We start from the raw sequence: 68,462 nt of genomic DNA, 5'->3' as shown, positions 1-68,462 counted from the left end.
CCAGGGGTACGTCCGGCCCCAGGCAACTGAGCTCCGAGGGAGCCTGAAGCTGTGGGAAGGGAACCGGCTGGGGCATCCGACATTCAGGCTAGGAAGACGCGTGAGCAAACACGCTGTAGACAGCTCCGGAGCCGCCCACCTCCGCGAGCAGCAGCGTAGGCCGAGCCGGGAGTGAGGGGCTGAGGGCCCGGAGGACGCCAGCCACGCGGGGCCGGGCGCGGGAGCAAGGGCATCCCGGAGAGAGGGTAGGGGCGAGCAGCTCCCGAGGCCGCCATGCCGGCCGCTCCGCCCAGCTGTCCCGAGGCTGCAGACGCGACTCCGGACACGGACACGCGCGGTAGGCCCCGGAGGCATCGCTTCCTTCCCTGCAGCTGGAGCCGCCTTCCCGGGGCGCGGCACCGGCAGCCGCCCCGCGATCCCCGGTTGCCCTCGCGAACGCGCACGCCGTCTCCTTTGGTCTGATCATTCCCAGTTGGGTGAAACCTCCATTGCCACATCCACCAGCGTCTCCAGGGCTCCGGTGTCCTAGCAACCCGGCTCCGGGGGGGGGGGGGCGACCGGGAGGGGCGTGTCGCCGCCTCCGCACCACACGTGAGCGCGCGAGCCAGCGGCGCCACCCGCAGCCGGGGTCCGCCCTGCCCCGGGCAGCTGGTTGCCGCAGCCCTGGGCACACCCGCGCGCGCCGGCCCTGCGCCTCAGCCTTTCTAGGCCGCGGAAGGTGTCTCCGAAGCAGACGTGTGATTTTCCAGCCCCCTGATTGACTGAAAGGCCCTCCCGAGCTGATCCGGGCTTCCCGGGCGCTTTGCTAGAATCCGGTTTCTAGGGCGACTCGCCGCTGGGTCGGGAGGAGGGGGCCGGGTGACCCCAGCGGCGCCTCCAGGGTAGCGGGGAGGGCCCTGCTGGCACTGCGAGAGCAGCCTAAAGCCAGCGCTTGGCCTGACCTTCCCAGTCCCAGAGCGCAGGCTCCCGGCAGGCCCGGAAAGACGCACGCACGCCCCCTGCGTGGCCCCCAGCCTGTGGGCACAGCTTGGTGACCGGACCAGGGTTCAAATCCCAGCCATACCCTTATTGACCTTCGTGTGTGATCACGTGCACGGGGCTCCCCATCTCTGTGCCTCCCTCCCCGCATCTGGGAAGTCGCTGAACCATGGCGCCAGCCTGGGAGGATGGTTAAGGGCTAATTCATGGGAGGCACTTACCTGAGGCCCAGTTCGCAGTGCTGAGTGCTGAGTGAGTATTGGAGAATCCGGAAGGCGGAGTCCTGTAGGAGACACAGGTGGCTCCAGGGAGCTCACACCCTAAGGCTGAGGTCTCCCCGGGGAGGAAAACGTGGAGGATTTATGTTACACATTTTGTGTTGAAGGGCAAGTGTTTGGCTTACTGATCAAGCAGCCAGTGGGGACGCCCACATCCCACGTGGGAAGGGCCTGAGTTCAAGTCCCGGCTCAGCTCCTACTCCCAGCTTCCTGCTAATGTGCATCCTGGGAGGCAGCTGGGGATGGTGGCTGCGGTAGCTGGGTCCCTGCCACCCTTGTGGAAGACCCAGACTGAGTTCCTGGCTCCGACCTCAGGCGAGTGCAACCCCTGTCATTGCAGACATTTGGGGAGGAAACCAATTTTTAAAAGATTTATTTATGCATTTGAAAGAGTTACACAGAGAGAGAAGGAGAGGCAGAGAGAGAGGTCTTCCATCTGCTGGTTCACTCCCCAGCTGGCCGCAATGGCCAGAGTTGTGCCAATCTGAAGCCAGGAGCCAGGAGCCTCTTCCGGGCTTTCCCACACAAGTGCAGGGGCCCAAGGACTTGGGCCATCCTCTACTGCTTTCCCAGGCCATGGCAGAGAGCTGGATCAGAAGAGGAGCAGCCAGGACTCGAACCAGCGCCCACACAGGACGCTGGCACTGCAGGCGGCAGCTCTACCCACTACGCCACAGCACCAATCCCAGTAAATTTTTAAAAGATTATTTTGGTGCAAAAAAAATGTCAAAGCCCATGCACCGGGACTCATTGGAAACATTCCAGCTGCTGGGGCGGACGCCTAGAGACAGGGAGTGAGGTTATCGAGGCTGAAGCCCAGACATTAGTCTTTCCTGACACTGCCCAGGAGACTGTGATATGCAGAGGACCAAGTCCCGTGGGGGTAGGGATCCCGCATTCCCAGATAGAGAGATGAGTCTTGAGGACAGAAAGGACTCAGCCAAAGTCACAGAGCCAGGATTTGAAGCCAGAGGGGTCAGGCTGCAGGTGCACATCCTTTGCTCTATATGGCGCATTGTGCAGGTGGCACTGTCCTGCTCCAGGGCCCGCTCACCTCTGGGCTCCCAGAATGGCTATGGGCTGCCCCGGAACCCCCACCCACTCCACTCCAGCTCTCCAAAACTCTGCGCCAGCCCCCAGGCCTGGGCAGCCAGCTCTACATTCCACCCCCCCAACTGTTACGAAACCCCCTACTAGTGCTGCTTTCTAGATTTTTCTCATTTTGTGGCCTGGGAGGTCCTGAATGCCCTGGAGTGCTCCCTCCACACCCACCCCTCTGTGAAAACACCCTCTCCTCCCTGCCCAGCCCCTCCCAACCCCCCCCCAAGTCCAGCCAGCACCCTGCTCCTTACATTAGGTGGCTCTTGCCTGCACCTGGAGCACTGCCATTGCCATATCAACCGCGGTGCCATTGCCAACAAGAATTTCTCAGACTCCCTCTGCCAGCTGTGTCCTGATCCCCAGGGTGACCTCCCACCCACAGGAGCTTGCACTGAGGCCATTCTGAGGCTCAAATGTCTTCAAAGCTTCCTAGCTTCTCTCCAAATTCAGGGGAACTTGGCATTCTTACCCACAGTGTGTCAGGGTTTGTTTCAATATAAAAATAATGCCTATTGATTGGATTTTGACAAGGAACATGTATTCCTTTTGTCATGTAAAATATTCAATTAATAAGCAAATATAACACTTCTAATTCCTTACCATCAAGTAAAATTGATGATCCGAGAGACGCCGGTTTACTCCGTGGCTTTATGAATTCCCAGCGCAGAGCGTTTCCAGGGCCATCCATAACGCCTGCCTGCTCGCCCGCTCACTTTCATTTGCTCCTTCAGTAAATATTTTTGGAGTGCCCGCAGTGTCCCAGGCATGGGGCTGGCGTCTGGGAATGTAATGATGAGTAAAGTACAAGGAGGCTTCGAAAAGTTTGGGGAAAGATGGAATTAAAAGATACGGTTGTTTTGCTGCAAGAAAATTTTGAATTCCATGCAGGTTTTTCTGGGATATGCTTTTGCTGTGAATTTTCTGATGAGCCCTGGTAGACAAGCCCCCCACCACGACCACCACCTCCCTTCAGGGAATTTCCAGTCTACTGGGGGGTCAAGGTGTTCACTCACACACACACAAAGATACACTGTATCGTGCGCGCGCGCGCGCGCGCGCGCACACACACACACACACACACACACACATAACGATACATTGTAATAAATGCCACCCAGGAAAATTAGAGTCCAGAGCATGAATGGAGGAACTAACACTGTTTCCCAGGAAGTGACATTTCAACTGAGACACAGAGATGAATAGCAGCCGGCCAGGTGAGAGGGAGCGGCAGGAGAACGCTGCTGTCCCAGGTGCAGGGTCACAGCGAAGCAGGAAGGAAGCACAAACCCCGGGCTCTTCTGGAGACTGGCCTTGAGTCCCTCACCGTCTGCAGCAAGAGCTGGGAGGCCGGGAGCCCGGAGGCCAGGCGCGGGAGCAGCCGCCCTCCCAGAGGCCTGGGAGGCAGCCGGCGTTCTGCCAGCCCCAGCCCCACTGCAGTGGCTGGGCACAAGGCCACCAGCGATCACACAGCCTGAAGAGGACCTGGGGCCTGTGGGCTGAGGGCTGGAGCGCCCCGGGCTTTAACGCCAGGCGAGAAGGCCCAGGACTATGGCAACGCCTAGGTCCAGCCCCACCTCCAGGACTTCCCGATGGGGCACACACACACAGGGGGAACAGCCCATGGGCCAGGCGGGCCGTCTGCCCTCCAGGAGCCAGGTCTGACCACAGAGTCCACCAGGAGCGGAAGCTGGCACCTCTGCTCCTTCTCCAACTGCCCCTCTTCCTGATCCGCAGCTCTGATCCCCTTCCTGACAGGTCAGTCCACTCTCCTGCTACCACCCCAGTGAAGGGGATCATGGGGTCAAACCCACGCCTGGGCACTCTGTTGCCATGGCAGTGGCCCGCTTGTTCCAGAGCCTGGCATTGCCCCCCCATGCTCCCCTAGATGTGGCGCCGGGTGCCTCATGTCCCCGTGGAGGCCTCTGTGGCACCTGCCCTCTGCCTGGCTGCCTACCTCATTCTTCACCCATCCTGCTCCCTCCTGGACACTTGCAACAGCCTGCTGATGGACCCTCCCCTGCCGGGGTGGACCCTCCCCTGTTGATGGACCCTCCCCTGTCATGTGGACCCTCCCCTGCTATGTGGACCCTCCCCTGCTATGTGGACCCTCCCCTGTCACCATCCCTCCTGGAGCCAGAGGGACCCTTTTCTTTAAGATTTATTTTATTTATTTGAAAGGCAGAATGGCAGAGAGATGTGGGAGACAGAGATCTTCTACCTACTTGTTCACTCCCCGCGTCCCCGCGTCTCCCATGTGGGTGGCAGGGGCCCAGGCACTTGGGCCTTCTTCTACTGCTTTTCCCAAGCAAATTAGCAGGGAGCTGGATCAGAAGCACAGATCTGACCGTGTTGCTTCCCAGCTTCCAGCATTTCAGTGGACAGCCCAGGGAATTTAGGGTAAAGCCCAAGCTCCTGCATAAAATCCCCGCCTCTCTGCTCTCATCTTCCAGGAAGACTTGTAGGAGAGCAAAGGACACCGGGAGCAGATTTGGCGAGAGTGCACAGACAAGTTCAGAAGCTGGGGCACAGGCTGGGAGACCCTACACGCTTGGTCTCAGTGTCCCTCCACCCCGCCTAGCAGTTGCCTCCCGGCAGGAGCTAGGCAAGATACAGAAATCAGCCCAGGCTGGCATGGCGGAGACCGCTGGAGCAGGAACTGCAGCAGAGCGTGGCCCTCTGCTGCCACCCAGAGGCTAAACTGAGAAGTACAGGCAGGTGTACTGGTGTGGCCACAACCCAGCAGGGGGACGCCCAGCTCCCAGGACCCACTGGTCCCCTGACACCCCAGTGGATGGACCAGGTTAGGGCAGGGCCAGAAGCAAAGTCCTCATTTGGTGGCGACAGGAGTGGAGTCCAGCCTAATGGGACCTGAGCACATCTGTCAAAACATGTAATTGACCTATTCCTATGTCTGGCTTCCCCAAGTCCCCATAATAACCCTGTGCAAGGGCTGAAGCTGTGGCATAGCCAGTAAAGCTGCTGCCTGCAGTGCCGGCATCCCATATGGACGCTAGTTCGAGTCCCGACTGCTCCACTTCCGATCCAGCTCTCTGCTGTGGCCTGGGAAAGCAGTAGAAGATGGCCCAAGTCCTTGGGCCCCTGCACCTATGTGGGAGACCAGGAAGAATCTCCTGGCTTCTGGCTTCCAATTGGCACCGCTCCAGGCATTTTGGCCATCCGGGGAGTGAATCAATGGATGTAAGACCTCTCTCTCTCATTTTCTCCTCCCTCTCTCTCTGCCAATGCCTCTCTGTAACTCTGCTTCTCAAGTAAATGAATAAATCTTTTAAAAATAATAATAATCACGCTGGCCCTCTGGCCAGCCAGCTCCCAAGGCCTCTCTTCCCCTTACCACTCTCCCCTCCTTGCCTTCAACACTTCTTTCCTAAACCTCTGGGTCCTTGGGAACCAGCCTAGGACCACAAACCCATTTATAGCTGCAGCCCCTCCACCCCTGCCCGTAGTGACTGCTGGTCCTCCCACCACCTCCACACCTGTCCGTTCCCCACGGGGGAGTGGTGGGGAGCACCCCGCCACTGGGCAGCAGCTGTGAACAGCGAGGTCTCCTCGTGGAGCTTCCCTTCTCAAAGGAGCAGAGAGAGAACCGGATCAATGAGCAAGACCATTCCAGAGAATGCAACGTGTTGGGGGAGGGGAGGCCTGGGAGAGGGGCACCAGGGAGGGGGTGGGGGGAAGGAGACATAGCAGGTGGAGCTGAGATGGCCTTTCCCAAGCCAAGTGCGATGCTTTCAAAACATGTCCACAAAGGCTTCCAAATGCGCCCACCACCTCCGACACCGAACACTGACTTCCCTCCACATAAGTGCCTGCAGCACAAGCCGCTCTCCGTGACTCACTCCTTTTCTATTTTGTTTACTTTTTTAATTTATTCGAAAGGCAAAGAGACAAACAGAGATGTTCCATCTGCTTTTCACTCCCCAAATGCCTGCAACAGCCAGAGCTGGGCCAAGCCAAAGCCCGCAGCTGGGAACTCATCTGAGAGCCCCGGCATGGGTGACAGGGATCCGAGCCCTTGGGCCCTCACCTGCTGCCTCCCAGGGTGCCCTTTAGCAGACAGCTGGAATTGGAAGCAGACCCGAGACCCAACCCAGATGCTGCGAGGGGATGCAGCCGTCCCGAGCTGTGTCTAAATCACGCCCACTCCAATGACTCACTGTTAATGAAAAGAATGTGGCCGAAGTAATGGTGAAGACATTTTATTATTGTAAGCAACCAGACTTGGTGGTGATTTGTTAGACAGCAAGAGAGTTCCTTGGCCTAGCAAAGATCACAGGGCAAGTGCTGGGTGCAGGAAGAGCAAGCATAAAGGGCCTGGGGCAGGAGCAATCTCAGTGTGTCCCAAATGGACAGGGAAAGCATGATTTAACCTCTTTTAGCCTCAGTTTCCTGATCCGTGAAATGGTGATGGTCAACACAGCCCCTCGTCCGGTTCTTGGGGTTAAAAGAACAGAAACCCTGTGTTTGCCTCTTTCTGGCCTTTCTCTGCCCAACTCCCTCCTGACTGGACGCCCACCTGGCGGCCCCTCTGTCTCCTGTCTGCCACCTCCAGCAGCACGCCCAGCAGCCAGGGGGCCCGCGAGGCTGCCAGGCGGGGTTCTGAGCTGAGGGTACCCGTGTGCTGCAGACGGGGCTGGGGCCGCCCTGAAGACATTGCCTGTCTTTTCTGCTCACCACTGGCCACCGCGCCCAGACCAGCAAGCGTCTCCAAGAGCCTAGAAGAGCCCTGATTCTCGGCGAACTCCCCTAAATGCCTGCCACCAGCCCACCGCGCAGTGCTGAGCAAGGTGAGGTCCTCCCCCCACCCGGCCTGCCCCCGCCACAGCCACACCCCAGGGCCTAAGCGGGTGAAGGAGGGCCAAAATGACTTCGCGCATGTGTGCACGCACAGCCTCAAGACAGAAGTCCCTCTTTCCTTAGCCTGTGTCCTTTGCGCGGGATCACAGAGGCGAGGCGCCGTGAGAACTGGACAGCGGTGGCTGTCTCACAGCCCTGTCTCACGTCCCCACCCGGCAGACAGTGAAATAAGCAACCATGTATGGGAGTAGTAGCATCCTCTGTGCGCAGCCCCTGGACGCCTCCGGAGAGGAGCGGACAGCAGTCCCTGGCCCCGTCACACAGGAAGGAAGTGGGACTCAAAGCCAAGCAATCTGTTACTGGAGACCAGACCTGTGGCACTGTGTATCTGGCCCCTCTAGGTCACGGTCACCTGGACCTGAGGGCGACCTGTCCCATAGAAAGACAAATTGGACCCACCCAGTGGCTCCTGCAGCAGGGGCTGGGGGCATGGCCCGGAGGCCACAGCAGATGCTGGGCTTCACTTCGGAACAGGTTTCCGGCCCAGGTGTCACAGGGGACAGAGCAGCCAAGGCCACCATGTGGGGATGGACAAGGAGCTCCTGGGAGAGAGCCAGGAGCCAGCCTCAGCCCTGCTGGCTCCCCGGCGGCTCCTCGGCTCCTGCCCCTGCAGGCCTGGCAGCGGCCTGGCTACTGTGCAAGTGACCCAAGCTTTAAAAAGTCTCCCATCTGGGCTCTCAGAAGACCTCTGGCCGGCATATGCTGAGTGACCTTGGGCAAGTCGCTTTACCTCTCTGAGCCTCAGACTCCTCCATGACACAGATGCAGAGTAAGACGAGGGTGCCTCCCCCTGCCCCTCACCCTCCTGTCCTGATAAACTGAATGCTGACTAGCACAGTGAGGACTCAGCGGGGGCCCTGAGAGTGGTCCTGCCCTAGGTGGGGTGCCCGTGCGCCCTGGAGCCCTCCCCCAGGCTCCAGCTCCCAGGGGAGAGCTGAGCTGTGCAGCCCCAGCACCACTTTGCTGCACCCACCCCCCATCCCGTCCTGGGCGCCGACCCCTGCCCTGCCCTATCAGCCCCCTTCCCCGCCCCCAGCCTGCAGCTGCTGGAATCTGCTCTTCCTCTTATGGTTATTTTTCATAAGGGTGACAACCTCAGAGCTCTCCTTCCAGAGGCCCTGCCTTGGCTCAGAACAGAAGCAGTGAGGGGAGAACGACAGAGCCACGGAGCTGGGGTGAGACCGGGTGCTCTGGACAGAGGCCAGCCCCCAGCAACACGGCTGTGTGACTCCGAGCCAGGGACTCAACCTCCCTGGGCTTCCGTCGCCCTGCTCTTTTCTCCGGTTTCCATCTCAGACCCTGCCTCGTGGGCTCTTCCTGCCAGAGGTCTCTGCCCATGTTCAGCTCATCCCCCCAACCCGGGCCCCTTGGAGTCCCATTCATGTGAGAGGCCGTCTGTGCGGACCACGCCTGGCCCCGGCCTGGGGATAACCACTTCTGCCTCTCTCCTTCCCCAGGGCCCGCAAGTGAGGAGGGGCATCCCCATCACCTTGGAGCAGGGCGGAGATGGGGAGGGGGAGTCCCTGTGACCCCCACCATCAAATGATGAGGCCCACTGTGGTCGCGGTGAGCTCCGCACACCCAGGCCAGGTTCAGTCTGCATCAGCGGCTCTGCCCTGAGGCTCCTCCTGCCCCAGCCTCCTGCAGCCAGCTCTCCCCAGCACCTGCCCAGGTGTATCCCTCAGGCGTCAACCTCCACCTGCCACTGTCTACCTCCCCAGGACTGCCCCCCAACCTCCTTCTGCCCCCGCCTCGCCTCCTGCATCACCCAGGCTCCTAAGGGAGACACTTCAGTGTCACCAGTGCCTCCTCCCTTTGTCCCGCATCCCTCACTCTGACATGGCCTCAGCCATACCCATCTCAAGGGGCTTCAAACAGCTCACTCAGTGGGGCAGCAGTCGGCCTAGCAGTTAGGCCACACCCCACGCTGGAGTCCTGGGTTCCAGTGCCAGCTCTGCTCCCAGTTCCAGCATCCTGGGAGGTCATGCTTCACCCTGGTGATGACTGGAGAACTTGGGCCCCTGCCACCCATGTGAGAGACCCGGCTGGAGTTCCTGGCTCCCGGCTTTGGCCCAATCCAGCCTGGCCATTGTGGGCATTTTAGGAGTGAACCAGCAGATGGAAACTCACTTGTTCTCTCTCTTTCTCTATCTCCCTCTCCCTCTCTCTCCAATAAAAAAGAGTAGAATTAAAAGATAAGGTTATTTTGGTGCAAAAAAGGTTGAAATCTGTGCCAGTTTTTTCATAGCACCCATGTTCCATGAGCTTTCTGAAAACCTCTCAGGAGCCTTGAGAGCTCCCTGGAGTGTCCCTTCACCTGGGGACGCCTGTGGGCCCATCCAGGTGGCAAGGCCCAGCCTGACCATGCCATCCCCACCCCCAAATCTCCCTGCATCTGTCTCTGGCATTCCCCTTCCCAATCTCCCATACCAAGGCTCACCCCTCCCTGACATCCAGCCAAGCCGTGCGGTGCTGTGGGGAGAAGTGGTGCTGGGTAGCTGGGAACCGAGCTCAGGCCTGGCTTCAGCTCCCCACTGTGACCTGGAGCAGAACAGATCACTTCTCGGCTGTCCCTCGGTGTTGCCATCTGTACAACGGCACCAAGTGCACCTGCTGTGCTCACTATGAAGAAGATCAGCAGAGGCTGGTCAGGATTACAGTCTCAAAGGGCCGGGGCCAGGGCAAGTACCTGAGAAACGACAGGGTCTGGGGGGCCCGTGGGGCTCAGGACAGCAAGTGCCACAGGGTTAGGGCAACCACTGGTCAGCTCGGTTCTTGACGCCACAGGGAACACAGCCCCTTACAGCCAGATCTCCTGGTTTTTCAGGAGCAGCCCCCAAAACATGTTTTCACGTACAATCTCCAGATGTGTATGCACTTGCATAGAGATGTTTCTTAGCACCAAGAAAGCGTTTGCGTCCAGGTCACCGTTTTGTCCTCTCCAGGCACCCTGCGTAACAGATCGATCACCATTCCTTTCTCTGCCCATCTGAGTGATTCTCTCAAAAGAGAGGAAAAGTCTTTCCAGTGACAGCATTGAGGCACAGAGGGTTAAGCTGCTGCATGCAATGCCGGCATCCATATCAGAGCACTGGTTCAAGTTCCAGCTGCTCCACTTTCAATCCAGCTCCTTGCTAATGCCCCAGGGAAAGCTGCAGATAATGGCCCAAGCCACCCATATGGGAGACCTGGATAGAGTTCTGGGCTCCTGGCTTCAGCCTGGCCCAGCCCTGCCCATTGCGGTCAACTGGGGAGTGAACCAGGAAAAAGAAAATCTCTGTCTCTCCCTCTCTCTTTGTAACTCTGCCTTTCAAATAAATAAATCCTTAAAAAGAAAAAAGCCTTTGCAAGCCCTTCCTCCCCTTCCACTGTTTTTACCACCTTCATGCAGCCCCCCAGGCCCTATCAATCCACAGACACGGGAGGCTCTGAGCCACTCGGCCAAGATGCCCCAGTCTCCCTGCCGCCCTCCCAGCCCGTCTGGGTGGAGCAGAGCTCTCTGCTCACGTCTGACACGTCGTACGTGGCAGAGCCCTTACCTTGGGTCAAACCCGTCCCACAGAATCGATGCGTTGGGAACAGAGTGCTGGCAGTGGGCCTTGTGGGAGGAGTCTGGGCCGTGAAGACTCCACCCTCACAGATTAATAAATGCCCTTCTAAAAGGGTTTGTGTCCCCAACGTGGGACCTTCTGCCACATGCGGACACAGTGCTCCTCCCCACCAGCAGACACAGCGGTCAAAGCACTATCTTGGACCCAGAGCTTAGACTCTCACCAGAGGCAAGCACCTTGACCTTGGTCTTCCCAGCCCCAAGAACTGCAAGGAAATCAGTTTCTTGTAGATGACCCAGTCTTTGGTGTCTGTTACAACAGCACAAGACGGACCAGGACAGCCCCGCCCCTTCGTGTTCTCATTTGATCTGTGTGACACCAACGTGTGAGTGAGGGAAGCGGGGTCCAGAGGAGGTGACAGTCAACAGATGCTTTTTAGAAACCTACTGTTGGGGGCTGGCACTGTTTTGTAGTAGGCTAAGCCTCTGCCTGTGGTGCCGGCATCCCATATGGGCACCAGTTCCGGTCCCCGTCACTCCACTTCCGATCCAGCTCTCTGCTATGGCCTAAGAAAGCAGTAGAAGATGGCCCAAATACTTGGGTCCCTGCACCCACGTGGGAGACCTGGAAGAAGCTCCTGGTTCCTGGCTTCGGATCAGTTCAGCTCCAGCCGTTGTGACCATTTGGGGAGTGAACCCGTAGAAGGAAGATCTCTCTTTCTCTCTCTCTCTCTCTCTCTCCCCCTCCCTCTCTCTGTAGCTCTACCTCTCAAATAAATAAATAATCTTTAACAATAGGGGGAAAAAACCTACTATGCACTTGGCACTGGGGAGTGGCAAATGCAAGGTCAGAGTATTTTGGTTGCAAAGGACAGAATCTAGATTAAACAGGCTCCAGCAAAGAAACCACGTAGCACCTTCTGTGCAGGCAGGATGAGAAACAGCCGCACTGGGCCCCAGCGGGGACTCGAACACCTCCCAAGGATTCCCTGATTCTCCCTGCTCGGCCCCTGTCTCTCCACAGCAGAATCCTTGTCCCGCTCAGCACGGCAGCTGTTCCAACCCACCAGCCTCACTGTGCTGACCCTAGACAGACACGCACACTGTCCCTTGTTCCAGGGCCCCTGAGAAGCACCCTGGGTAAGTCAGCCTGCGTTAAGCTGTCATGTTGGACCAATCAACTAAGCCAGGTCAGTGTGACTGATCTGCTCTGCTGGGCTAGTCCCGCCCAAGTCAGCAGGAAAGCCAGCGCTGTGAGAAGACGCAGCTGGGCGGACGGGGAAGGGCCATTCCCCCAGGAAAGGAGCCTGCTGCCGGCTGCAACCAGAGATGGTCTGCTCTGGGCTCTTCCAAAAGACAAGCCTGAGACAAGGATTTGTGTGCGAGTTGTTTACTTGAGAGGCAATCTGGGGAACCAGCCCGGAGAGGGAAGGGAGGCAGAGGAGGAGGGGAGCTATGCAGGCTGTGTCCTGACAAGTGACCTCCCAGGGCAGCTGGGCCTAACTGATGGAACAAGGACAGAAGCCTCGGCCACTTTAGGTTCTTGTTACCCCTACCACCTTGCTTTGTTTGTTTGTTTGTTTGTTTTTAAGATGTATCTATTTATTTGAAAGTCAGTTACACAGAGAGAGAAGGAGGGGCAGAGAGAGAGAGCGAGAGGTCTTCCATCTGCTGGTTCACTCCCCAGCTGGCTGCAATAGCCAGAGCTGCACCGATCCAAACCCATAGCCAGGCACCAGGAGCCAGGAGATTCTTCCTGGTCTCCCACACAGGTGCAGCGGCCCAAGGACCTGGGCCATCATCTACTGCTTTCCCAGGCCATAGCAGAGAGTTGGATCAGAAGTGGAGCAGCTGGGACTCGAACCAGGGATGCTGGCACTGGAGGAGGCAGCTTTACTGACTATGCCACAACGCCGGCCCCATCCCTGCCTTCTTTCAAAAGACTGGTTCAGTGTCACATCCTGTATTGTTCCCCACCCCACCCCCTGCATTCTTCCCCAGGTTTGGAAGCCAGTGGGACAGTCTTGAAGAACCGGTATGAAGAAGCTCATCTCGGCCTCCTGCCCCCACCCCCACCACAGCCCACCCACGATACAAAAGGCCCAGGCTGCTGGGGTCTGGGTCCAGGCCCTCTGTCACGTGTTCTCTCAGTCTGTATACACGCTGACAGTTGGTCGACCTCTGCAAGTTTATTTTCTTTGAATAAATTCTGTCTGGCTCTGAGTTTGTATTCTGTCTCCTCTCTGTTCTGCTGCGCCCCTTTTCCTTACATTTGGTGCCACCAGTCTATACTCTTTTCCTTCCAATAATCTTCCTGGGGGCTTCTGGGAAGTAGCAGAATGTGGCTCCAGGCTATCTCAACGGACGGGTGAAGAGTACAGAGCATTTGTCCCTGTCTTCCATCAGTCATGATGGAGGGCTCCTTCCATGGGGCACCAGTTTGCTAAAAGCAGGTAGAGAGGCCCCGGGAGCCCAGAGAGATTCAGGTAGAATGGCAGATGTGCTGGAGCCATCTATCATCAGGCACCATGCTCTATGCAGGTGCCGTCAATAACGGAAATAGAGCAGGCAGGGGTATGGGCTGGAGGCTGACAGCACCTGCTCCACGGATTGACTGCTTGATGGGACAAGATCTGAAACCCTCATCCATCTGGTTGTTTCCAGGAGGCTGTGAGATCTGTGCTCCAGACCACAGCTGAGTACATCCAGGCCAGTGCCCAAAAGGGAGGTCCTTGACCTTGGAACTGTGGGGCCGTCTTGGGGAAGGTAGGGGTCCATGGTCAGTTTCAAGAACCGCTCATAAGCCCTCCATGCTCTACCAGGGAGGTGCTGAGGGAACGGGGACAAGCTGCTCACAGGTGATTGGGACCATGCATCCCCTGTTCGTGTGGGTCTGGCTGGAGGAGAGGCGATGTGGAAGGGAGCATTGGGCCCCAGGCTTGGGGACGGGGAGTCGCACAGCTGTCACGGCCCAACCCAGCCGGCACAACAAAAATAGTGGGGAGGGCCTAGAGCTGCAGCCCAGTCGCAGTCCCCACAGGCACCCCGGAAAGGAAACGGGTGGTAGGCGGAAAGCACCCCGTCAGTCCTCTCCTAGGGCCCTGGGGAAAAGACAGGCCTGTCCACCCCACACCCGAGAGCAAAGCCCTGCAGAGCAAGGACAGGACTGTGTGAGGCGCCCGCTCGCATGACCATGCTCTCCGAAGGACCCCCAGCTCCCTCCCAACGCTCGCCCCAGGGGACCCTGTCCTCCCTGGAGGAGATCAAGACTCAGAGGAAAGCGACTTGACCATGGCCACACAGCAGGGAGCAGAAAGGCACCCACCTCCCACCCTTCCCACTCCACCGGCTCTCAACCCTCTGCAGAAGCGAAGTCCTGCAGCCTCCCCTGGCACCTCCAGCTTCCACAGGAAAGCAAACTCCTCCCAGCACAGGCTGAAACCCGGCCTCTACAGGAGCAGGCGCTCAGGCTCCCAGGCGCATGGCAGCCCAGGGCTCAGCGGTGGCACTGTCCTAGGGCCTGGGCCCTGCTCCTCTATGGGGCCTTCATGACTGGGTCGCCCCAGTTCCCTCCAGGGCATAGGCAACTCGGGGCAGACCCCAGACCTGCAGCATCTCCTGTCCTACTGTTAGTGGAGGACGGGACCCCTCAGACCCTGTGGCCGTTGACATCTCCTCCTGTTTTCCCTTGGCAGAGCTGAGACAGGCAGTCCACAGACCAAATAATGGGGGAAAACAGTAAGAACACGGAGTCTCACTCCCTGAGACGGATAGAACAGCTGGCATTTATCGGGTGGCTATTACTGCCAGGCATGCGTACCTTCAGCATTTCCATTCATCCGGTCCTCACGGTACTGCTGTGAGGTAGGTGCAGTTGCAGCCCCATCTTCCAGATGAACAAATTGAGGCCAAGAGAAGCTCAGAAACATGCCCAGGGTAGCTCAGGAAGCAGAATAGCTGGGATTGGAATCCGGGCAGCTGGGCGCCCGGGCCCATGACTTTAACATCTGAATCAACACCCTCGCGCCCACGGATTTGTCTATACTCTCGGTTTCTTTGCTCTTTTTTTTTTTTTAATTTATTTATTTGACATATAGAATTAGCCAGTGAGAGAGAGAGACAGAGAGAAAGGTCTTCCTTTTCCGTTGGTTCACCCCCCAAATGGCTGCCACGGCCGGAGCTACGCCAATCCGAAGCCAAGAGCCAGGTGCCTCCTCCTGGTCTCCCATGCGGGTGCAGGGCCCAAGCACTTGGGCCATCCTCCACTGCACTCCCGGGCCACAGCAGAGAGCTGGACTGGAAGAAGAGCAACCAGGACTAGAACCCGGTGCCCATATGGGATGCTGGTGCCGCAGGCAGAGGATTAAGCAAATGAGCCATGTTGCCAGCTCCTCAGTTTCTTTACTCTTGAACTGAATCACTCCTTCATTCACCATCAAGTCCTCCCAAGCCCCTGGCACGTGTCTGGCATGATGACTGATGACGGAGAAGGAGCAGTGAGCAGGATTCTCAGGGCCCCGCTCCGGGCCCGGCCCTCCTGGAGAGAAGGCACCGAACACACAAGCACACCAGTGATGCTGCGAGGGAGAACGTGACAGTCACGCAGGAGAAACAGGGAGCCGAGACGCCGCGTAGCAGAAACCACACCAGGTTTGGAATGTCAGAGAAAGTGACACTTTCTGAGAAAGTGACATTTAAATGGTGCTCCAGAGCTTGAGTCGATGCCAGCTCACAGAAAACAAGGAAAAGCCTTGAAGGCATGTGCAAAGGCCCCGGGGTGGGAAAGAGACTCTTACGTCCAAGGTGAAACGAGGCCAATGTGGCTGAGCACAGAGATGGGAAGGAAGAGGCTGCGGGTGATGAAGGGGCAGGGGCTTCACAGGTCGTGTAGTAACCTGGGATTTTATCCCAAGGGCAATGGGGAGCCTCCAGATGGCATAGGCCGCTGGCTTGGCTTCGGGCACAGAGGCGGTGCTTGGTAACGAAGCATCGTCATCACGGCTTCATCTTCCAGCCTTTTCACCTCTCCTAAGAGGAGGCAGTGGGCCCCGCCCTGGCTCCACGGGGACCCCGCAGGTTGTCCTGTCTGGCATCCTCTCTTTCGGATCCAGGGTGGAGGATCCAGCCAGGTGTCTCCAGCAGAGAGCTCCTGGGAAGATCAGGAACTCCCACACCCTTTGCCCTCTGGCTCCGTCCCCTCCCCGGAGCTGAAATGGTGCGGGCAGAGGCCACCCTGTCCACAGATCTCCCTGCAGTGGGTCTCCCGGATCTTTCCCCGGGCCTCTCCCCTCCGCTGCCTGTTCTGGCTTCTCTCTCTCTCTCACCGTTCTCTCCTCCACAGGCAATGCTTTCTCTGCCTGCTCCCTAAAGCGCCAATGCAACCCCAGAGCTCTGCCTGGACCCTCGTCTCTCAGGCCACTGTCTCAGGACTCCCTCGTCCCCTCCTGCAGCTGTTCCCATGGCCAGGGGAGCCTGGGACTCCACTGTCGCCTCCTGCCGGCCTTGGGTGGTCCACACAGCACGCCATGAACACAGGTTAACTCTGAGCACACTAACTCCACACACACCCCAGGCAGCACACCGTGCATCTCCCTACCCATTCTGCCCCCACCCCCAACCTGCAGTTCCTAACGTGCTCCGTAATTCCATCAGTGGCCGAATCACCACGCCAGATCCCTGGGTCCCATCCTTGGTGGGCCTCCCACTGCACCCCTCCATCCAATCAGCCCCTGGAAACCGACACTTCCCACCTACCACCTGGAGCCAGTCCTTTCGCTCAGTTCCTGTCGAAATCATAGATTTTATTTATTTATTTGAAAGGTAGAGTTAAGACACACAGAGAGAGACAGAGGCAAAAAGACAGAGGTCTTCCATCTGCTGGTTCACTCCCCAGATGGCTGCAATGGCCTGAGCTGAGCGTATCCAAAGCCAGGAGTCAGGAGCTTCTTTCGGGTCTCCCACATGGGTGCAGGGGCCCAAGCACTTGGGCCATCTTCTATTGCTTTCCCAAGCCATAGAGAGCTAGATCACAAGTGGAGCAGCCGGGACACAACCCAGCACCCGTATGGGATGCCAGCGACATAGGCTGAGGCTTAGCCCACTACACCACAGTGCCAGCCCTGGCAGTAACTTTTTACTGGTTTTACAAGCCCATCCAGCCCAGCATCTCTAGGGCAGAGTGAGATTTCTAAACACCCTGAACACCCAGTCAGTCCTCATTAAGCACAGATCCCACATCACGAATTCATCTGTTCACTACAGTCTATTTGTGACCTGAAAATGAGTACTTGAGGCACTCTCGCGGCCATTCAGGACACATGGAGAGCAGCAGGACACTCATGCCTCATCCCTGAGGTGGAGCCCATGGCCCTCGGCTCCTTCCTCCAGCCCCAGATCTAGGCAGCTGCGCATTCTTCTCATTGTTGGACTTCTTGGTGGCTTTGCTGTTGAAAGGGGCCCCAGCCTAGGTCGCCAAGTGCCTGGGGGAGAAGATGGGTGTGCCAGATAAGCACCAGGCAGGCTGCATTCGGCTGCCTTTGGCCATGAGTTCAATGCTAAGGAGCCAGCAGTACATATGAGACACGACATGAGACACGGTGTCAGTGCCACATGGAACAAGGCTGCGCGTCGGCTGGTGAAAGCCTAGTAAAGAGGGCAGGAGCAACCTCGGGCGGCGCTCATGGCCACGCAAGAACATAGCTGCCCTGGACACAGAGACCCAGCGGCTCCCATGGGTCCCTGCCCCATCTCTGCTGAGGACTCCCTGTGCTTTCTCTGCACACAGGCTACGGCCATGCTCCTTGGCACGGCAGCCCGGGTCCCTGACAGCCCGGAAGGTCTTCATGGACCCTCTCCTCGCCACTTGGCGCCCCTGCTGCAGCTCCCTCCTGCTGAACCCTCCTCACTCATCTTTCACGGGGTAGAGTGAGGCCCTTCCCCCTCCCCACTCCACATGCCCACAGCCTCACCTCCCTTGGTGAACTCCTACACATTCTTCCAGACCCAGCCTAAACCTCACCTCCTGGGGGGCTCTGTCGGGCAGGCCTAATCTCTAACTTCCTGTCTAACACAAAGGCACAACCAAAGACTGGCAGGTGAGGGGGCGGTGCCTTCGGAGGGCTCAGTCTCTGCCTGGTTTCCCAAAGGACTTCCCCCTGGGTGCTGTGAGCGGGACACATGGCTCACATGGTTCCTGCACCCTGATTATCCATGTCTGTTCCCACGTCTTGCGGTGTTGTGACTCATCCGTTTGTGTGCCTCCTCCTGCACTTGGCAATAGTTTGGGGGAAGAATGTGGAGGGGTGTGGATGTATGTGAGCCTCCTAGATGGACGAGCACAGTCATGTCACATGGCATTCATTCAATAAATCTGCATCCATCGGGGTCCAACTTACCACCACCTGGTGCCAGGCGCCAGGCACACAGCAGCGAAATAATGAAGCCACTGCCCCGTGGGAGCGCACCACTGTGCCCCCAAGGGTGGCCTGCATGTCACAGCCAGTGTGGGTGGCACGCCATTGTGTAAGCTTATGAACATGTGGTGGGAGTCCAAAGCCGTGAGTCCCGCTCACAGCTCCCAAGGGGCGTCTCGGAAGTCCATTGGGAAACCAGGCAGAGACTGAGCCTTCCGAAGGCACCGCCCCCTCACCTGCCAGTCTTAGGCTGTGCCTTTGCAACTCAGAGACGATGGCCTCCAAACACAATTTTCCTCAGTGAGCCGGTGTCCCACTGCCTTCTCCAGACACAGGAATAAGGAATAACCACTGGTGCTGGGCAGTTGGTCTCCACGGGGGACAGTGCAGGAAGTCCTCCAAGACTGGGGCCATCCATGCACTGACAACCAGGTGGGCGCTGTTTTCCCACCTCCCACACAAGAAGCTGAGGCACTGGGACTCAAGCCACATGGGGCGCCTGTTCAGCCCAGCCCTGCACGGCGCCCGAGCGTTAGTAGAGGAGGCAGATTTAAAACCAGCAGGGGCGAGACTCAAATCCAGGGCAGGAGATTCTGGGTGCAGGGGTGTGGGACTCACTTGCAGCTCCCCCGGGTGAGGAGGCAGGTGGGAGAAGGCACCCAGCGGGAAGCCACTTAAAGGGGCAAGTGCATCTGGGCCCAGAGCTGAGAGCAGGGAGTTGGCAGGGGTATCCGGAGGTGTGAGCACCTGGAGACCCGGAGGAGGGGTGAGAGTTAGAAGCAGAGAACTTGCAGGCCTCCCACACCCTGCGCCCACGGAGGGGAAGAGGAGGTGGGGGATCAGCGGGACCCCTGATTCTGCTCGAGAGGATGTCGGGTTTCCAGTTTCCGAGCGAATCCTAAAGTTTCCTGAGCCTCCGGGATGGCCTGGGGAGGCTGCGGCCCAGCCAATGGCAGCTCCGGCCGCGGGCCGCAGCTCCTCCTCCTCCTCCTCCTCCTCCTCCTCCTCCTCCTCCCCCTCCCGGCGGCGGGCACACCCTGACTGCTGGGCCACTCGGTCGCAGGAGCTGGCTTTCCCCCCTGAAACCCTCCTGCTTCGGACATGAATTCCTGCCGCTTGCTGAGTCCCTCTGCCGGCTGCCGCGCACCGACCCGGCAGCACCCCGCGGAGTAGCCAGGACGGTAAGGACACCTGCATCCAGATGTGCCCTGACCCCTGGCACACCTGGCAGCACACTCCTGCTAGGCAGTGAGAGGAGGTGGCCGGGACACCTGGGCCGCCCGGGTCCTGCTGGGGGAGGCGTGCAGGGCTGCTCGTTCCCTGCGCCCCGCGTCCTCCTTGCTCTCCCTAGCCGCGCTAAGGTGGGAGCGGGAACCGAGCGGGAGAGGGGCTCCGAGGGAGCCGCGCCGGGCGGGAGGGCGGAGCTGCGCTGCCCGCATAGCCCCGCCCCGCCCCGCCCCGAAGCGGGCTGGGCCCAGCCCCGGGGGCTAAGGGCTGGGGCCTCGCTGGGTGTTCCCCAGGAGCCGCCCGAGGTCCGCCCACCCTGGCCGGGCTGAGCAGACAGGATGGTGATTCAGAGCAGGGGCCCCCGGCCAAATGGGAGGTGGGGTGGAAAGACCGGGTGGGGAGCAGAGACGCCGCAGCCGCCCTGGCCCAGGCCCCGCGGAGGGGGAGGCAGTGTGCACGGACTGCGAGCAGCGCGGACTGCAAGCAGCTTGTCCAAAGAGGCCCAGACCCCAAACTGGACAGTCCCCAGAGGATGGGCTCTGGACTAGCCAGCCTGAGTCCAGCTCCCAGCCCTGCCGCTGGCGTGCAAGCTGTGTGACAGAGAGCTACTTCATTAACCTCTCTATGTTGCACTTTCCTCGTGTGCCCATTGGGGATGTAGCACTGTGGCTCAGTGAGTTAGGTGTTGCCTGCGACCCTGGCCGGCATCCCATATGAGCACCCGTTCAAGTCTGGGCTGCTCTGCTTCCAATCCAGGTCCCTGGATGCACCTGGCCAGGCAGCAGAAGACGGCCCAACTACTTGGGCCCTGATACCCCATGGGAGGAGACCCGAATAAAGTTCCAGGCTCCTGGCTGTGAGCCTGGCCCAGCCCTGGCTATTGTAGCCATCTGGGGAGTGAACCAGCAGATGGAAGAGCTCTCTCTCTCCTGTCTCTATAACTGCCTTTCAAATAAATAACGAAATCATTAACCAAAAAATACTATTTAAAACCATGCTGTGCCCTACCCAGAGGTAGCTACAAGGGAACAGTGTGTGACGCCAGTGTGTGACACCTGTTGCAGCCACACTTCCAGCAGACCCAGCAGAGGGTCGGGATGGCCAAGACCTCCTGCCTGGGAATTTGTGCACACAAGCTCCCCCGGGGCCCTGGGTGGCCAGCAGGGCGAGGCCACAGTGCATGGGTCTCAGGGACCCCCAGACAGGGGACGTCCCAGTGAGGGAGCCACACAGCAGACCTGCTCCTTAAATGCCCTGGCCCCTGATTCGCATGTTCTCATGCCGAATGCACCAGCGGAAGTGCCCAGAGCAGAGCCCCATGTGGGTGTCTGGGACCCAGCTGCTCCCTAAAGATGCTCCCAGTTCCAGTCCACCCTGGGAGACACCCACCGTGAGATGAGTCAGCACAGTGCAGTACAGGGCCCCTTGTAACCCCGCCGAACCCTGCCAATGCTTCTGGAACACAGAATCCTTTCTTACTCCTCCTCTCTCCAGCCTAAGGAACAGGTCCCTTGGGAACAATGGTTGGGGAAACAATGGAATACCCAGCCCCGCTAGGAAGCCTATTGTCCAAAAAGAATTGTTCTCTCTACTTTATCTGGTAGCTCAGTTGCCTTTGGCCCTGCTACAAGTGGGTCACACCCAAGCAGAGGCCAAAGAGCAGGTTTCCCTGGGACGAGGCTGTCTGGGGAGAGAATGGAGAAGGCAGCCCCTGTGTCTTCACTCTGCAGGACTCCAGGGTCACAGTTGCAGGCCCTGGGAGCCACCAGTGCCCCTACTTCCATGGGTGGAGTTGGGTTCTGACTTAATTACCTATGCTGAGGATCCCCATTCTGCATCCAATAGTCTATAGGCCTCTAAGCCTCAGTTTCCTCCGTCTGTGAAATGGGCTCAGGACTGAGGCCAATGACCTCTGTCTGCAGAGTGCTCGGAGTGAGCATTTCGTGAGGGCCGGGCAGTGACTGTGATGGTTTTCTTGCAGTAGCCGCCGACGCTTCTCAAGCCCACCATGAACTGGGGAGTCTTTGAGGGGCTCCTGAGCGGGGTCAACAAGTACTCCACGGCCTTTGGGCGCATCTGGCTGTCGCTGGTCTTCATCTTCCGCGTGCTGGTGTACCTGGTGACGGCGGAGCGTGTGTGGAGCGATGACCACAAGGACTTCGACTGCAACACCCGCCAGCCGGGCTGCTCCAACGTCTGCTTCGATGAGTTCTTCCCCGTGTCCCACGTGCGCCTCTGGGCCCTGCAGCTCATCCTGGTCACGTGCCCCTCGCTGCTCGTGGTCATGCACGTGGCCTACCGGGAGGCTCGGGAGAAGAAGCACCAGGAGGTTGCCGGGAAGAACGGCGGGCGCCTCTATGCGAACCCCGGGAAGAAGCGGGGCGGGCTGTGGTGGACGTACGTCTGCAGCCTGGTGTTCAAGGCCGGCGTGGACGCTGCCTTCCTCTACGTGTTCCATTCGTTCTACCCCAAGTACACCCTGCCCCCCGTGGTCAAGTGCCACGCTGATCCGTGTCCCAACACCGTGGACTGCTACATCTCCAAGCCCTCAGAGAAGAACATCTTCACCATCTTCATGCTCGCCACGGCCGTTGTCTGCATCTTGCTGAACCTGGTGGAGCTGAGCTACCTGGTGAGCAAGAGGTGTCTCGAGTGCCTGGCGGCGAGGAGGGTCCCGGACCCCTGCCTGAGGCATCTCTCGCACTCTCCCTGCAAGCAGGATGACCTCCTCTCGGGGGACCTCATCTTCCTGGGCTGCGACACTCCCCCCGCTCTCCTACCAGACTGTCCTCGAGACAACGTGAAGAAAACCATCCTGTAAGGGAGGGGCTGAGGGGCTGGTGCATGGCTTGGGTGGGGGTTGGAAGATTCCAGAATCTCCCCTGGGTCCAGCCAGGCAACTGGGAGCTGAGCCTGGAGTTGGAGGAGCCAGGCAGCCTGAGATACAATCTCTGGTTCCCTGATGGCTCCAGGCTCTGCAGCCTTGGACGAGTTACACACCGTACTGGGCCTCAGTTTCCCTTATGTAAAGAGAGTTTGGGGACCACGTCTCAGGGTGGTTCCCAGGAGGGATTTAGTAAAAGGACCTCCAAGGTGTGTGGCCCCCAATCAGGGCTTAATAAAGGTCAATGCATTTGCTGGTTCAAAGTACCCTTTGGTCATTTGGCCTTGATGACTCATCACTCTCTCTGCCCTGCGAAAGACTGACCCAACCCAAGGAGGGGCAGAGGGGTCCCCGGCACTCTTGGGAACCCTGCTCCTGGCTCACGTTCAAGCTCTTGTTTAGGCCTGTGTGTTGTCTGCACGAGAATGCAGCTCAGCACAGGGGGAACCGCGTGTGGCAACGGCAAGTTCACGGCTTCTGGAGCCTGAACGACTGCGTGGAATGCTCAAGTTCCCCTGGGACTCTGGGAGAGTCACTTTTATCCCTTTCTAAAATGGGTTAATAATACCTAGCCTTCGGGGTTACTGTGAGTTAGTCGGCTGTAAACAGTCACATAAACGTTAATCACTGGTATTAGGAAGTACTCGATCTGTGCTGGGGAAATCAGGTGGAAGGGCCCCTCCCCGCTGACATTCACCTTCCCTGTCCCAGCCTCACCTGGGCCCCAGACTCCTCCGTAGCCCACGCTGGGTCATGCCCCGGCTTCCCTAAGGCCTCCCCCAGAACCCTGTGGAAGAGGACAGGGAGGCCGGGCCTGCCCCTGTGCCCACTGGGGCATTCATGCTGGCGACCTGCATTCCATGTCTCCATTGGACAGCCACGGTCAGCCCTGCTGTCCTCTATGCAACCTGAGGGCAGCACTAGCTCCCGTCCCCAGACGTGTTTCCCACCAAGGTAGGACGCGGTCCTGGCTGAAGTCCGGGTCGCCCCTTTCCAAAAATGTCAGAACCAGGCTTCTGGAGAAAGGCCAAGAGACGGTTCTGGGGACAGAGAGGTGGGGCAAGGAGACAACGCAACGGGGAAGGAGCGTCACTTCCACGGGTTCCATCCTGGGCCCAGGCGTGATGGTACCAGGAGCCTGCCACCCTCGCTGTGGCCCTCACCCACACACCTGCCAGCACAGGGAGCCAGGCCCAGCCATGCCCAGCTGGGCAGGAGCGAAGGCGTGGGCCTGCAGGGAAGAGCTGAGATGATAGCTGTGAACATGCGCCCCGGGAAGTCTCCTGCCCGCCCGGCTGGCCTGCCTGCCTGCCTACCTGTCACTCTCCTTGGTTCATTGGCCCAGAAAGCCCCACCCAGCAGGGGAGTGCGGAACAAAAGCTGCCTCCAGGAGGCCCACGGGCAGACCAGCCAGGGACTGGAGAGCCGCCTGCCAGATTCAACACGGGTGAGGACGGAACCCTGCAGGAGTGGGGCTGGGGACAAGGGACCAGTGGGGCTGAGGGCACCCAAGGGATCTTGGGGCTGTGGGCTGGGCCCCAGGGAAGGGGACAAGAGGGAACCTCGGGGAAACTCCCGAGGAGGTGCCAGGGACCGAGAGAAGAGGAGGGACCAGGAAGAAACGGGTTTCAATTCAGTTGAACAAATGTCTACTGAGAGTGTTAGCCAGGCCAGGCCAGGCCGGGGGCCGGGTTCAGGAGGCGACATGATCAGGCTGTAGAGACTGCCCACCAGTAGGTAACAGCCCAGCAGGAAAGACAGGTGAACAGACCGCGGAGAACAGGTGACGCACCTCATCCCAGAGGACACAGCAGGTGCTCAGAACGCTCCCAGGGGCCCTGAAAGCTGAGTCGGGGGCAGAGGAGGGCAGGACGTGGGACTGCGCATGCTGGGACTTCCAGAGTAGGGGGTGTGGAGCTTTGGGTACACAGGGCGGGGGCCTAAACAGGGATCATGGGCCATGTGGCTAGGACAGAGGAGTGTCTCTGAGAGGGGGCGGGGTGGGGCGCAGACCACGCAGAATCTGGCCTCGGTCCCTCCCCCAGTCCTTGTCTAAAGCTGGCACAGCTGGAATCAGAGGAACCCACTGAAGGCAAGGCAGGGGCTGGGAGGGGCGAGGCCAAGCCATCTGGGCCCAAAGAACCTCTGTTTAGCTTGGGAGCAGACCTCTGGGACCCTTCCTGGGGTCAGAGGAGAGAGGATGGAGATTGTTCCAGGAGCTACCAGAAGACTGATGAGAATACAGATAGCACAGGGCCAGGCCATGCGTTCAGAACCTGACCCCATGAGGACGCACCCCCATGCCCTGCTGCTCTGGTCCAGCCGTGGCAGCTGACGGGAAAGCACGTGGCTCAATCCAAACCTCTTGCGCGCTGTCGGGCTGATACTTGGGGTGAGAGGGGCTGGCCGGCCTGTTCCACAGGATGCTCATCTTCCCATGTGTCTATTACCTTGTAGAGCAAAAGAGACCCAGATTGTGGAACCTGCAGGCCAGGGCTCAAGACCAGCTCAGCTACTTCCGGCTGCAAGGCCTTGGGCAGTTGCCTGTCTGGGCCTTAGTTTCCTGCCCTGTGACATGGGGGCAATGGCCATCTTGCCATGTCCAAGTCTTTGCAAGTGAGGACGTGAGGACTTGGTGATTGTAAAACAGTTTTCCCCCCACCCCCCGCGTCATCATCACGGGTGCCCATTTCCAGGTCCTCCCCAGACCTCGTGGTGCAAGATCCACCCACGTGAGGCCCCCAGTACACAGCCAGCATGAACTGGGCGTTTCTTCAGGGCCTCCTGAGCGGGGTCAACAAGTACTCCACGGCCCTGGGCCGCATCTGGCTGTCGGTGGTCTTCATCTTCCGCGTGCTGGTGTACGTGGTGGCGGCCGAGGAGGTGTGGGACGACGAGCAGAAGGACTTCATTTGCAACACCAAGCAGCCGGGCTGCCCCAACGTGTGCTACGATGAGTTCTTCCCCGTGTCCCACGTGCGCCTCTGGGCCCTGCAGCTCATCCTGGTCACGTGCCCCTCGCTGCTCGTGGTCATGCATGTGGCCTACCGGGAGGAACGCGAGCGGAAACACCGCCTGAAACACGGGCCCAACGCCCCGGCCCTGTACAGCAACCTGAGCAAGAAGCGGGGCGGGCTGTGGTGGACGTACCTGCTGAGTCTCATCTTCAAGGCTTCCGTGGACTCGGGCTTCCTCTACATCTTCCACTACCTCTACCAGGATTACGACATGCCCCGCGTGGTGGCCTGCTCCGTGGCACCTTGCCCCCACACTGTGGACTGTTACATCTCCCGGCCCACGGAGAAGAAGGTCTTCACCTACTTCATGGTGGCCACAGCGGTCATCTGCATCCTGCTTAACCTCAGCGAGGTCACCTACCTGGTGGGCAAGAGGTGCCTGGAGATCTTCGGCACCAAGCGCCGGCGGTCTCGGCACCGGAGCCGTCTCCCCGACACCTGCCCGCCGTATGTCCTGTCCCAAGGAGAACCCCCTGGCAAAGAGGACTCTGTCCTAATGAAGGCCCCAGTGGACACAGGTGTGTACCCATGACCCGTGAGATCTGCAGGGAGGATCACCAGGCCTCCACTGCCTGCGTCCTGAAGCCACCCAGCAAAACGGACCCAGGCCAGGGTGCCTGTAACAGGGCAGGTTGGCAGTGGGGCTGGGGAAGCTCTCCCAGGACCAGCGCAGGCCAGGAGGGCAGTGTGCTCCCTGGGTCCTACGCCTGGGGCAGAGAAGGGTGATGGCTGGTGGGGATTTTGCATATGGCATAGGGAGCCTCAAAACCCTGAATAAATATGATTTTCTCAGTACTTTGCAGAGCAAGTGGAGAGCGGCAGATTTGAGAGCAGAGGGACTCAGATGGACCTCGGAATGGAGGCCACGAGCACAGCGGGCAACTGAGCCCTGGAAGCTTAGACCCAGGCTCACCCATCACCGCCCCAAACACATACACACCCTCACACGCACACAGGAGGGTGCTCCAGGACTCGGAGGGGAGGGCCCAAAGGAAGACACTTCTCCAAGGGCCTGGGGCTCTCTAACGCTGGCCAAGGTGGAAGGAGAGGGATCCCAGGAGAACTGGTGTGACCATAAGAGAGAGTGAGTGACCATCGCATGAAGGCGGATGGTCCAGGTGGCCTCTGCCTCCCCCTCCCAGCCTCCCTTATCCAGCCCAGCACAGGTCCAAGGCAGGTGAGTCCCCTCAGAGGGTAGGAGGTGTGGTCAGGGGGCCTCTTGAGACCATCGGAGCTGAAAGACCCCTTGAGGGTCTCAGTCTGCAGAATTTCCCACACCCCACCAACACCCGTTCCGGAGCAGCCTAATCCTTCCCCTCCCCACCCCCACCACCTTGGCCTCCCCAGCACCACCCCTGCAGCCTGGCCCTGCCTCCCTGGGAGCCCCGCCCCTCATCACTCCCACTCCTCCAGGCAGATCACTTGGGAAGGGCACTGCCAGCCCCCAAGCTGTCTAAGCCCAGAGCTGCTGGCCTGCAGCCCTCACCCCCCACCCCTCACTAGCCCCTCCCCCCACAGCCCCACACAGCACCCGGTCCCACTCATCCCACCTCCCAAACGCCTCCCAGTCTGCCCTCCGTCCCCGTCCCAAGGCCTGGCTGCCACTCGCTGGGCCTCTCCCATCCAGCCTCTGCTGTGGGGACACACTGGCTTGTGTGAATACCAATCTGACCGAGTCATTTCTCTTGCTTTGAAAATCCTTCCACAGCTCCCCCCAACCACGACTTTCTCCCCACCCTGGCCGCCACTGACCGCTAACCCTCATCCTGTCTCCCCACCCCATTCTACCCTCCAATGACCCCACAGGGCCTGTGGTCCCTGGAGTGGTCACAGCCTTTGTCATACCCTGTGCCCGCTGCCTGCCTTCTGGAACCCTTTCTGCCTCTCTGCAACCCTTCCTCCAACCTCCAGGAAACCCCTAACGGCCACTCCCGGTGTCAGAGTCCCCGTGCTCTGCCCTGCTCCCCTGCTGGAGCGGTCAGCACCTCCCATGTCCACCGCAGTCTGTGCACCCCTCAGGAACAGGATACTGAGTGGGCCCTGAGTCACTCAGGTTCTGGCTGCCTTCAATAAATGTTTATGAAATGAGTAACGAGGCTGTGAGCTGCCTGGGGAAGGAACTGCGTCCTGTTTATCTGAATCCTGCGCTGCACCAGCCCAGGGGCTTTGGCAAATTGGGTGACATTGAACTTGGATTGGCAAGGGGATCTGCTGGGTCTGCTGGACACGGTGTCCCTTGTGGTCCCTGGGAAGCCGCCACACCTACCTTTGACTAAGGGGCAGGATCAGAGAGGCAGCCCATGGCAAGTTAGGCTCCCTGCAGACAGAGCCTGAGGCTGGGGTGGATGTGCCTTAGGGGAGCAGGGGAAGTAGGACAGGGAGCTGGCCAAGCCGAGTGGCGATGGGCACACAGGGAAATGTAGCCTTGGCCTGATCACCAACCATGCTATGCAGGGGCTTTGGACAGTCAGGCTGTCCCCCCTGGACACAAGGGTACCAGGCTTTGAGATCCTCTGTCAGTCAGCCATTGGCTTCAGGCCACCCAAGTGGCAGGTGCACTGGCACGAAGGGGCAGGTGTCTGGCTCAGCCAAGATGAGTTTTCCAGCGGGGTGGGGAGGGGGGGCTGCAAGCCACAAGCAGCCAATATTCACAGCAGCAGGAGAAGGGAGCCCCCAGTAAAGAGCACATGAGGGGCTGGCGCTATGGCACAGCGGGTTAAAGCCTCAGCCCACAGTGCTGACATCCTACACGGGTGCAGGTTCAAGTTCCAGCTGCTCCACTTCTGATCCAGCTCTCTGCTGTAGCCTGGGAAAGCAGTGGAAGATGGTCCAAGTACTTGGGCCCCTGCACCCACATGGGTGACCCGGAAGAAGCTCCTGGCTCCTGGCTTCGGATTAGCCCAGCTCTGGCCATTGCAGCCAGCTGGGGAGTGAGCCAGAAGATGGAAGGACTTTCCCTCTGTGTCTCTATAACTCTTTCAAATAAATAAAATAAATATTTAAAAAACACATGAGGAGGCCACCAGTGCCATCTACTGAACTCCAAACCCCAGGAAACAACAACAGCTCCCTCCCACAGGGCTGTGACCAACCAACATGGGAGACACCAGGCAACCCACTCTGTCCAGACCAAGCTAGCTCCCAAGGCCACAGCCAACTCCCGCTGAGGTCACAGATGCCCACTCCAGGGGCATATAATGAGCCCGTTCCCGGCCTGACCACTCCCATGGTGACCTCCCCATCGGTGCTGTTCCCAGAAGTCTGGAAGCCACAGCCTTGAGCCAGGCGGAGGCCCAGCCCCCTCTGACCAGCCTGGGGTCTCCAGAGGGACAGACACTTCAGTCACTGGGCTGTCATCCCCGGTCCCACCCACACTCTCAGGCCCCTCCACCCCCACTCTGTCTTGCCCCCATCATCTTCCTCTTTCCTATCCCCATTGCTACTGCCTACTTCTCCTCCTACATCAGCCACTGAGACCATGACCAAGGTCTCCTCCTCCCGGTCTTCTCCCACAGCCTAGGGCCATGGGATCCTAGGTACCTCCCCACCCCTCCCTTCCCTTCCCCTCTCCCCTCCCCTCCCCTTCTTCCCCTCCTCCCCCCCACCAGATAATCACCAACTCCATGACCTCCTTCTCAGTGGTTAGCTACCCACTCACGGGACCACACCCCAGACATAGTCATCACCCAAAACCACTCCACCTCTAGAACCTTCCATGCGATTCTAGTCAACAAATATCTGCTCTTTGCTTCTATTTGAAAGTCCTGTGCTAGGTGCTGGGAAGAAGCAGACATGACTGTGGAGCTCATGCTCTGTGAAAGAGGACAGCCGCCCAGCTCCCTGCTGCGGAAGCAGCGGTGCTGGGAGCAGAAGGGGAGGGCGACAGACACCTGGGCATCCAGAAGCGGACTCTCGAAGGCCTCTTTTGAGTCCTCTATTTTTAAAGATTTATTTATTTATTTGAAATGCAGAGTTACAGAGACAGAGATCTTATATCCAGTGGTTAACTCCCCAGATGCCCACCACCATAGCTATGGCTGGGCCAGGCCAAAGCCAGGAGCCTGGAACTCCATCTGGTCTCCCACGTGGGTAGCAGGGACTCAGACACTTGGAGCATCTTCTGCTGCTTTCCCAGGTACATTAGCAGGGAGTTGGGCTGGAAGTGGAGCAGCTGAGACTCAAACCAGTGCCTGTATGGGATGCCCAGTGTCACAGGTGGAGGCTTAATCCATTTTGCCACAATGCTGGCCCTGAGGCCTCTTATATCGACTCCCTGAGAGAGAGAAGGGTTTTGCCAAGCAAAAGGGTGAGATTCCAGACAGAGGGGACGGCACCTGCAAAGGGGAAGTCAACCTGATGGCCAAGGCTAAAAGACACCAGGAGAGCTCCAGCCAGGTGAGGGGCTGGGGTGGCGGGGGGCCAGTAGCGCAGTGCTTTCTTGGTAAATCCCTGTTGATGATTTCAGACTTTCTCCTTAGGACGATGCCCAGGCCCTGGAGAGATCTGGCGCAGAGGAGACATGATATGATTGGCAGTGCGTCTGGCTGCAGTGAGGAGGGGCCAAGGCAGGGCTCTCTGGAATCTGCGGCAATAACCCGAACGGGAACCAACAATGGCCTGAACCAGGGTGTGTACAATGGGGACGGAAGCAAGAGCTGGATTTTAGAAATGGTTACGAGATACAATCAGAGGGGTTTGGTAATTTGATTGGGTATGGGGACCAAGGAGAAGGAGAACTCACCCACCCAGCTTTCTGGCTCCAGCAGTTGGAACCTTTTACTGGAGCAGGAAGCCGGGTGGAGGAGCCAGCGTGACGGAGATGCCACAGCTTTAGCTTCAGACATTTTGAGGGTTTAAGGCTTCTTCCTTCCTTCCTTTCTTTGCAAGGCAGAGTGACAGAGAGAGAGGGAGAGAGACAGAAAGAGATCTTCCACCCATCAATTCTCTCCCCAAATAGCCACCACCTCGGCCAGGGCGGGGCCTGGCCAGAGCCAGGAGCCAGGAACTCTAACCAGTGTCCCACATGCATGGCAGGGGCCCAGGGACTCAGGCCATTCTCTGCTGCCTTCCTGGCACAAGAGCAGTGAGCTGGATTGGAAACACCGCATCTGGAACACAAATTGGCCCTCCAGTGTGGGTTGCCAACATTGCAAGCAGCAGCTTAACCCACTGCACCACAAAGCCAGCTGTACACGTTGTGAGTCGGAGATACAGATGAGAAATCCTGGCTGCTCCCTGCCACCATGGGCCATCCTGGCCCTCGGCTCACTGTCTTTTTTTAGCAGCTGCCCTTCCTTCATTCTTGGTGGCTGCATGTCCAGCGCCCTGGCCTCTTCCATCGCTCATGCGCTGGACTTTGTCAAGGACCTTGTACCCACCTGTCTCTTTATGAGGAGTCTTGGGTTAACAGGCAGTCTGCAGATTGAGGGTGAAAAATGTTGCCCCAACAAAGTTAACCTTAGCAAGGTCAGAAGTGCCTGTCTGCTGGGAGCTTCCAATCTTATCATGAGAATAGCAAAGGAATGGTGACTCCACCCTTCTGAGCTCCCAGTTTACTGTCAAAGGAATCAGATATTCCACCCTTGTGATGGCCCTTTTATCATGAGCAAGCCAGACAGGAAAAAGGATTGCAAATAAGTCTTGATTTTTAGAATCTCTCTGCTTGTCTGCTTGGAAATTCTTCTTCCATGTGAGACAAAGAACTGAGGTAACACTATGTTCTCCACCACCGCTTTCCCGTAACATCTGAGCTCCCTCACTCTGCTGCCCACCCCTGCAGTCTACCCACCATTGTTCACCGCCCTTCCCAGCTCAGACTCCATGGGGCCCCAGGTAATCACCAACTCCGAGATGTCCTCCATTTCCTCTCCAGGCCTCCGCGCCACCCAGGGGGCAGGACCCGGATTCTACTCAAACTTGACTCCACTGAGCACCTGAGAAGAGCACAACCAGGCTGCTCGTAGTTTAAGCTTCAGACCACAGAGCCCAGGTGGACACTCAGCACCTGCAAGCAATTCTGCATCATCCTAAAGCCTTACCCCTGATCCCTGATGCCTGTCTCACACTTTTTCCTCCAACTTCCATTTCCACTGCCAGCCACACACCGTGTGTTCCTGGAGAACAGAAGCATCAGGCAACTGCTAGCTCCTGTACCCCACCACAGCTGCAGGAGCTCCGGCACTCTGCCTTCTCTCCTGCAGCCTGAACAGCATATCCCTGCTCCTGGGAAACCCATCTACTTGGTCCCTGGACCCCACCACCTCTCACCCACTTGGGACTGTGCTCCACAGCCAGTCCCTCTCTCCCCCAAGTCACAATCCCTCTCTCTGCAAATGACCATATATTTTATTTTTGCTTTAAAGATTTATTATTTTTTATTTATTTGAAAGGCAGAGTTACAGAGAGGAGAAGAGACACACAGGGAGAGAGATCTTCCATCCTCTGGTTCACTCCCCAAATGACCACAATAGCCAGGGCTGGTCCAGGCTGAAGAGCCCAGAACTTCTTCTGGGTCTCCCATATGGGTGCAGGGGCCCAAGTTACTTGGGCCATCTTCTGCTGCTTTCCCAGGTGCATTAGCAGGGAGCTGGTTCAGAAGTGGAGCAGCCAGGACTCAAACCAGCGCCCACATGGGATGCCGACATCACAAGCAGAGGCTGAACTTGCTAAGCCATAGCACTGGCTCCTATCATAGTCTATTCATCTCTCCCTTTTCCCAGTGCTCCTTTGATGCCACATCCTTCCTCAGCTCCTCCCCTTGACAGAAGACAAAGTGTCACCTGTGTGGCACCTCTAAGTGTCACCTGTGCAAACCTTCTTCACTCCTCATCACTCCTCTCTGGTCAAGGTCACCACTGGCCTTCAAGTTCCCAGATCCAGGGGTCAGATCTGCAGCCTCCTCTTACGTCCTCAGCAGTGTTTGGCCACGGAAGCCCCCTGCTTGAACACCGTCCTCTCTTGCTCCACGCGGCACCTTCTCCTGGCTTTTCTCTCTTGACCTCCACTGATGGCTCCTCTCCTCTTCCTACTCACTAAGTTCATGATGCCCCAGGGTCCAGTTCTCCACCCTCTCCTCTCTATGCATCCTTCGGTGATTTATCCAGTAGCACCTATAAAACCATCGATAAATGGATGACGCCTACATTCGTGTCTTCAGAGCCAACCTCTCCCATGTCAGACTCAGGCATCCGAGTTCCCGTTGCTCATCTAAAATAGAACTGCTCATGCCCCTACCTGAGAACAGGTGTGTGTCTTCCACCTCCACCATCCTCTTTCCTCACAATCGCACCCACACCATTAGCAAGTCGTGTGGGCAATAGTGCCAACATGCTTTCAAACCCAATCGCTTCCTACCCTCTCCAGTGGACTGTCCTTGTCCCAGTACCTGCACACCTGCAGCGACCAGGTGCCCAGCTTCCTCTCTTGCTCCCCTGAAACTCCGCATCCCCACAGGAGCCTGAAGGATCTTTCTAGCACACAAGTCAGATCAATCAAGTCCCCTCCTCTAAGTGCCTTCCTATTATGGCCAGAAAAATAATGAGCCCGACTCTTCCACATGGCCTGCACAAGGTTGGGTGTGACAGGTCTGAGCCCTGGCTACCCTCTCCAAAGCTGTCTCCTTCCACATTCTCCTCTCTGCACGCTCTGCCCTTTCCTGCCTTCTCCCCTCACGGGGCCTTTGCACATGCATCTGCCCTGCCCCCGGCTTCTCTTGCCTGTCTTCCCTGCACTCAGCTCTCAACTCACACATCCCCTACTGCAGGAATCCCTTTTTTTTTTTTTTTTTTTTTTTGGACAGGCAGAGTGGATAGTGAGAGAGAGAGACAAAGAGAAAGGTCTTCCTTTTGCCGTTGGTTCACCCTCCAATGGCCGCCACGGCTGGTGTGCTGTGGCCGGCGCACCGCACTGATCCGAAGGCAGGAGCCAGGTGCTTCTCCTGGTCTCCCATGCAGGTGCAGGGCCCAAGGACTTGGGCCATCCTCCACTGCACTCCCTGGCCACAGCATAGAGCTAGCCTGGAAGAGGGGCAACCGGGAAAGAATCCGGCGCCCCAACCGGGACTAGAACCCGGTGTGCCAGCGCTGCAAGGTGGAGGATTAGCCTACTGAGCCGTGGCGCTGGCCAGGAACCCCTTTGTGACCCACCTCCACAGAAGGAGCACATGATCACTCTGTCACCTACCTCATTTCTCCAACCCTGCAGCATTTACTAGGATGTCCCAGCACTTTCTATTGTTAATATAGGGAGTCAGATGGGTTAATAGGCAGCCAGAGTGGTCCCGGTGGAAATTGAGGGTGCAAAATGCTTTCTTCCCCCCCCCAAAAAAGTTATCTTTAGCAAGAATAAAAGTGCCCGCCCTACTTCCTTAGGAACCTCTAATTTTACCATGAGAATAGCAAGGAAGTGGTGATTCCTTCTGAGCTCCCAGCTTATTGTAAAGTAAATTAGGTGTCCCATCCTTCTTTGTTTTATCAAGAGCAAGCCAGACAGGGTAAAAAAATTATAATATAAATCAGGTCTTATCCCCTCCTTGTACTGATTGACAGTTTCTTCCCCAAGATTGTGCTTAAAAACCCCACTACCCCCAGCCTTCCAGGTTTCGCCTCTCTCGGATCCCCTCTCCATGCCACTCTCGACTGGAGATCTCTGACTCTAATAAATCTTGCTTTTAAATGTTTCTAAATGCTTTCTCTCTGCCTTGTCCACTTGGACATTCTTCTTCCACGTGAGAGACAAAGAACCAGGGTAACACTTTCTCCGCCGCCATTTCACCTGTAACATTCACATGTGTATTTCCTTGTTGTCCATAGAGAGGATGAGAAGGGACTTCGGAGCAAGGACCCTGTTGTGTTCACTCTTTATTCCCCAGCACCTAGAAGAACGCTCCGTATGGTAGGCACTCAGTAAACATGGGTCAGTGCCGACTGCAGAAGGGAACAGAAGAGGGAGAAAGCACAAGGCTGGAGATATCCATTGGGGGGGGGGGGGGGGCGTTGTCAGCGTGCACATCTGAAGATGCACCAGGGGGCATGCTCTCAATTATTGCATCTGAACGACAAAATGCTCTTTGCGTGAAATTCATTAGCCTGAAATAACCTCAGTCAATGAGGTTTTGGATACTTGGGGAGGTAGCCTGACAGAATCAGAAAACAATGGCCAAGATATTTTACCTAGATTTAATCAGCATTCCTGGGGGTGGGACCTGAGATTGTGAGCATTGTCTTTGTCAGCAAGCCTTAACAAATCACTTTACAAACAATAGAGGAGGCAGTTATGGTGTGTGCATGACAAATGCACACCTACTGCATGATTTTTTTAAATTTATGCAACCTCTTTTTTTGTGTGTGACAAAGAATAAAGTTTCCAGCTTCATATACAGATTCAAACAGCACTGTTTCACCAACAGCTTGGCCAGAAGTAGCGCTTTTGTGTTTTGTAAAATGTTGATGATAACCAAGAAAGCTCTAACGATATTGACCCAGATATCAATGCAAAAAGTTTAAATAAAACAGCTTCATAAAATATGAAAGGGAAAAAAGTAATTTTTCCTAATGCATGGTTTCATGAGTATAGAATCAGAATCAAAAGTAAGTGAGTGTGGCTAAAAGCTAATTGCAGATCTCTTGCTTCTGTACATATTAGCTTTGCTTGCGAACGGCTAAGGGTGTATCTTGTGAAACTATGTGGGCTCAAATTCCCAGGAACTAGGTTGACCCAAATGTGTCCTTCACTGGATCTGCTATTGGGTTTGTTATTGTTCACTGTTATCTTACAACCACATTCTGGTTTTCCTCTTTATTGTTCACTGCATACCAGGGGTCTGGTTCGAAATTGTGAGCCCTAGTGAGCTATGTAACCTGCACTCTGGTAAGGAGTATTGGTCCCGATCGGTGGCCGGTCCTGATCTGTTACCTTGCCTCTCATTTGTCTCTCATTTGCTTCTCATTTTCAATAAAATTCATGTGTGACTGTCACTTGTTTTTGTAACATTTTGTTTTAGCTGACGAGTGGATGTGACAACGAGTAGCCAGATGGATCAATAGGTTGATCTCAGTGGAAAATGAGGGAAGGGAAGTCCATTTAATAGGGTGCAAAATGCTTGCGTCCCCCAAAAGTTATCTTTAGTAGGAAAAAACTGCTGAATCCCACTGCAAGTTTCCACCCCCCAAAGCTGCCTTTAATGAGAGGAAAGTGAATTTCCCACTCCTTGGGAGCTTCCAGTCTTATCATGGGAATAGCAAGGGAGTGGTGATTCTACCCTTCTGAGCTCCCAGTATACTGTGAAATCAGAAGTCACCAATCTCACCAGACAGGGCAAACAAGATTACAAACCCTGGCCTTTTGATGGGTTTTGTCTCCGCCTTCTAACTGATTGTTAGTTTTTCCCTAAAATTGTGCTTTAAAAAAACCCACTTCCACCAGCCTCTTGGGTCTGCCTCTCTTGGAGCCTGCCTCCTGGCTACTGCAGCGAGAGGTTTCTGACTTAAATAAATCTGGGTTTTTCTCTCTGCCTGGTCCACCTGGAAATTCTTTCATGTGAGACAAAGAACCGAGGTGATCTTTTCTCTGCGACCATTTCACCCATAACAGTTCTAGATAATACGCAATCTTAAAAACTGCACAGTGAATAAAGCACATGATTTCAACCACACTAAAACTTGATATAATCAAATTAGTCCCCAAACGCTTTGGAGAGTTCCTTTTTTTTTTTTTTTTTTTTTTTTTTGGCGGGGGTAGGAGGGTTGGTGGTGGGGAGAAGAACTTGTGGCTGAGCCCCCCGGGTGGAGTCTCAAAAGCAGAGGCCACTGTGCAGAGGCTGCAGGGCTGAAAGAAGATGATCCTGGAGAAGGGCCTGAAGACCAACTAGAACACGGGAAGAGCTGGCGCTGTGGCGTAGCAGATAAAGTTGCCGTCTGCAGTGTCGGCATCCACATGAGTGACGGTTCAAGTCCCAGCTGCTCCACTTCAGATCCAGCTCTCTACTGTGGCCTGGGAAAGGCAGTAGAAGTCCTTGGGTCCCTGCACCCACATGGCAGACCTGGAAGAAACTCTTGGCTCCTGGCTTCTGATCGGCTCAGCTCTGGCCATGGTGGCCATCTGGGGAGTGAACCAGTGGATAGAAGCCCTCTCTTCCCCTTCTCTCTGCCTCTGCCTCTCTGTAACTCTGCCTTTGAAATAAGTAAATAAATTTTTTAAGAAAAGAAGAAGCCAGTGCCGTGGCTCAACAGGCTAATCCTCCGCCTAGTGGCGCCGGCACACCAGGTTCTAGTCCCGGTCAGGGCGCCGGATTCTGTCCCAGTTGCCCCTCTTCCAGGCCAGCTCTCTGCCGTGGCCAGGGAGTACAGTGGAGGATGGCCCAAGTGCTTGGGCCCTGCACCCCATGGGGGACCAGGAGAAGCACCTGGCTCCTGCCTTCGGATCAGCGCGGTGCGCCGGCCGCAGCGCGCCAGCCGCGGCGGCCATTGGAGGGTGAACCAACGGCAAAGGAAGACCTTTCTCTCTGTCTCTCTCTCTCTCACTGTCCACTCTGCCTGTCAAAAAATAAATAAATAAAAATAAAAAAAAGAAGGAGGAGGAGGAGAGAAAGCGGGGGGTAGGTACTTGGCCCAGTGGGTAAGACTAAGATGCCACTTGGGATGCCCCATCCCATATCAGAGTGCCGACGTCTGGGTCCCACTGCTCTGTCCCCAGTTCAGCTTCCCTGGAAGGAGGCAGCAGGTGATGGCTCTAGCACTTGGATCCATCACCCACGTGGCAGACCCCAAGGAGCTCTGGACTCCTGGCTTCAGCCTGGTCCAAACCTGGCTATAGCAGGCATTTGGGGAGTGTATCTGTGGATTCAATCAATGGTGGATTGAAAATACTTGGAAAACAAATTTGGTATCCACAGGGGGTCCTGAAACTAACCCCCCCTCCCATGGATATCGAGGGACAAGTGTACATGTTTAAAATTTTTAAATGACATAAAATAATAAGAAGCCATCTTGAAACTGCTAGATATTTGACAGCAATGTGACACTGTTCTCTCCCCAGCCCCTAAAAAGGCAAAAGAATATAAATGGAGGCTGGAAATGCCCTCTTCTCCCTCTGCCTTTCAAGTAAATATTCATTTTTTTAAAGAAAAGAATATTAGAAAGCCAGCTAAAGGTGGTTTAAGTAGATGCCACAGAAACCAAGGGGTAGGGCATCATAGCAGAGGAAGGTGACATCACAGAATCCAACAGGCAGGGCCAAACACTGATGTAGTTCAAATCAAATAAGATGGGAAGATGCCCTTAGATTTACACCAGCCTGGTCATTCGACGGGTCAGCAGGCCCTCTGTGGAAAGGATGTCATTAGTAGAGATTAAGACTATAAAACCAGGTGTACTGAGGTGAGGACACAGTGAGAGCCAAGCAAATGGAGACATTGAATGCATACCACTGCCTGAACAGTGGTGGCTTTGAGAACAGATATGGAATTGTGGGTAATTAGGGGGAGGAGCTAATGATTGACAGGTCAGCCAAACTGGAGTTTGACAGCAGCTGGGAACCCTGAAACACTGCGTGCCTGAAATTAACAAACTCAGACTTACACTCATTGCTTGCGGTGGATCCCAGAGGTCCTTGATTGACAGCTCTGGACAAGTTAGTGTTTTACCGCCAGGGCTGCCTGTGGCAGCCTGGCCTGATCTGCGTAACAGGCCCCCTTGGTGCAGCACCCAGGCTCCCCTCCCTTCCTGTGCATGGTGCAGGACCACCTCCAGGCACCAGCAAACCCCTGCAAGTTCAGCTCTAGCTGGGAATATCCAACACAGCTGCAGGATGTGAGCCCCCAGCCCATAACCTTCAGGTCACTATGGTGTCCTTGCAATAATATTGCCATGGTGGCATGGCACGCCCACTCCCAGCATGCCCCTGTCAGCCATGACACTGCCGCTTTTTCTCCAAATGGATACAGAAATAGGCAGTGCTGGCTCCCTGCCCATAACTCTGCCCTCTGAATATTCAATAGGGCTCTGCCCCAGACGGAACCCCCAATGCCTCTGGAGGGTGTGGAGGGCAGGCCTAACTTTGGTAGGGTTTTTTCCTGAATCAGGGGCTTTTCTGGTAATGAAGCTTTTTTCCTAGGGTTTTTTCCTTTGTGGAGGATTCTTCACTCTTGGAAAATTGTCCTTGGGAGGGGCTTTTCTTTGAGGCCCTTTTCCATTTCTGGCTGTTTGCTCATGCACGACTTGGTTCTTGAGGTTGCAAATCTGTTCCAAATCAATCCTGCTCTCCTGGACACCGGCAGGCCTCCACCCTTGCATTCCCTCCCATGCCCAGAGAAGAACCTGCCGCGAGCTTAGCCGGGAGCCCCCAGTCCACCACAGAAGGCAAGGTCAAGAAAGCCAGGGTCGCCGGCACCGCGGCTCACTAGGCTAATCCTCTGCCTACAGCGCTGCTACTCCGGGTTCTAGTCTTGGTAGGGGCGCCGGTTCTGTCCCGGTTGTTCCTCTTCCAGTCCAGCTCTCTGCCATGGCCCGGGAAGGCAGTGGAGGATGGCCCAAGTCCTGGGCCCTGCACCCCATGGGAGACCAGGAGAAGCATCTGGCTGCTGGCTTCGGATAGGCACAGTGCGCCAGCCGTAGCGCCCATTTTGGGGGTGAACCAATGGAAGGAAGACCTTTCTGTCTCTCTCTCACTGCCTAACTCTGCCTGTCAAAAAAAGAAAGAAAGAAAGCCGGGGTCAAGATTTTTTTTTTTTTACTTTTACTTTTATGATGGGAGAGATGTGATAACATCTAAATAGTGCCAGGATGGATCCAGTGGAGAAAGTCAAGGGCCCAAGACAGCCAAGGGAACCTAGACTCTAAAGGACAGCTCAGCTGTTGAAACAGGAAGGAAGGAGAGCTGGTGGGGCAGGTGCAAGGGGAGGCTCTTGCCACCACCTGACTGTACATCTGCTCAGCACCCCACAGGCACCTCCAAGCCTGACCCAACACTTTCTCTTTGGCTTAACTGGCTTAATGGGCTGTGCCACGTGGGGCTGGTCCCCATCTCCTTGCTTTATTCCTGATCTTCTACTTCTCTCTCCTGGCTCTCAGCACCGAAGCAGGCTCAGATCTGCCCCACCCAAAACACAAAAGCAAAACCCCTCCTTGAACCCATGTCCCCTGCAGCTACCTCCTTATCTCCTGATTCCCAGCTAGGCCCCCTGAGTAGACTCATTGTCTCTGTTCCTCACCTTCCACCAATCACTATCTATCTCTGCCCCCCACTGCACCACCCAAACTGCCTGGCCTTTGCCAAGTTCACCTACAAGTGGAGTCCTTTGTCACTGAGCCCAGTGGATGCTTTCCAGGCCTTGTCTTGTGTGATGAAGCATCTAACACGTAGACACCCTTCCTCCTTGAGTCTTTGCCCTGTGCCATGGACCCCTTATTTGTTCTGTCCCCCAACACTTTTCCTCTCCCTCCACCCGGGTCTATAGGTGACCACCAGCCATGCATCCCAGACCCTTGTGCCCAGCATGGATCTGAGCTGCAGGTGAAGCTAGAGTTCTCCCCAGGTTGTGCCTGCTGTTGCTAAGGGGAGAGTGTGTTAAGTGACAACTTGCAAAGGTGTGAGTGAGCTCAGGGCTGCTGAAGACCTTGTGCAAAAGCCCTGTGCAAAATCCCCAGGAGAGAAAGAAGCCAACAGTCAAGGAGGCGCACAGGTGTGGCCAGCAGGAGAGTCCTAGACGACTCCACGCCCAACCCCAGGGACTTCTGAGGCCCCAGGCATCCTGCCCATCCCATTCTCCTGTGCATCAATAAATGCCCCATTGTGCTCCAACTAATTCGAGCTGCAAGCCCATCTGGTGCAATTAAAGGTGTTGACTACTCCACCCAGGCTTCTGCCCACCACTCCCACCACCCCCTCTGGCTCTCCTCCAATTGGGAAGATCCTCAAGCTCAACCCAAGCCCCCTGCTCCCCTCCGTCTCCACACCCTCACTGGCTGGCCATGTCTGTCTGTCTCATAGCCTCAGCTACCACCTGAATCCTGTTGACTCCCAAATCCGTATGTCCACCCTTCTTTATCTTAAAAAAATTAATTTGATAGAACATAAAATTATCATTGTAACCATCTTTCAGTGTACAATGCAATAGAATTCATGACACTCACAGCACTGTGCAACCATCATCACCACCCAGTTCCTTGTTCAGGCCCTGGCCCCGCCCCAGTCATTGTGGGTATTTGGGGAGTGAACCAGCAGCTGAGAGCTCTTTCTCTGCCTCTTAAATGATTTTTAAATTCTCCCCAAATTGCTCTTATTTGATATCAGAAATGAGCAGGGGCACTGTCACCATGGAGGACTCCCTAGCAAAGATATCTACCTTTTTTTTTTCCTGAGCTAACTTTATCAGAACATTTCTTACTATGCAGATGTTATCATTCCTTAATCCTCCAAAAAAAGTCAACAAGCAAAATGCCTTGAGCATCAACAACACTGCGGCCACGACCTTTGCTCTTGACCTGTGACTTTGGCTGAACCGCTTCCACCTCCTGGTAGCGCTCTCTTGGACTGTGCTTTGTCTTCAACATTGTACTGGTAAAGGCACATTTCTTCTGTTGCAATGCTTCTGAGGAGTGTTCAGGACCTTTTAAGATTTATTTATTTATTTGAAAGGCAGAGTTACTGAAAGAGGGGAGAGAGAGAGAGAGAGAGAGAGAAGATTCTATCCACTGGTTCACTTTCCAAATGGCCACAACAGCTGGGTCTGCACCAGGCCAAAGCAAGCAAGGAGTCTAGAACTCCATCCAGGTCTCCCATGCGGGTAGTGAGGGTGTAAGTCCCGGGGTCATCTTTGGTTGCTTTCCCAGGCACATTAGCATGGGGATGACAAGTGGGACAGCCACTCATAAGGCGTGCCATCGTCACAGATGGCAGCTTCACCCGCTATGCCGCAACTCCGGCCCCATGCTTTGGGGTCTTGACTCCACTTGTTTGAGATGTCCATTGAAACAGCCCCACTCTTGCCTGCAGCTGCTCTGGGTGCAACAGTTGTGGCATCCAAGGAGCAGATTTGCTCCACGAAACTTTCCAGGCAGGACTGTGCAGGCTGCACCAACCGGGACGGGTGAGATGTGGGCTGTTACTGATGCTGGTGGTCACTGTCTGCTTCAGTGAGGGCACAGACAAGGTGATCCTCACAGGTGGCTGGGGATGAGCAGCCATGGGGGCCTTCACCTCCAGCACCGTCTCATCCCTTCATAAACCGACTTAACCACTTGTGAGCCACGGGCTTCTTTGGGGTGTTATCTCCATCAGCTTCTCATAAGACATCAGTGACGTCACCATTCCTCCACGCCAGTTTCACCACCAATCTGATGCTTATTCTTGTTTCGATTTCAGGAGAACTCACCTTGCTCTTCTCATCCGCACAAGTGGCTTGACCTTGATCATGTTTAGGCATATTCTAACCAGTCAGTAGAAGTTTATGGTGTCATAAAAGAATGCTTAAATCCATGCATAGTTTTTTTCATAATAAGCTTCTTCTGTGACCTTTGGGAAGACCCCGGTGCAGTATGGACACAAGAGACAAAAATCAGTGCCTTTTTAGATTCGAGTGTGGAGGAAGAAACTAAACAAGAAAAATAAGCACAGTCTGGCACTGTGGCACAATGGGTTAATCCTCCACCTGCGGCGCCAGCATCCCATATGGGCGCCGGTTCGAGTCCCGGCTGCTCCACTTCTGATCCAGCTCTCTGCTATGGCCTAGGAAAGCAGTGGAAGATGGCCTGAGTGCTTAGGCCCCTGCACCTATGTGGGAGACCTGGAGGAAGCCCCTGGCTCCTGGCTTCAGATGGGTGCAGCTCCGGCCGTTGCAGCCATTTGGGGAGTGAACCAGCGGAAGGAAAACCTTTCTCTCTGTCTCTTACTCTCACTGTCTGTAACTCTACCTCTCAAATAAGTAAATAAAAAATCTTAAAAATAAAAAAAGAAGCAAACTGCAGAATTGCTGGATGGATTATACTGCTCCAGGGGAAAATACAGCAGCAAAGGGGAGGGAGTGTTCAGATAATGACTTGCTTGGCACTGCCAGGTAGGCTGAGTAAGCCTGTTCTAGGTACTGAGGCTGGGCCAGACACCACGTGTACCTGGGCAGCAAGGAAGCCAATGAGCCAATGCAGCCAGAGAGCCAAGAGAAGTGGGACTGGGGCCTGAGAAGAGCCGGCTGCTCGAGGGTCTCACAGGCCGTGCAGGGGCCTTGGGCTGCCACTCTCCGGGAGCACAAAGTTGGCGGAGAGTATTTTTAAAAGGAAGGGTCAAGACCTCTCTGGTGATTGTGTTTGCAGTAAACACATCGGGGCAAAGGTTAACACAGGAGATCAGTCCCAAAGCTATTGCTGCGATCAGGGGAAGAAATGATTCACAGTTTACCGTTACCAGGGTGACGCTAGGGTACACCCCGGCTGAGCTGTGGACACTTGCTCTGAGAGCAGAGCTGTTGGACAACTGCGCTGGAGAGGCTCATGCAACCCTGGGTGGGACGAGGTATTCCATCGACGTAGCTCCTCGGAGTCAGCAAATACAAGATGCGCGGGGCTGTTGCCCTCATGACAGCGTGCACTGTTTCCCAGCAAACTTTTCTCCAGGAGTGGAAGTCCACGCTGGAGTAACAATAAAAGTCATGGCATAGTAAATGCATAAACCAGCAACACAGTGCTTTATTGTCGGGGGTTATGCACTGTACCTAATTGTGCCTGCTGTGGACTTTTATAGGATCCACAGGGCAGCTGGCTTGCTAACCCCAGCATCACCACACATGCATGAGTTATGCACTGCCCTACAGTGTCACCAGGTAAAAGGAACTTCTCCGCCCCATTACCACCACTGTCACAGCCGTCATCTGCTGGCGGCCAAATCAGGCAGCACGTGGCTGTCACAGAATTGGTGGCAAGTAGCCAGATTCTGGGAATAAGTTTACTGCTCTTTATCCCTATTTGAGAGACAGAGAAAGAAAGAGACAAAGAGGGAGAGAGCCCCCAAATGGCCACAAAGCGGGGAAGGCAAAGCCAAGAGCCAGGAAGTCAGTCCAGGTCTCCCACATAGGCAACAGGAATCCAGTCACTTGAGTCATCACCACTGCCTCCCAGCGTCTACACTGGCAGGAAGCTGGAGTCAGGAGCAGAGCCAACTATGGAACCCAGCACTCTGATGTGGGATGCTGGGGTCTTAGCGCCTTAACCGCTAGGCCAATCGCCCAGCCTTGAAAACATCTCGAAAGTAACACCAAAGTGACCTTGACATTGAACGTGAAGGAGGGCAGACAAGGACCCTGAGGTTTAGAGCAGAGCAAGTAGATGAATACAAGAGTCGTTTGCTAGAGGAATCAGTGAAAAGAGACAGGAGAGGAGTAAAAAGGATAGGTTGCCAGATAAACACATTTCAGATAAGCAAGTAGTTTTTTGATGTGTGTCCCACATACAAGCTGAAATTCAAACTCCAATGGGCATCTTGGTCTTGGTTCTTTGCTTGTTGGCTGGCTGGCTTTGTTCCCAAGTCTAGCAGCCCTCATAAGTAGAGAGCGCCCCTGGGGATGTGGTAAGCTCACGCCGTCCACTAAGCAACCACAGGAGGAAGTCAAGTTCCGGGGGGACACAGGAGTACCACACTCAGGGCAACAGTCGGGGAGGGGAGGGCATTTTGGAGCTGGGGACCAGATGCATCACCAGGAGAGGGAGTGTGGACAGAGGAGTCCAGGGACCGAGCCCCAAGGCACCCCAATATGTACAAGTGAGGAGACCCAGAGGAACCAGCAAAGGCAACTGAGAAAGCAAGCGCAGGAAGGAGGAATTCAGGAAAGGGGAATGGTCTAGCAGTCCAAGGAGCAGTGTTTCAGGGAGAGAAGAAGCCACTTCACTCAAAGCACCCAGGCCCCTCCCCACCGGGAGGTTGAGGGCAGACACTGGACCCTGGGGAGCAGCTACGTGCACCCTGACACGAGCAGTGCTGCTTGGTGAGCAGAAGTTCAGGAAGGAAAAAGAGGGACAAGGAAGGTGATGAGTCATGGGCACTCTTGGGAGGAATTTTGCTACAAAGGAGCAAAAAGAAAGGAGCTGAACTCCGCGGGAGATGTGGAGGCAAAGGGCTTTTTATTTTTTCTTGTTTTAAGGAGGAGACAGATGGGCGCGCTTGTTGTGACAGACGATCCAGCAAAGGGCAGAAGGTGGTGGTGGTGGAGCAAGCTGGAAGTCAGAGTGAGGTCCTTGGTGGGTAGGTGGGGGTGGGTGCGCACAGAGGATGGCCGAACCCCAACGCAACTCAGCAAACTCATCGTCGCGCTCTCAGGACACAGCGGCATGGGCAGAAGTTCCAAAGGTTTCTGGGTGTCTTGGAAGGACAGTCACATCCCAGCCTGGGTGCTGCGGCACCGCATCCTCCCCACCGGCCCAGGCCTGCAGAGCCCCAGACCCGCCTGGCCGGTGGCCCCTGCCTGCCTACTCCACCTGTCTGCTGAGCGGAGGAGAGGGCCTTCCTGCTCCGCAGCAGACACACACAGACGAGGAGGCTCCTGCCCATCCCAGGCAGCCCCTGCCTGAGCCCTGGGCAGCACTCCTGGGAGCAAGGCCAGCCTGCGCCAGAGCTAGCCACAGTGGCTTCGAGCCTGCCACCCACAGACAGCAGCTGTAGGCCTTGGGGCAGCGGGGGAGGCTGAGCCACCCTCCAAACCCTGGCGCAACACAGCCTTGCCCTGAGGCAGGGGAATGCCCTAGATGGCCTCCCACACAGTCCCTGACTTAAGGAGCAGACATTTAGGGTGGAGCCTTAAGGCCCTCAGAGCCTCCGTCTCGGGGTGGGTTGGAGTACACTTCCGACTCATTCCAGAGAAAACCAAGGTCAGCCGTGTGGGGCACTGCCCGGCATCAAGAGCAAAGAGGTGGCATCAGGCAGGGTCAGAAAGGTAAGATTTACACAGTCAAGTCATCGGGTCACCAGAGCAGAATGACCCAAAAGCACACATTGGCACCACAGCAGACACAGCCACACCTGCACACAACCTCCCAACAAAACATGCACACTTGCCCCGCCCACACTGACACCCTCCATACACAACTACCCCCTCCTGTCTTCCATACCCAGCCCATTCTCATACATGATCCTGTGAGCACTCCCGTGCCCAACGTGTACGTCACAGCGGCTGAGCATCGGCTACACCCCAAGCCCTGAAGACACAGATGGAGCATGCCCGGGGTGGGGTGGGGGTTTCCACCTGCTCTCCTGGGGGTCACCAGGGGATGTTAGGATGAGTGGCTGCAGAGGGAGTAGGGGGAGGGGCTTTCAAGAGGGATGACCAGGACACGCCTCTCTAAGAAGGTAAGACCTGAATGAGGAGGAAGCATCCAGACAGAAGGAACAGCAAATGCAGAGGGTGGGGTGGATGCGGCTTGGATGCGGCTGCAGTGTAGGCTTCAGGAGGACAGGTGATTGGAGGAGAGGCAGACACCATCTGGAGAGGAGGGATTCGTCTAAAAGTAATGATAAGTCACAAGTCATGGCAAGGTGTAACAGGGAAGTGGCCCGTTCTGATTGATATCTTTCAAATACTACTTTAACAAAAAGAAACCATGGGAGAAGTTTTTAATCCGGTTCCCACAGTGGTGAAGTCCTTTCTAATTATGATCAGACCTAGAGGCCATAAAAGATAAGATACATGCGTAAGACTAAGTAAAAATATTTCACTCTGTTTACCAAGTCCAAACACAAATGTCAAGCTGGAAGAAAACCCCATTAGTGTCACAGAGGCCTTGCTCCTTAATATGTAAAGAGCTCCTAAAAAATCGATAATAATAAGGCAGATATCCAACAGAAAGTGGCAAAGGCAAAGACTGTCCACAGAAAAGCAAATAAATAAATCAGTCTTTCAAACAATTTTCAAAGGAGTATACAATTTTAACTCAAAACTTCCTCGGCCAGTAGTTGACAGACAACATTTTTTTTGAAAGATTTATTTATTTATTTGAAAGGCAGAGTGACAGAGAGAGGGAGGGAGAGACAGAGATTGTCCAACCACTGGTTCACTCCCCAAATGGTTGCAACCTTCAGGGCAGGGCAAGGCCAAATCCACATGGGAGCCATCCAGGTCTCCCATGTGGGTGGCAGGGTTCCAAGTATCTGGGCCACCTGCTGCTGCTCTCTCAGGCACGTTAGCAGGGAGCTGGATTGGAAGCGGAAGCAGAGCAGCCAGGACTGGAATCAGTGGTGCAATACGGGACACTGGTGTTGCAAGCGGCCGCTGAACCTGCCGCACCACAACGCTGTGCCCTAGACACAATCTTTAACCGTGCAATGGAGGATATCCACTGCCATGGATTTGTAATAGAAGAAAGAAAGAAAAGACTGGAAACAGCTTTAATCTTGATCAGTACAGGGTTGATTAAATATATTTGACAGTACACATATTATTCAGCTGTCTTTAAAAAGAGCAAGACAGCTCCATATCTACTGAGGGGGAAGATTCCCATATCCCTTTTTTCATTTGTTTGTTTTCAAAGATTTATTTATTTATTTATTTATTTGAAAGGCAGAGTTACAGAGAGGCAGAGGCAGAGAGAGAGAGAGAGAGAGAAAGAGAGAGGTCTTCCATCCAGTAGTTCACTCCACAGATGGCTGCAATGGCTGGAGCTGCACTGATCGGAAGCCAGGAGCCAGGAGCTTCTTCTGGGTCTCCCACATGGTTGCAGCGGCCCAAGGTCTTGAGCCATCTTCTACCGCTTTCCCAGGCCACAGCAGAGAGCTTGATCAGAAGCGGAGCAGCCAAGACTCTAACTGATGCCCTTATGGGATGCTGGCACTGTAGGTGGCAACTTTACCATGTGCTGCCCCCCATATAATTTTTTTTTAACATTAGTTTGAAAGGCACAGTTACAGAGAGAGAGAGAGAGGAATTCCATCTTCTGGTTCCCTCCCCTAAATGGCCACAATGGCCGGGGCTGGACCAGGCCGAAGCCAAGAGCTTGGAGCTTCTTCTGGGTCTTCCATGTGGGTGCAGGGGCCCAAAGTTTTGAGCCATCTTCCACTGCTTTCCCAGGCACATTAGCAGAGAGCTGGAATGGACATGGAGCAGCCAGGACTGGAACCGGTGCCCATATGGGATGCCAGCACTACAGGCGGTGGCTTTACCCACTATGCCACAGCGCCGGCTCCCTCCCATATCTTGTTAAATGAAGAAAGCAAAGTGCAGAACAGTGTACCTAGCATACTTCTGCAAGTTAAATGTCAAAAAGAATATTCATATAGTTTATATATGCACAGGTGGTTCAGGAAGAAACACAAGAAACTGCTTCCCCTGCCAGGCACCTGGGCAGCCTGGCCGCACCGGCCGGTCTTCAGAAATGGGGAACTCATCAGTGAATGGGTAGTGTTTAAGGCCCCAGGACTGGACCCAAAGTTACCCCCTAAGAAAGCTGGAAAGGAGGGCTCTGGGGCACAAGGCACCCAGGAAAGTGGGGGGTGTTTAAGGGAGCCAGGGGAACCAAGTGCGGCTGGCTGTGTAACAGGTGGGACTGTGCGATTTAGCCTCACGCGGATCCGCTGTGACCTTGAAAGGCCTTTTGAGTGACATAGGAGGGACAGAAGCGTCCACAGGAGCTTCTGCAGAGTGACTTGGAGATGAGGAAATGGAAGCCTGTTCTGCCTGCAACGCAGCCGACGGCAGGTGCCAGAGCCATGGCTACGTGGCCACACTCATGCATAGAACCACAGGGACACCCCAGCGCTGCCCAGCCTCAGCAGATGGTCAAGGCTAAGACCACCAGGAGTGAAGCTTTGTCCTGGGCTCTCCTCCTTGTTATCTGTGTGGCCCTGGGCAAGTCACCTACACACCCTGTGTCCCTGTTTCCTGGTCCATAAAAGCAGGTCGGCTCATAGCTGCCTCATCGGGAGGCCCCGTGGGGGTGTAGCCTGGCTCCAAGATGTCCCCCGAGATCCCTGCAGGAGGGGACACTGCTCCAGGTACCGGCGCCCCAAGCATAAACCAGCACAGTCACCACGGCAGATGACCTTATCTCTGTCCAGACAGGGACAGGTCAGGCCTGAAGTGACTAGGGCTCAGGGAGGGGCTCCAGGGAGGCTGGAAGCCCTGGGGATTCCCCGAGGCTGGGGAGCCAAGGCTGTCTTTAGGCTCCCTGTCTCGTGGCACACCAGTAAGACAAGAGTCCTTGTTCCTGGAGCCCAACCCAGCTGACCCGCCCCCTCCTCGTTCCCCCCTTCCCCTGCGCGGGGTCTGTCCCTGGGCCACGACGACCCCCTTCGCGTCCTCGCCCCTGCACACCTCATCCCCAGGCCCTGGCTTTGCTGTGCCCACCCTTCAAAGTCCTTTGGGAAAGGGCGGGTGAGAAGCGCTCCCTCCCGAAGGCAGGTCCTAAAAGCCCCCGGGAGCGCCGCACGTAGGGGCCAGCCCCGAGCCGGGCGCGGTCGGAGCGGGCTGGGCAGGGCAGGGCAGGGCTTAGTATCCGCAGGGACCGGAGCTCGTGGGCGAGACGCGCTGGGTCCTGCCGCGCGGCCAGGACGCTCCGCAGTCCGCAGAGTGCTTCACGCCCCTGGTTTCATTGGAGCCTTTGCAACAGCCCTGCCCATGGCCACGGACGCCCCCATCCCACGCAGGCGGACACCAGGGCCCAAACGAGCCGCGAGTCGTCGCCGAAGTCGCCCAGGGACCGCGTGACTGCGGCGGGACTAGAACCCAGACCCCTGCAGCGCCGCCGCCCCCCGTGCTCCGGCTCCTCCTCCGACCCTCCCTCCGCCCCACCGCCCCCGGGTTCTGCCTCCCGCGGCGCCTCAACGAGACAGCAGAGCCCGCTCCCGCCGCCTTGGTCTCTGCTGCCGGCCTCGGGGACGCGGGGTCCGGGCCCCGCGGTGGCCGCGCCGCTGCCGGTAAGTGCGGGGCGGAGACGGGACCCCCGGGGCACGGCGCGCTCCAGGCGACCGCGTGCAGCCGGGCTGGGACTGGGGTGAGGGCAGATGAGGTCAGATCCCCAGCTCCCCAGCTCTCCTCTGACTTGTTGCTGCCCCCATTCCTGGTAGGGTAGGGGTTCCTAGAAGGTTCCGGGACCGGCACCCTTCTCCAGGGCCCTTGGGCTCCCACACCGTCTGGAACGGAGGGAGACTGGGGAGGGGAGAGAGCTCTAACTTTGGGAGGCCTTTTCGCAGTTAGAGGCAAAAGCTGGGTGCGCAGGGTCCAGGGACTGGGAAGGAGCAGCTGTGCAGGGAGCTGGCACTGGGGGGAAGGGGGTGGCAGGGGGACCAGAACCGGCCCCACCAGCCCTGGCCCGGTTAGGAAATTCCTTGGCGATGAGTCGTCCCTGGGGTGTGTCCACCGGCGGTTTTGGGCAGACAACGCATGGCGGTGGAAAGTGGGGGCCCAGGGCTGGGCTTTGGAGGAAGCGGCTGGCAGGAGCCTTCTCCCAGCGCGGGCAGAGCGCGCTCCAACCTCCGCTTGGGTTGCCTTGAACTCTCCCCAGGTGGGGCTGGGGTGGGAAGGGACTTAATGATTCTTCCAACCGCCAAGAAAGTTGTCTTTTCCTTTAGAGATAAGGAAACAGGAGCCACAGCTAAGGGAATTCTTGGAAGCCACCCAGCTTGTAAGTGGCAGAGCCGAGATTTGGATCCAAGTGCGAGTCAGAGTTCAGTGCATATTGCCCTCCCCTCCCCTAAGGACTGCCAGAGCTGGGGGGGGGGGGGGGGGCGAGTGTGCAGGGCTGAGGTCTTCCCCAGCGCCCCCTCCTGTCCCAGTCTGGGATTCCCAAAGGAGAGGCCTGAGGGAGGCCAGGGAGTCTGAGAAGGGATTGTTATCCCCTGTCTTTCCCCTAAGCCTCCCTGTCCAGGCCGCGTCCAGGGGCACCTGCCCACCCCTCACCCCACTCCCTCCACCCTGCCTCTCTGGGGACCCCGCATCCCTCTGTTTACCCACGCAATACACGGATGAAGCCCGTACCATGCGCAAGCCCCCGGCACTCGACAGGAAGCAGTGAGCAAGACAGAACTGGCGTTCCAGTGGGAGAGACAGATAGATGAGCCGTAAGAATACTGTAAATGGCGGTTGTGTGCTATGGAAAAAATCAAGGGGACTGGAGCCAGGTAACCAGAGGCAGGCGCAGGTTCAGAAGCAGGGTAGTTGGGGCAGGCCGCGGGGAGCCCACGCTGGAGCAGAAGCCTCCGTGGTGAGAAGGTTCCAGCCGCGTGGTGGTCTGCAGGAGGAACACTCGAGGCAGACAGAATCGATGCCAAGGCTCCGGTGCGGCCAGAGCCAAGAGAGGCAGGCAAGAGATCAGGAGAGGAGGTGAGAACAAAGTGAGAGGGCTTTCCCTCTGGGCACAGGGAGAAGCCAGTGACATGGTCCTGACTTAGCAGACCCTACGGGTGAGTGGAAAAGCTGGAAGGCCAGTGTGCTGGCAGCAGCATCACACGCCCCGGGAGGCCCACCCCTACCCCCCCACACCCCACCCCACCCCCGTGCACATGGGGAGGGGCGTGCTCTCACACGCATGCCTCTGTCCAATCCAGGCAGGACCACCGGGCCACACCACTAAGTCAGTCCAGGATCACGGAGGAAGGTGTGCAGTTGAGGGCAGATAGTGTTTTGCCAAGCTGTATGGCCGGGGTGGGGGAGGCTGGGGAGGAAGGCATGTCTATAGATAGCCCCTGGGGCTGGTATCCCCCCACAAGAGCCGGATCCTAGGCATCCCCCTGCACCCCTTACCTGAATCGGCCCCCTCCGTCTTCACCACCAGCTGGCTATGAGACCCGAGAAAACACATTTCCCCTCTAAGCCCCGGGACTTCCCAGGATGGGGGTGTCCATCAACAAGGTCACAGAGTCCAGAACCTGGGTTCTTGCGGCTGTGCAGCAGCGGAGGGCAGGGAGGTGGCCGCGCACATTGGCCATGAACCTGACTCCCGTTTTCAGTCGCCCTGCCCTCTGAGTGACCACCTTGACTGGGGGTTATCGCATCCTCCCGGCGTGGCTGTCAGTGTGTCCTTTCGCCGTCAGCATCTGCTATCTGGACACAATCACAGCAAATGTTTCACTTGAAGGACTGAGTGCTCTGAGCAGAACAAAGGGGACAGAAGCAGAGGGACCGGATGCAGGTGGGGTCCGCCTGCAGAGGATTAAGGGAGATCCTGCACAGGAAGTGGCCAGCTCTTGTCTAGCTTAGAGCAAATGCTTGTACATGGTGACTTTTTTTTTTTTTTCTAAAACATTGACTTATTTATTTGAGAGGTAGAGTTACAGACAGAAAGGGAGAGACAGAGAGTGAGGTCTTCCATCCACTGGTTCACTCCCCAAATGGCCGCAACGGCTGGAGCTGTGCTGATCCGAATCCAGGAACCAGGAGCTTCCTCCGGGTCTTCCCATGTGGGTGCAGGGGCCCAAGGACTCAGGCCATCCTCTGCTGCTTCCCCAGGCCACAGCAGAGAGCTGGATCGGAAGTGGAGCAGCTGGGACTTGAACTGGCGCCCATATGGGATGCTGGTGTTGCAGGTGCCGGCTTTACCTGCTACACCACAGCACCGCCCCGGTGACATTTTATCGGCAAGCACACATTCCTTTCCTTCCCAGTGCACTTGCTCTGACTCTGGGCAGGTTACTTAACCACACCGTGCTTGTTTCCTGTCTGGAGCTTGGAAGAATGATATCCAGACCCCTTGGCGTCATGGTGACGACGACTGAATGAGTCCATTTACGTCAAGAACTCAGAGCTCAAATAGGATGGGCATTTGGAGCTTGGGATGCTGACATCTCATGGCTTTGCGTCCCAGCCCTGCTTCCGATTCCAGCTTCCTGCTAATGCAGGCTCTGGGAGGCAGCAGTAGTGACTCAAGTGCTGGGGTCTCTGCCCCCGACATGGGAGACCGTGGCTGGGTTCCCGGCTCCTGGGTTCAGCCTAGCAGCAGTGTAGGCATTTGGGGAATAGACCCTAGATAGATCTGTGTGTGCCTCTCTGTGGATAGAGCTCTCTCTCTCTCTTTCAAATGAACAGAAATGCATAATTAATTTTCTTTTAAAGATTTATTTATTTGAAAGGCAGAGATAGAAGAGAGAGCGAGATCTTCCATCCGCTGGTTCACTCTCCAAATGGCCGCGACTGGGCCAAGCCAAAGCCAGGAGATTTCCTGGGTCTCTCATGTGGGAGCAGAGGCCCAAGCACTTGGGCCATCTTCTGCTGCTTTCCCAGGCCATAGCAGAGAGCTGGATTGGAAGTGGAGCAGCCAGGACTTAAACTGGTGCCCATATGGGATGCCGGGTACTGCAAGTGGAGGCTTAACCTTCAGTACCACAGCGCTGGCCCCAAAATACATATACAGTTCTCTTAAACGCTCAGCATGGCACCTGGCACGTGGTAAATGCTCACCTGTGCATTGTCTCCACAGGTGGGCACGGCCCCCGGAACCCCCACCAGGCACCATGGACTGGAAGACCCTGCAGGCCCTGCTGAGCGGCGTGAACAAGTACTCCACAGCTTTCGGGCGCATCTGGCTGTCGGTGGTGTTCGTCTTCCGGGTGCTGGTGTACGTGGTGGCCGCGGAGCGCGTGTGGGGGGACGAGCAGAAGGACTTTGACTGCAACACCAAGCAGCCGGGCTGCACCAACGTCTGCTACGACAACTTCTTCCCCATCTCCAACATCCGCCTCTGGGCCCTGCAGCTCATCTTCGTCACGTGCCCCTCGCTGCTCGTCATCCTGCACGTGGCCTACCGCGAGGAGCGCGAGCGGCGCCACCGTCAAAAGCATGGCGACCAGTGCGCCAAGCTGTACAGCGACACTGGCAAGAAGCACGGAGGCCTGTGGTGGACCTACCTGCTCAGCCTCGTCTTCAAGCTTATCATCGAGTTCCTCTTCCTGTACGTGCTGCACACGCTGTGGCACGGCTTTGGCATGCCACGCCTGGTGCAGTGCGCTAATGTGGCCCCCTGCCCCAACGTGGTGGACTGCTACATCGCCCGGCCCACCGAGAAGAAGGTCTTCACCTACTTCATGGTGGGCGCCTCGGCCGTCTGCATCGTGCTCACCATCTGCGAGATCTGCTACCTCATTTTCCATCGGCTCCTGAAAGTCCTGCAGAGGAACCGGCCCTCCAAGGGGCGCAGCCCCCCGGCCTCCACCAGCCGGGCCTCCATCTGCCACTGCCACCATAAGCTCTTGGAGGCCGGGGACCTGGAGCCTGAAGCCAAAGATGCTAAGCTGCGGGCTTCGGCCCCCAAGCTGAGTGCCATCTAACCACTGGCTGGGCACAGCCGGCAGGGGGTGGGGGTGGGGGTGGCGCTGCAGGGTGCCGGGCCCTCCAGGTGCTGGGTGTCTCCACTGCCAGTGCACCCGGGTCCAGGTAGCTCGCCAGGTGCAGAGCCACACAAGCAAACTAACTGTATGCTACAAGCCTTACACGCAAGCCCGGGGATGCTTGGGAACTCACCAGGGAGCGGCGCCCAAGCCAGGCTTCCCTGGGGAGGCAGCACGGGAGAGAAGTGAGCTGTGCTCCAAGCAGAGGCCCCGGGTCACACAGAAGCTCGCCCTGATCTGGGTACCGACAAAGGGAATCTTCCACGCCGGACCGGAGCCCCTCCCCGGTTCCCAGGGTGGGAGGGAGGTCTTCTCCCCGCAGCAGCTCTGCTCCACCCGAGTGGCCGCTGGTGGAAGCCCCACAGCCAGGCCACCGTGCTCTCCTCTTCCCCCCCAAAACGTGCTCAGCTGGGCGCTGCCCTGCTCTGGGGAATTCAGGTGGAGGCGCTTGCTGCAGATGGGGACCTGCGCGGGGAGGAAGTTTCCTTGAAATCAATAAAGACTGTGTTTTCTAAGGCTGGCTCTGTCCTCAATTCTCCCACACTCCCACCCCTGGCACCCTGGGGGCAGGGAAGGGAGCGCTCAGAAGGCTAAACAGGGGCTGGCGCCGCGGCTCACTTGGCTAATCCTCCGCCTGTGGTGCCAGCACCCCGGGTTTTAGTCCTGTTTGGGGTGCCGGTTCTGTCCCGGTTGCTCCTCTTCCAGGCCAGCTCTCTGCTGTGGCCCGGGAGTGCAGTGGAGGATGGCCCAAGTGCTTGGGCCCTGCACCCCACGGGAGACCAGGAGAAGCACCTGGCTCCTGGCTTCAGATCAGCGCAGCACCAGCCGTGGCAGCCATTTGAGGGGTGAACCAACAGAAGGAAGACTTTTCTGTCTCTCTCTCACTGTCTATAACTCTACCTGTCAAACAAATAAATAAAAAAAAAAGGCTAAACAGCTCCAAACCTAGGGGTGTGAAGGGAGGCTGGAGCTTGGGCTGGAGCCCTCTGGCCTACACGTTGGGATTCTAGTACTGGCCACGAGAGGCCGCTGTTCTCCAGCCTTCTGATTCCACTCTGTCCCAGCTTACACAGCAATCACGGTCATTGGTTATGGACAAACCACACAGCCTCCTCCTCAGGCACCTGGTTCCTGCTGTCTCAGCCTGCAGCCTCACCCTTGGTACACACAATCTCTGTTATTCACACTCTCTGCACACTCACCAAAGGCCATGTAGCTGCTCTAAAGCATGCAGACAGCCTCACCCAGCATTTCATTAGCCCATAAAAATCCAGAGCATTTTCTCCACCCTGGGCCCCTGGCCAGAGGCTCACTGCAGGGTGTGTGTGTGTGTGTGTGTGGTGGGGAGGGCAGGGTGGCCACAGCCCACAGGCCCCTGCCTTGCATTACTCCCCTGCATTAACCAACCTCCCCCACACCCTGAAATTTAGGGGACATCAGCATCCAAGGCCAGACTGGTATCGGAAGTGAAAGGGGGTACAAGGCCATAAAAACCCAGAGGGCCATTAGTGAAAGCCAAGGCCAGGAGCCAGTGAAACGAGAGCCAAGTTGTTGTGTGGACAAAGCTGGCTGAGGTTCACAGGGGGCGTTGCGGGGTGGGTGAGGCGGGTGTGGGGGTCCCAGGACTGAGTCATGGAGCTGGACCACTGCAAGAAGCACAGCTTCCTCATGCCACACTGGGGGTGAGCTTTCAGGACCTCAGTCTTGTCATCAATGCAATGGGGAACTGTGTTGATCAGGGTCCCTGCAGAAAACCGGTAAGAGTTTCCTAGAGAGACTATTGCAAGATACTAGAGGCACTGCGATGCCCTGGGGCTAGTACCCAGCTAACAGTGGGCAGGAGCTGGGGATACTTGCAGCCACAGCAACCAAACGACCACCCACTTCACCTCTCTGCTTTTTTTTTTTTTTTTGACAGGCAGAGTGGACAGTGAGAGAGAGAGACAGAGAGAAAGGTCTTCCTTTGCCGTTGGTTCACCCTCCAATGGCCGCCACGGCTGATGCGCTGCGGCCGGCGCACCGCGCTGATCCGAAGGCAGGAGCCAGGTGCTTCTCCTGGTCTCCCATGGGGTGCAGGGCCCAAGCACTTGGGCCATCCTCCCCTGCCTTCCCGGGCCACAGCAGAGAGCTGGCCTGGAAGAGGGGCAACCGGGACAGAATCCGGCACCCTACCGGGACTAGAACCCGGTGTGCCGGCACCGCAATGCGGAGGATTATCCTAGTGAGCCGCGGCGCCGGCCACCCTCTCTGCTCTTGTTCACCCCCTCCTGAAGTCAAAGTTCAAGGGAGCCACCAAGTGTCTGCCTAATGTCAAGCCAGGACAGAGGTCAGCCTGCTCTGGGCTGGACGGCTACAAAGGTCTTGGGGAGGGGTGATCTCCACCTACTTGCTGCCAGACATTCCAATATCTTCTAGATGGTTCTGGCTGCTTGGCCAAGGGCACCTTGGAAGTCATGGCAACCAGAAAACACCACTGGCTGTCCCAGCGGAGACTGACTGCTCAGCACCGCCTGGGCTTCCTGTCCTGTCCCCGTTCTTCCAGGCTGCAGGCCAGGACCACAGAGGAGGGGACAACCCAGGCCTGTAGATCCCGCCTTTGGCCCGAGAGCCACTGTTCAGAGCAGTGCAGTGCCCCAATCTGCGATGTGGGTTGGGCTAGTGCTCCCCAGTGCCTCACTGTTACCACAAGGCAGCCCTTGCCTCCTGGCCTCTTCCCCGCTGGCTGTGGATGCCTTCCAGGCTTCCTTCTGTGCCAGGAGGCGGTTTCCTAGGCAGCCTCTGCAGAGAGCCACCCCCACCGCCACCCCCACCTGCACCCAGGCAGTGGGAGGCTGCTCTATTCATTTGCCCTGGTCTAAGCCCCCTGCGTGTCTGTGTCCCCTCTATTGTGGTATCAGGAAATGGGGCCTTCGGGAATGATTAGGTCATAGGGTGGAGCTCTCCCCCTCCTTTTCAAGATTAACTTATTTGAAAGGTAGAGTGAGATGTTCCATCTGCTGGTTCACTCCCCCAGTGCCTGCAACAGCCAGGACTGGGTTAGACCAAAGCCAGGAGCCAGGAGCTTCTTCTGGGTCTCTCATGTGGATGGCAGGGATCCAAGTGATATCATCCTGCTTATCAATAATTTTTCAATAGTAATAAGCCTTGTGGGTGCTTAAATAATGGTAAGTTCTTAGGATTTTATTCAGTGAGAGAAATGCACAGGAGAGTAAGGGCTTTATTTAGGGGAAAGAGAAGTCTAGAAGCTAAGTTGGTCCACACCAAGCGGAGAGCAGGCCAGGAGCCACGTGGAGCAAGCGTTCAGTCACCAGCAGCCACAAGTAACTTAGCATGAGCAGCACAGCAAGGCAGAGAGCGTGGCAGCCAAGAGGCCTCACCCAAAGTCACGGGTAGCAAGGACGGGGCCCACTGTGGTCCAGGCCTTTTATCCATTTCCAAAGGGGAGTGGTTATGTAGCCTAACTGGCAGGTAGGCATACAGGTGGGGTCAGGTAGGGGCATGAGATCACACAGGGGCATGGTGAAGGCGCGGCCTTCCAGCTCACAAACCTAATCAATTTTATCCTATCTGCCTGCCTACATCACAAGCACTCAGGCCATCTTCTACTGCCTTCCCAGGTGCATCAGCAGAGAGCTGGATGGGAAGAGGAGCAGCGGGACTTGATCGGGCGCTCCAATATGGGATGTCGGAGTTGCAAACGGAGGCTTAAGCCAATGTATCACAATGCTGGCCCAAGCAGATTAGTGCTCTTATCAGCAGAGAGAAGAGGGAGCAAGCTTCTAGGCCAGCAGTTAAAACATCTGTATCTCACGTGCTATTCCCAACTCTGGCTCCTGACCCAGACTCCTGCTAATGCACACCCTGGGAGACAGATGATGACACCAGGACTTAGGTCCCTGCCACCCATGTGGGAGTGTGTCAATGAAGATAGCCATCTGGTAAACCAGGCAAGAAGGGTCTTTGCCAAGAACCTGACCCCTTGGGCCCCTTAATCTTAGACTTCCAGCCTCCAGACTATGAGAAATCAACCTTAAGTCACCCGGTCTATGGCGTTCTGGTATAGCAGCCGGGACTGACGAGACACTCTGCCATCTGTCTCTGCTCCCTGCCCCGACTGTGGGATGTAGGGTCTGGAGAGGAGGGGAGAATGTGGAGGGGGTGCTGGGGGCCACACCCGACAATGGAAGAGGGGAGAAAGCAGGTCTATGGCAGGAGGTCTGACGCACAGACCATCCACGCAGGCAGCCCAGGACTGCCTGGGCCAGCAGGGGGCTCCCGGCTGACCAGACCCCGCACAGCCACAGCCAGTCCCATAGCGCAGGGGATGTCACAGTCCGCTGCCTACCAGGGGCTGAGCTCCATGCTGCTCCTCCAGCAGGAAGCCCCAGGGACATCCTGCCTCAGGGCCTTTGCACTCCAGCTGCTTGGAGCCCTGGGACTCCCTCCCTCTCCTCCTTCAGGGCTACATCAAGTTGCCACCTGCTCAGCCAGAATTTCTCTTGTACTCAAACCTGAAACTCCCTGTGCTCTCAATCCCAACTTTACTGTCCCCATAGCTTTGCTCACCACCTAACCTGTTCTCTGTGTTGCTTCATCACCTGTCTTCCCCGAGGACCGGGATCTTCGTGATGCTGACCTTGACCCCTGGATGATCTCCAGTGTCTGGGACGGTGCCACAGCACCCACCAGGTGCTCCGTAAACTATGTTGATGAATACACAGGCCTGGAGCCCTGCTGGGTGCTGTCCATGTAGGTGAGCCCCAGCTGCCTGCCCTCCAGGGACTCCCAGGCCATTGGGGGAGGGTGGGGACCGTTTCTGTTTTGAGACCCGCCATCTGACACAGGGAACATACTCAGCAGTATCGAGCTGAGCATCTAAAGTGGTTAAGACAGTCAGTTTTGGGGTTGGCATCATGGTATAACAAGTTAAGCCACTGCCTGCAATGCCAGCATCCCATGTGGGTGCCGGTTTGAATCCTGGTTGCTCCACTTCCAATCCAGCACCACTAATGTGCCTGGGAAAACAGCAGAAGATAGTCCAAGTGCTTGGGCCCCTGCTCCCATGTGGAGACCTGGATGAAGCTCCTGGCTCCTGGCTTCGGCCTGGCCAAACCCAGCCATTGCAGCCATCTGGGGAATGAACTAACAGACAGAAGATTTTTCTCTCTTCTTCTTCTCTAACTCTGCCTTTCAAGTGAAATAAAACAAATCTTTAAGTGAAAGAAATACAACTTTATGGTTCCTCTATTTCTTAACACAATCAGGAATTCACACACACACACACACACACACACACACCCCACACCACGGGGCAGTACCTGAGTGCCAAGGGCACAGATGCAGCATTAGAGGTCAGGAGGGGACTTCTGGGAGAAGGTGACTTCTTGTTATAGGAAGGCAGATAGGATTAAATTGATTAGATTTGTGGGCTGGAAGACCATGCCTTCCCCATGCCCTCTGTGTCACCTCATGCCCCTACCTGATCTGACCTATAAGTAACCACTCCCCTTTGGAAAGCAGATAAAAGGCGTGGAGCGTCCAAGGCTCGCTGTCTGCCTTTGCTTTCCTGCCCGTGCTGAGCTACCTACGGCTGCTCATAATCACGCACCTCGCTCCGCACGGCTCCTGGTCTGCTCTCTGCCTGGTACAGACTCAGCTGCTACACTTCTCTTCTTTCTCCCCTGTGCATCTCTTTCACTAAATAAAACGTTAAAAACTTACCACGTAGCCTGGTTTATTTTGAGCTGATATTCAGAATTCTCACTGGACTAGATGGCAAGGACGCCCAAAATTATTAATATCACAATGATTAATAAGGCTAGCCGGTATCCATCTGATCAAGTCCTGAGGGGCTTGGGGGCTCAGCAGGAACAGAACGGATACTGGCAGAGCGCACGGAGCCGTGCACCACCGCATGTGGCTGCTCTCACTGCCACACACCATTGCAGATGGCCGCTCTCAGTGGCCTGGGGCTTGGAGAGCTCAGGTCTTGCCCTGACGGCCATTGGAAGCCATGGAAGGGCTTTAAGCAGAGTCACGGTCAGATTTCTGGGAAGAGTGGAGGCTGGGTGGAGGGGTGGTCTAGAGGCCAGGAGCTCAGGTGGGAAGCCCCTGAGATGGCCGCCTCCTGGACAGGTCGGGGACATGCAGGGTTCCGGGTGGACTGGCCTGGTTGTGGGGAGGGTCCTCCCAGTGGATCCCAGCTCCTTCTTCCTCTGGGGAAAGTGCTGGGCTATTCAAACGCTGGCCTCCACAGCCGCTGAGGACGTGGTCAGTGCAGTCTTGACGTCACCCACCCCCCAGCCCCCGCCTGCCATCTGCTCCCACCCAGGAGATGGAAGCAGAGAGCCCTGTGGAGAGCCAGCCCCAGCCCCAGCCCCAGGAGAGGAGTCAGGCGCAGAGGCTGCTATGGGGGCGGGGCGGGGCGGGGCGTGGCGGAAGCCAGCCTCCAGGGGCCTTTGTTCTCACGACCTCGGAGGTCAGAATTGAGCAGGCACGAAGTTGTCAGCTCTGCAGATCCAGAACACTCCATTTGGCCTGGCCCAGAGGGAGAGGCCTGGGAGGGAAGGCCCCCAGGAGCAGCCAGCCCTGGAGCTCTGGGTCCAAGCCCACCCTACCTGCTGCTCTACACACCCAGCAGCTGGGCTCTGCCACCAACCCCTGGCCCCGACGTCCACCTGCCACTGGCTTCCCCGGCCCCCATCGAGGGCTCCTCAGCTCTCTCCCAGACCAACTCACAGATCCTTTGTTGCATTTTGCCACAATGCTTCCAGATTTCACTGGTGCCATCTCCCCACACCTGTGCCACACCATGGGCTTGCATCTCCCAGCAACTCCTGCGCCCTCCACAGAGGAAGAAACAGGCCCAGGGCACAGAAGTCAAGAGCAAAGCCGCAACCTCTGGGCTCCCCGCCACCTTCCCAAGGCCTCACAGCCCCCAGCCCTCTGGCCCTTCCCCGGGCACCTGGCCAACAGCCTCCTGCACCAATATCCCCATCCAAGCCCCTGAGCCCCTGCGACTCTCCTGGAACCCTGGGGAGAACTACCCACGTGTGAATCACACCCTCCCGCCAACCATGATCTCAGTCTGCACCTGCCTGGTTAGCGGAGGGATTGCTAGAGGCCGGGTTTGGCCCGCGCACCCCCAGCTGCACGCTGCGTTCCCACGGCCCGCCCCACCCTCTTGCCCCATTTAGAGGTGGAGAGGGCTGGAATTCAAGATGAAGATCAGGAAGCCCCCAGCCGTGACCCTCCAGGGAGGTGCTCAGTGGCCTCTGGTTGTGTGCCCTGCCAGGAACCGGGACAGTCCCGAATTCGCCGCTGCGGCTCTAGCAAGGGGAGTGCACCCCGGTTTCCCATCGTGGTCCCCAACCCCAAGCGCTAAGGAGGAAAGTCCCGCGCACAACTGGCAAAGGAGTAGCCCCAGCACGCGCGCATCCCCTTCTCACGCTGTCGGGCCAGCGCTTCCCGTCCAGCCAAGGAAACCGAGCGAGGGGACTGCGCCGCCGTCGGGAATACGGGACTCGGGACTCGGAGACCTCAGCGGAGGCGCGGGGCGGGGACCCCGACTCCGGGGGCCACCTCCGGGAGGGGTGGGTGCGGGGCGCCGCACCTCCCGGGCCAGGCCCCGCCCCGTCTCTCCCCAGCGCCCCACCGCCCTCCCCCGCGTTTCCTGCCCCACACCCCCGCCTCCGTGCTATTTAAGGCGCCCGTGGCGCGGTCCCGCAGGGCTCCCGCGGGCGCCGCTCCGCCGTCGTCCCCACCTGCACCTGGGCCGGCCCGGCAGGCAAGCGGTGAGTGGCGGACGGGGGACAGGGTGGTGCAGCCTGCCCGCGGGAGGTCGGGTGGCACGCAGAGAGTTTCTGCCCTGGTGCCCACGGGCCGAGAAGCCCGGAGGGGAACCGCCCAGGCTCTGTGTCCAGAGCGGGTCCTCCCTGTTTTCACAAAACCCGGACCCCAGCCCTAGAAGGTAGGAGGATGGCTGCTTCCATTTCCCGGGAGAGGAGACGGAGGTGTCCACTAGTGGTGACTTTACCCCAGGGCCCAGTTAAGAGAGAGAGCACGCGCGGGGTGCTAGGATTTGAACCCAGGTCTGCCTCCAGAGCCTGGCCAGAGAAACAGCTTGCTTAGGGAAAGAGGCGCCTGGCCCCCAAGATGGCCTGGGAACTCTGTGACCTTTGTCTTAGCCCTGCAGTGACAATCCTTGGAGTCTGGAGTTGGAGGTGGGGTAGGCCTGGGGGTGGAGGACGAGGATGAGGGTTGCAGGTGAACCATGTTGCTGGCAGGTGGAGCTGATGCGTGATGCTGTGCCTTCCACTGGGAATGCAAAGGTGAGATTGAGGCCAGCTGGGGGAGAGGTGATAGGGAGAGAAAGACCTGAGGCTTGAGCCTAAGAGCCATGCACAACACCTGCGCGCCCCCACCTCCCCCTGCCCCTGCCCTGCGCCTGGGGGAGGCAGCGTCTGGCAGAAGGGAGAAGAGACATAGGCCAGCTGGGTGGCCTTGGATAAGATTCTCAAATTCTCTGTTTCCCCGAAGTGAAGCATCCTCAACCCACTTCAGATCTGGGACTCTGGTCATCCTGGGGCTCTGGCTGGGGACGAGAGGGGACACATGTGTCGTTAGATAGGGCCTCTGGCCGCACCTACCACCTAGGGACTCAGAATGAGGGCCTGCAGAGGACTTGGCAGCCGTTGTCCGAAGCTGTGCTTTGGGTCCTGATGGCCCGCTGGGTGGGAGCCCAGGCCTGTCCTGCTGCTCCCTGAGCCTGGGTTTCCTTGTGGGCTCGTGGCTGAGACAGGTGGGCAAGGGTGGCAGGCTGACACTCCCTGTGTCCCCACAGACGGTGGCCCGGGAGCCATGGGTGACTGGGGCTTCCTGGAGAAGCTGTTGGACCAGGTCCAGGAGCACTCGACGGTGGTGGGCAAGATCTGGCTGACGGTGCTATTCATCTTCCGCATCCTCATCCTGGGCCTGGCCGGGGAGTCGGTGTGGGGCGACGAGCAGTCAGACTTCGAGTGCAACACGGCGCAACCGGGCTGCACCAATGTCTGCTACGACCTGGCCTTCCCCATCTCCCACATCCGCTACTGGGTGCTGCAGTTCCTCTTTGTCAGCACGCCCACCCTCGTCTACCTGGGCCACGTCATTTACCTGTCTCGACGCGAGGAGCGACTGCGCCAGAAAGAGGGGGAGCTGCGGGCCCTGCCAGCCAAGGACCCGCAGGTGGAGCGGGCGCTGGCAGCCGTGGAGCGTCAGATGGCCAAGATCTCAGTGGCGGAGGACGGCCGCCTGCGCATCCGTGGGGCGCTGATGGGCACCTACGTGGCCAGCGTGCTGTGCAAGAGCGTGCTGGAGGCGGGCTTCCTGTATGGCCAGTGGCGCCTCTATGGCTGGACCATGGCGCCCGTGTTCGTGTGCCAGCGTGCACCCTGCCCCCACCGCGTGGACTGCTTCGTGTCTCGCCCCACAGAGAAGACCATCTTCATCATCTTCATGCTGGTGGTCGGACTCATCTCCCTGGTGCTCAACCTGCTGGAGCTGGTGTACCTGCTGTGCCGCTGCCTCAGTCGGGGGCTGCGGGCACGGCAGGGCCAGGGCGCCCCCCCAGCCCAGGGCACCGCCTCAGACCCTTACGCCGACCAGGTCTTCTTCTACCTCCCCATGGGCGAGGGGCCCTCATCCCCACCGTGCCCGACCTACAACGGGCTCTCGTCCAGTGAGCAGAACTGGGCTAACCTGACCACCGAGGAGAGGCTGGCTTCCTCCAGGCCCCCCCTGTTCCTGGACCCACCCCCCCAGAGTGGCCGGAAATCCCCCAGTCGCCCTAGCAGCTCGGCTTCCAAGAAGCAGTATGTGTAGGGGGTTGGTGCTGAGGCTTCTGTCACCCAGCAGAGGGATCCTGAGCCGGGTGGTTGCCTTGGATGTCCCCTCGGCCAAGGCTCAGCGGAGAGGACGGAGCTCGGAAACCCAGAGCTGGCTGGCCGGTCATTCTGGAACGCTCGGGCCATCCTGGTGACCGGAGGGCACGGTGGCTTCCTCTGCAGAATGTGGCTTTGTCACAGGCACAGACAGAGCTGGCCCGGCCTGCCTTTGGCCAAGGGTGCCACGTGGGCCCTTTGTTCATTTTCACCTGGTCCAGAGGGACCCAGAGCCAACGTTTGCCCCACCCCCACCGGAATCTGCCTGTGCCTGGGCTGTCCGCACGCCCTTTGCTTCCAGGCAAAAGCTGCTGGGTCGGCCCTGACCACACAGCCAGACAGAGCCTGTGCTGGATCTGGGCCTGTCGACAGGACTGAGACCTTGTTCCCATCACTCCTTCCTAGTTCCGCTGTTTATGCTTGGAAAATAAACCGGACTTGATCAGCAGTGAGGTGTGTGTTGCGCTGTGAAGACGTGCCTTGGGGCAGGGGCTGGGGCTGGGGCTGGCTTGTTTCGCCCCAGATTCCTTCTCTTCTTGCTCCTGCGTAGTCTGTCTTTGGTCTCTGCTGCCCCAGCCAGCACTGTACACGCTCAAAAGTCGTGCATTCTGCCTTCCCCAATGGCCCCGAGTCCTCCTGTAGGGCCTCAGGCTCTGTCCTCTTGGCCCACCTGGTGCTGTGGTCATCAACCTGCCCAGTAACTGGCGGCCAAAGCAGTGTCCTTCCCGTCCTGACCCAAACCCGGTTGGTGCCCCTGCCATGCTGGCCCCTGCCAGGCGCCTTACTCCGCAAGCACATCTTCCAGCCACACCTTTCACCATCCGACCCAGGTGCACCCATGCACCCACCTCATCCTGGGGCCCTTGGTTTGTGTCACTGTCCTCCTGACCGGGGCGGCAGAAGGAGCAAATCCCCACCCCGTGCACCCAAAGCTCAGTGAGAACAGACGAGGGGACCATGCTGAGGGTGTAGGGACTGAGCCTGGCTCAGTGACCAAAGCTGCAGGAGCAAAATGAAGAGCTGAACTGGATTGTGGTGGGGGTCAGTGGGAGCTGGCTGGGGCAGCAGGGAGACGACATGGGCTTTGAGCAGAGGACACTGCCTTGCAAGGCCCTGTGGAGGGGAATGGTGCAGGGCACTTGGAGAGCACAGGAGGCGTGACGGGGGCTGAGCCTAGAGTTGGCCACGCTGCCCTTCCGCGTGGAGGGTGACCAGGGTGGGAGGTTCCACAGCAGCGGCTCTCAGAGGCAGCAGGTTGTCATTCCCCAGCTGGCCAGGGCTGGGCCTGGGGCAGGAGGAGGGAAGGGAGCTGCCTTGTGTGACCACGTGCTTCTTGGGTGCCCTTGGAATAGGCAGGCACCTTGGCCCCTCCCATCTCTCAGGCCAGGGACGAAAGGCCAGCTCGGATACCTTGCCCGGAGCTAACTGCTCCTTACCCACCAAGTGGGCACAACAGCCTGAGGGTTGGCCCCTCACTGTGCCAACCGCCGTCCCCATGTTCCCCAAGACCCAGAGATCCAATCAGCCCTGCTGTGTGTGGCCCCCCAAACCCACCCCTCCATCCCCACCTGGCTCCTTGGCCAGCCTGAAGCATCCCTGCCCCTACACTTCCTGATCCCGTCAGTCCTCAAACACGAAGCTGCCCTGGGAAGGGCGGAGCTGGTGCAGAAGGAAGAGGCAAACGAGCTTTGGCCTTAGAGGGACCTGGTTTAGACGCTGCCTCCAACGGGGGCAGCCACGGGGTCTTCTGCCTGTCATCGCGCTTCTCTGGGTCTCAGTGCTTTCAACTCTATCAGGTCAACACTGCCTGCCCACACGTGGCAGAAACTGGAAGATGGGTATGACGGGAGGGGAGGGGGAGCAGCAGGGTAAGCTGCCCCGGGCAGTGCCAGCATCCGCTATCCAACCGCCTGGGTTAAAAAGTCCCCACTCCTCTGCCTCTGATTCAGCTTCCTGATCATGAACAACATGGGGGCAGGGGGCAGAGGGGATGGCTCAAGTGCTGGGATCCCTGCCACGCATGTGGGAGCCCCAGATGGAGTTCTGGGCTCTTGAATGCCCTGTCATGGGCGTTTGGGGAATTAACCAGCAGATGGAAGATTCTCTCTCTCTCTCTCTCTCTCTCTCTCTCTCTCTCTCTCTCTCTCCCTCTCCCTTTCAAGTAGATTAAAATAAATAAAATAAGCATTTTTTGCTAAAATCTATGACTACCTGGCTCATAGTAGTCACGCGGTAAAGCTCACACTTTGCAGGAGCCTAATGTAGGTCCTTCCTCCTCCAGGAAGCCCTTCCTGACTCTTCTCCAGCCACTCTGCAGCAATGACCTGAGCTCTCAAGGGGTCTGAAGCACCGCTCCGTGTCTGCCCATCTTTGTGCATCTCTAAGCATCGCCAGGGGCACACTTTCATCCTGTATGGGTGTAGCCCAACATCAGCCTTGAGTGTGACCTGAGGGATTGAGTTAGGCTGGGCAGAAAGAAGGTTGTGGGTATCTTAGAAGGGCAGGACCGCTGGAAGCTGAGGCTAAGAGATTCCTCCCCCAGGCAGGGTGAGAGGCCAGAGGCTGAGGGTTAGAGGTTGGTCTCTTAGAGCCAGACCCACCTGCGGGCCCCAGGAGACCACTGCTGGTCTCCCCTACCTGTCCTGACTCAGGCAGGTGGGAGAGGGAAGCTCCCTGCCCCTCCCTTAAACTCAGTCTCTGAGCTTGGTGTTGGGCTGGAGCTCAGGGACTCAACCTTCAGCAAGACTAGGACCCAGGCTGATGGCCACTCAGGCCAACATGGGTGGTGGGGTCGAGCATTGTGAGCCCCTCCCCCGAGGTTCATTGGCTAGGGTTCCCTTACAACCTAGGTCGTTGCTGCGTGTGTCTCGGTGTCTAAACGCCCTCTTTCATCAGAACACAAGTCCTGTGGGGAGAGGGACTCAACTTCACTCATTACCTCCACAAGACCCTCTTTCCAAGCAGTGCTGCTTTCAGAGGGGCTGGGGGGTTAAGATCTGAACATGACCTTGAGCAGGGGCATTGCTCCACTCACCCCAGTGCCCCTGCCCCACGCCCCTTCCAGCCCCACCTCACTACCAGTCAGGGAGTAGAGGAGACTCTGAAGGCTGTATTGGCCTGGGGTGGGGGGGTGCCTGTGGCCGTGGGTCCTGGAAGAACGCAGCAGGCTCATGCCTTGCTTCTCCTGTTGCCGCCTTCTTCCCCCAAAGAGCCTACCCTCACCACTACCAAAACGGAAGTGGACAGCAGGCCACCCTCACAGAAAGAGCCCCTGCCTTCTGCCTCTTGTGATGGCTGGCTGGTGGTCCCTTCCCTTCCCTTCCATGGGCCTTGTGCAATGAAAGGGTTGGATGGGGAGCAGGGCGACTGGGGATGAGCAGCCTTGCATGGGTCCCTTGTCCCTCCTCCCGGGGCTGCAGCTCCCGAGGGATGTGCTGTTTTCATGAATCAGAACAGACACAGGGCTATTTCTATAAAAAGAGAAATTCCAGGCACTTGGATTCAGATTGCCTTCCTGAGTGGGAAGGAGAGGTTACGGGGAGTGCACTGGGACTTTTGCAAAACCCAAGGTCATGTAATCTGTGACCCAGGGAGCATGTGAACGTCATGGCTGCACATACACAAAGCAGAGAGCTGTCAGGCTGGGTGATGGCAAAGCTTCTGCCCAACCTGATCAGATCAGGCCAGCTCTGGCCATTGAGGCCATTTGAGGAGCGAACCAGCAGATGGAAGACCTTTCTTTCTGCCTCTGCTCTGCCTTTCTGTAACTCTGCCTTTCAAACAAATAAATAAATCTTTAAAAAAAAAAAAAGAAAGACCCGGTTGCCCCTCTTCCAGGCCAGCTCTCTGCTGTGGCCAGGGAGTGCAGTGGAGGATGGCCCAAGTGCTTGGGCCCTGCACCCCATGGGAGACCAGGAGAAGCACCTGGCTCCTGCCATCAGAACAGCGAGGTGCGCCGGCTGCAGCGCGCCGGCCGTGGTGGCCATTGGAGGGTGAACCACCAGCAAAGGAAGACCTTTCTCTCTGTCTCTCTCTCTCTCTCACTGTCCACTCTGCCTGTCAAAAAAAAAAGAAAGAAAGAAAGAAAGAAAGAAAGAAAGAAAGAAAGAAAGAAAGAAAGAAAGAAAGAAAGAAAGAAAGAAAGAAAGGAAGAAAGGAAGAAAGAAAGGAAGAAACCTGACACACTTGTGCACTGGCCACTGGGCTGCTGCCCACGTGGTCTCCCGCTGGCACGCTGCAGTGTTGTCCTTCCCAGTACACTGCAGCCCCAGGCGGGGTCCACTCTCTCCCATCCCTCGGCTGACCCCGATGTGCAGGAGTCTCTGGCAGCCCTGCAGTTTGTCCCCGTTCCCCCAGGGCATCCCACCCTGCCTGTGTGCTGGGTGATCAGAATCCAGACTATCACCTCCCCTGCTCCGAAACTCCTACCCCTAGTAATGCAGCCTAGGTTTATGCTGACTTTTCCATTTTCATTTTCATTTGCAGAATTGGTTTATTATAAAGGTAATGCATGATGGCTGTAGACAGTAAGATCCCACCAGCCAGGGTAACAACTATAAATACTCAGAAATCACTCCCTGGAGCCTCCATGCATGCTTCTTAATGAAATCTAAGTCCAGGAGTGTCTACACTTTCGTGTTCTCCTTTTCCCTCTTTATATTCAATCCTAAGTCCTTACTCGTGTCATGAAGTATCTTTGGAAACACCACTTAATGCTTTATGCTATGGCTTTGTCATTGGCTCCTTAACCGTGACCCTGACATTGGATTTTTCAAGCGACTGCAAAGAAGTATCCTCCATAATCAATTGTAGTGTGATGTAGGTGCCTGTAAGTCAGTGTTTTCCAAATTTCTATTTCCTTAAAGATATTCTAAGAAGTGAAATTACTGGGTCAAAAGGTATGAAATCTTGAATTAAAAGAAATTTAGGGACT

General features: G+C 56.9%; 4 protein-coding genes across 11 annotated transcripts; all 4 read left to right on the top strand.

Moving 5' to 3' along the window:
- The first annotated feature begins 19,203 nt into the window (after positions 1 to 19,203).
- GJB5 (gap junction protein beta 5) lies at positions 19,204 to 22,568 on the top strand. 2 transcript variants are annotated; one of them, XM_017350254.3, is made up of 2 exons: positions 19,204 to 19,375; positions 21,406 to 22,568. In XM_017350254.3, the coding sequence occupies exon 2, from the start codon at positions 21,430 to 21,432 to the stop codon at positions 22,240 to 22,242; it is 813 nt and encodes a 270-aa protein (XP_017205743.2). In that variant the 5' UTR covers positions 19,204 to 19,375; positions 21,406 to 21,429; the 3' UTR covers positions 22,243 to 22,568. The 2 variants fall into 2 exon arrangements, with proteins under 2 accessions (XP_017205743.2, XP_051688133.1); XM_051832173.2 differs by having other exon boundaries at positions 21,403 to 22,568.
- A 156-nt stretch (positions 22,569 to 22,724) lies between these two features.
- Positions 22,725 to 35,296, top strand: GJB4 (gap junction protein beta 4). Of its 6 annotated transcripts, none has more exons than XR_007913876.2 (4): positions 22,725 to 23,752; positions 24,763 to 25,840; positions 29,801 to 29,949; positions 31,195 to 35,296. XR_007913876.2 is itself a non-coding variant. In XM_070077000.1 (4 exons), the coding sequence occupies exons 2-4, from the start codon at positions 25,063 to 25,065 to the stop codon at positions 31,257 to 31,259; spliced, it is 1,005 nt and encodes a 334-aa protein (XP_069933101.1). In that variant the 5' UTR covers positions 22,725 to 23,752; positions 24,763 to 25,062; the 3' UTR covers positions 31,260 to 35,296. The 6 variants fall into 6 exon arrangements, 5 of the variants coding, with proteins under 5 accessions (XP_069933101.1, XP_069933100.1, XP_051688130.1 ...); XM_070077000.1 differs by having other exon boundaries at positions 29,788 to 29,949; XM_070076999.1 differs by having other exon boundaries at positions 25,002 to 25,840; positions 29,788 to 35,296.
- Positions 35,297 to 49,073: 13,777 nt separating this feature from the next.
- GJB3 (gap junction protein beta 3) lies at positions 49,074 to 54,124 on the top strand. The gene is made up of 2 exons (XM_002720661.5): positions 49,074 to 49,205; positions 52,703 to 54,124. The coding sequence occupies exon 2, from the start codon at positions 52,737 to 52,739 to the stop codon at positions 53,547 to 53,549; it is 813 nt and encodes a 270-aa protein (XP_002720707.2). The 5' UTR covers positions 49,074 to 49,205; positions 52,703 to 52,736; the 3' UTR covers positions 53,550 to 54,124.
- Positions 54,125 to 61,277: 7,153 nt separating this feature from the next.
- Positions 61,278 to 63,977, top strand: GJA4 (gap junction protein alpha 4). Of its 2 annotated transcripts, none has more exons than XM_002720698.5 (2): positions 61,278 to 61,402; positions 62,452 to 63,977. In XM_002720698.5, the coding sequence occupies exon 2, from the start codon at positions 62,469 to 62,471 to the stop codon at positions 63,468 to 63,470; it is 1,002 nt and encodes a 333-aa protein (XP_002720744.1). In that variant the 5' UTR covers positions 61,278 to 61,402; positions 62,452 to 62,468; the 3' UTR covers positions 63,471 to 63,977. The 2 variants fall into 2 exon arrangements, with proteins under 2 accessions (XP_002720744.1, XP_051688129.1); XM_051832169.2 differs by having other exon boundaries at positions 61,337 to 61,578.
- The last annotated feature ends 4,485 nt before the right edge of the window (positions 63,978 to 68,462 follow it).

The sequence above is a fragment of the Oryctolagus cuniculus genome, chromosome 7, assembly GCF_964237555.1.
Source record: "Oryctolagus cuniculus chromosome 7, mOryCun1.1, whole genome shotgun sequence".
NCBI classification, from domain to species: Eukaryota; Metazoa; Chordata; class Mammalia; order Lagomorpha; family Leporidae; genus Oryctolagus; species Oryctolagus cuniculus.
Note: the sequence above shows the minus strand (reverse complement) of the source record. Positions and strands in the feature narration are given on the sequence as shown.

Coding starts and splice junctions, on each gene's coding strand:
- GJB3 (XM_002720661.5), top strand. CDS start 52,737: ATGGACTGGAAGACCCTGCAGGCCCTGCTGAGCGGCGTGAACAAGTAC.
- GJB4 (XM_070076999.1), top strand. CDS start 25,063: ATGAACTGGGCGTTTCTTCAGGGCCTCCTGAGCGGGGTCAACAAGTAC. Junction 25,841..29,787: donor GAAGGCCCCAGTGGACACAG/GTGTGTACCCAT, acceptor TGATGATTTCAG/ACTTTCTCCTTAGGACGATG.
- GJB5 (XM_017350254.3), top strand. CDS start 21,430: ATGAACTGGGGAGTCTTTGAGGGGCTCCTGAGCGGGGTCAACAAGTAC.
- GJA4 (XM_002720698.5), top strand. CDS start 62,469: ATGGGTGACTGGGGCTTCCTGGAGAAGCTGTTGGACCAGGTCCAGGAG.